Here is a 54,600-nt window from a genome sequence, read left to right as displayed (position 1 = left end):
TGGATAAGTCCCTTGACCGTCTACATTGTGTGCCGTGGGAACCCCACCAGAGCATGCCAGAACGGGTGGGGGATACCCACCTGTAACAGGCAGGTACAAGGGCACCACCACTGCGCTTGTTCTAGTAGAGCCCATCAGAGAGCTGGGTACTTGTGTACATTTTCTAGCCCCAAATTCACTTTTACCTCAAGCATCCCACTCATTCTTATTAATTTCTTAGTTTTCCTAATGGAGACCTAGTGCAATAGGCCTTACCTCTCCCATCACTCTCCATTTCTGTTTTAAAACCAATCAGCTTCCTCGCTACGTCTGATGTCCATTCTTATTATCAAGTTCAGAAGCCAGACACCACCCTGCATCTCTCCTGAATTTTGACAAGTGTGGAAAACATACCCCAATATGTCCAGGGATGTCACTTTATTGGCGTAGCAGCAGCCGTGCGGATTCGAGAGGTCGCCTGTGCTGTGTTTCATTTATGAGCCCGATACTGCAACTTGGCAAAAGAAGAGAGGCGGCGTTCTGCGTTTGCTAGCAGCTTTATGTAAAGGTGGGATGTTGCTTGCAAAAGTAGGCCATTTGGAGAGGTGTAGGGAACACATCACTAATCATCTGCCAGTACGCTGCCTGCTTATACCGAATCTGGTAGCAAAAAGGAGAAATTTGGGCATTTCCTTACCCTAGGCTTTCTACAATTAATTCTCAGTGACAGCACAGATGTCTCCTGCTTGCGAGAAGCCATCAAAAGGTTCTTTTTGATGTGCTATGCTCTCCCAAAGTGGGGAAGCAGAAGTGTTGCTTAGACGAACAGATCTGCGTGCTCAGCAAACACTGCCGGTAACGGGAAGGTGTTAGGCTGTGTGCAATGAGTCTTTCTGCCAAACACTCCTGTGGTCCAGGGCGGCCTCATGCCCCGTGATTCCTCACTTGGCCGACACTTTTTCCCAGATAACTACGGTTTGCCTTTTTGAGAGCTCTGGCAGTTTTTTCCTGTGTGTCATTCTGCTGACATATACGGAGGGCCCACTGTGTGCCAGGCACTGTGCTAGGAGCTGGGATATAATGAGTAAGATACCATCCCCTCCCTCAAGAAGCTGACAAAACAGTGGGGGAAACAGAGACATCAACAGATGATTATAACTTGTCGAGAGTGTTTGGGTGGATGCTGTCTTGGTGGTCTGCCCAGAGACCCCTCCCTGGGCCAGTGCGCCCACCCCTGCTGTGTGAACTGGCTGCTAAAGGCTCATGGGTGCCTCCCTCCTCCACCACCAGCCTGGCGGACCGGCTGCATTGGCATCACCTGGAACTAGTTAGAAACGCCATGTAAGCTGGACCCACCCCTAGATCCGGGAGACAGATTTGAGAGTTGCCTCCTGTCTCTCTGCCAGTCGACTCGCGATAAAGCTGTTTCTTTTCTCAAAAGCCAGTGCCATGGTGTTGGCTTCTACGCAGGTGTTAAAGGCAGCGCATTGCAGCAAATCACAAGCCTGAATCCCTGTCTGAGGCTCTGCTTCTAGGAAGACCCGATCTATGACAGTGTTAAGCGGAAATATTTGGTAGAAATCTTCCTGCAATGTTATACTCTTCTTTGCCTTTTAAAGCAAAAGATCTCAAATCTAATTTTGCATATTTTTGAATGACTTCCCCTGTAGTTTCCTCCTTGGTTAAATGAGGACATGGAATTAGATGATCTCCCTGCCAACTCTTGCATGTCTTTGCCTTTATAACCGTGAGCATCATTTGGGGGAGGGAGTGGAAAGTGAGACAGACCTGGATTCAAATTCTGTCCCCACATCTAACAGCTGAGGGTCCTTGCACACTGCTTGGCCTTGCTAAGCTGTGGTTTCATCATCTGCTGAGTGAGAAAGCAGCGTCTGTCTCATGGGGTTGTTGTGAGGACTAAATGGAACAGTCTATACTGAAGCACAGTATAGCATCAGGTGATCAATCATGCTGTTATTACAAATGTCATTTTTATTAAAATAAGGATGTCTTCAGGGGCTATAGAGCCCTGTTAAACACTCGCCCCTGTGCTAAATGGTCCCACACTGCTGTGCTTTCTGAGCTGTCGGTTTTGTCTGTTTCTCCTCCTGCTTCCAGGCTGTCAGCTGTCTCAAACGGTTTTTCCCTGCATGTGAATTTTCCAACCCTAAGCTGCTATAGGCTGGGGAAATCCTCTAACCAGACTTATTAGAATCGATTGAGTTTTTTATTGTTATTAAGTCTCTCGATCTGACTTGTCACGTGGTAAGTTGTCAATGTATAGCTTTCAGTTAGATGGTGAACTCTGAGAGCTTGAGGATGATGTATTAATCATCGATGAATTTTTAACGCCCAGCCCAGCACCACCAGATAACAGGGATCCAATAGGTGCTATTTGGGATACATTTTTCTGAATACAATTTTAATAAGGATTGCAAACGAAATGTATGTAAAGAGGCTCCAAATGAGGGCCTGACTGCTGCATTAGTCAAAGGCCCTAAGTTTTAGTTCTGGATGGTTGAAGCTTCTGGGTAAGTAATTTTGAGATAAAAATAGGTACTAATACATACGTGAATACTGAAAGGGGAAAGGGGAGGACGGATTTTACCTTTTGATTCGTGTTAATATGAGGACTAAAGCTCAGAATATTAAAATCCTGCTTTTCTTTTCCATTATCCCCGAGACAGGCAAAGTGTCTTAATATTATGGTTTTTGCAAACAATAGAGAACCTCAAAGGAAAAGCCATGTGGGTGTTTGTCTCCTGTAGCTCCTAATCACACTCCTGTCATTCTCCTTTGATGTCTTTCTTGTCTATTTCCTGCAATGACACAGACTCTCCCGGCCTGTTTTGGCGTTTGCACTAGGATGCTTAGTCAGCTATCTTTACTGTCCAGGCCACCAGGCAGGGGTGAGAGGAGACTGGGTCCCTCTGAGATCAAATTCCAGAAACTGCCGCAGTGGTACATTTGGCTCACACAACAGTTAAACTGGTTAAACAACTGCCTGACCTGGAATTGCTGGCTTGGAGCCTGGGTTTGGGCTTCTTATCTGTCTACCAGGAGCCTACAACGCGAGAATTGGCGAGGCTGCCTTAGGCCCCACTTCACGTGGGCAGATCTGATCTGCCCAGAGCTAAGTGGCTACATCAGGGCATCTCCTCTGGGCCCTTCATGATGCAGGTTTGGACTAAAGGCTCAGAATCGTTGGCACACAGATTCCCCTAATCTTGCGGTTCTCAGCCCTGCTGCCATTACGACCACCTGGGGAACCTCCCACGTGCTCTTCAATGCCCACCCTGCACCCTTTAGAGAAGGTTAAACATTTTTGAATGATTAAGGTCAGACACTAGGAGACAGTGTGGCTTCACAATTCTTCTTCATTGGTGAATCAGGCCAAGAATTACTGGGGCCTGGTAGCGTAGTATAGTAAAAGGAGGATCTTCTGTGTGGGGTTCGGGGGCTCAGGCTCTGGTGCTGTCACTTACTATGCCCTGGATTTTGGAAAACTAACTCTGGGCTTCCCTTTTCTCATCTATAAAATGGGGATTAAAATATCTCCCTTGCATAAGTTGTATGCAGTAGATAATATGTGGAAAACACCTTGTTTGTATTAATGGTAGATATTCAAATAATAATATGCAGTTATCATTAACACAGTTATTATTAATGCAAGTGGTGCTTCCTTACCCAGATTTAGACCTTTTTGGTTGGTTTTCTTCCCTATTCTTTTTTTTTTCCTGAGACAACATCTTATTCTGTTGCCTGGGCTAGAGTGCAGTGGCGTCATCATAGCTCACAGCAACCTCAAACTCCTGGGCTCAAATGATTCTTCTGCCTCAGCCTCCCAATTAGCTGGGACTACAGGTGCATGCCACCACCACACCTGATAATTTTTCTATTTTTTGTAGAGATGGGGTCTTGCTCTTGCTCAGGCTGGTCTCAAACGACTGGCTTCACCTCGGCCTCCCAGCCTCACCTTGGCCTCCCAAAAATGCTACAATTACAGGCCCAGCCTCTTCTCTATTCTTGTAAGCCATTCCCCATTTAAGTGGGACAAGAGGATTAATAAAAGAAATCTAAACTGTGAAAGTTGCTACTTTCACAGTTTAGAGAGAAGCTTTTTCTCTCTTTGCTATATATTTTTTTACATTATTATCCAATCAAATCAGTTAACAAGTCTTTCCATATGTTCACAGACAACTGTGCTTTCACAGTATAACTTGTATGTGTAAATACAAGTATTTAATTTTCACAATTCACATTTAAGTGATGGAAAAATAAACATATGTGAAAACTATGGAAATTGTGGCAGAACTTTGACTTGCTGCCCTGGTCCTAGTTATACTATCTGTTAGTCAATCACATATCTACCTAAGACATTTTCACGGAAGTCTACTCAAAGGATATGAAGTTACTATAAATACCCCCTACTAAGTTTAGCCATGAAAACTTTAACTAAAATTGGTTTAACTCTGGAGTCTTCTAGTTTGGGTTTCTAATTCTGAGGATTGTGTTTCCACACTTGAGAGGTATATTTCCTGATTTTGAAATGCTATGTATGATTGCACAGTTGTAACTTTCCTAAATGAATACACCGTCCCGTGAAGTTTCCAGAGAATACCCTCCTATAACTCAATGTGTTAGAATTAAGGATGGTCTGTGATCACACCCAAAAGTTGCTACTCATCCAACCTTAGTAGTATAAGTAACATTAATTAAAAGCTTATTATATACCTGGAGTTGTGCTAAGTATTTTACATGCACTTTTTTTCATTTAATCCTCTCAGCAACCATGTGAACTAGGTACTATAGTAATCCTGACTTTACAGGTGAAGTAACTAAAACCCAGAAAGTTGATTTATTCAAGATCAAGTGGGGAACTAGGATATGAACCCATATCTACCTAATGCTAAAGCTTTTGCTCTTTTTTAAAAGAACGGCTTTATTGAAATACAATTCACATATCCTAAAATTCAACCATTTAAAGAGTACAATTCAATGGCTTTTGCCAAAGAGATTTGTGCAATCCTCACCACAAGTTTAGAACATTTTCATCACTCCAAAAAGTAACTCTATCAACTGATGAATGGATAAGTAAATATGGCATAGGCATACAATAAAATATTATTAGGCAATAAAAAGAAATGAGGTACCGATACCTACTACAACATATCTATTTTTTCTTTTGTTGCTTGTGCTTTTGGAGTCATATCTAAGAAACTATTGCTTAATCCAAAGTCACAAAGATTTATGTCTAGTTTTCTTCTAAGCGTTTTATGGTTTTAGCTGTTACATTTAGGTCTTGAAGCTTTTTCTCTTAACCACTATGCTTTACTGTTTTGTGTGTGAATAAAGACACAAAGACCTCCTCAACCCGTGGATGAGGGAGGAGCTTAAAATACCTACTTGGAATTTATCTTTGGATTTCAGTGATCCGTGTTCCTCCTGCTCCAACTGTTCTTGTAATTAAGAATCAAATCACTTGGTCAGGTCCTGCATATATTTAAAAGTCTTGCTTTGCGAAGGCATCGTACATTCCCATTTCCATTACCCTAATTTAGGTCCTCGTCTCCGCATCAGTTACGATTATTTCAATAATCTGCTAAATAGGCCAAGTTCCTCACTCATAAAACTCAATACCCTGTATTGAAATCAGTTGCTTGTTAATATATCCAGCCACAAGCTTCACTAAGGTCAGGGACTATGTTTTGCTTTTGCACCATCATCATGCCTTGGTGCTTAGCGTTGTGCCCAGCACATGGTAGGTGCCCCACAAAAAAACTGAGGAAGAACTTGCATGATTTCCCTCTCTCCAAACTCCTTACCCGAACCAAACCCAATTTATCTGTGGCCAGACTGATGCTCCAAACACTGCTCTGATCGTGTGACTCCCTTACTCAAGAACCTTCAAGGACTCTCTATTGCCTCTGAGAAGCCCCACTCCCTATTGTGGCATTCAAGCAAGGGCCGTCCCTAGTTGTCCCAGTCTTCCCCTCGCCTGACCTTTCAGAACGCACAAGGCACCTTTGGAGTTGGTCAGGCTAAGGGTGAAATCCTGTCACTGACACTTATTAACCGTTTGACTCAGAGTCACAAGTTGCTTTTAAACCAGGCTGGGCTCAGTGGCTCACGCCTGTAATCCTAACATTCTGGAAGGCCGAGTTGGGAAGATTGCTTGAGGTCAGGAGTTCGAGACCAGCCTGAGCAAGAACGAGACCCCGTCTCTACTAAAAATAGAAAAATTAGCTGGGAGTGGTGGCACACACACCTGTAGTCCCAGCTACTCGGGAGGCTGAGGCAGGAGGATTGCTTGAGCCCAGGAGTTTGAGGTTGCTGTGAGCTATGATGATGCCAGTGCCTTCTAGCCAAGGTGACAGAGTGAGACTCTGTCCCCCCCCAAAAAAAGAACCTATAAGCCTTAGTTTCTTCAGCTGTAAAATGGGCGTGCTGATACTCACTTTGCAGAGAGAGTTGTGGAGGTTACCAATAACACAGGTAAGCACCTGGAATAACGCAGGGACTCCATGCATGAGAGTAGTCATTTGCTCTTGTCATAGGGTTTATTTATTTAGTAAATAAAAATACAAGATGCCCACTTAAATCTGAATTTCAAACAAGAAATAACTTTTTAGTGTATCCTAAATATTCAAATTTAACTGGGCGTCCTGTATTTCATCTGGCAGCCCTGCAGTCAGTCTCAACCACAGCCTCGTCTGCAGACACGGGCCTGCTGTGTCTGCTTGGAACGCCTGCCACCCTCCCGTCCCCAGATCTGACACGGCTTCGAAGGCTTGGCTCAGAGTTCACCTCTCGCACAAGATAGTCGCGATTGCTTCTTCCTCGCCACCCCTACCATGTGTCACTTAGCACATGCCTCCTTCCGCTCTGAAGATGTGTTCCCTGTGCCTTCTCCCTGCCTGAGCCTGGAAGCTTCCTGAGCACCAGACCAACCTGCTCTGCTACCTCATCCTTTGCACTCAGGAGGTGCCTCTTGGCTATGTGTTAAATTAATAAAAAACACTCGATTGTCCCAAATCAGAGCTGCTTTCCACTTCCATTTTCAGAGTGGATTTTCCCTGCTAGAATCAGGGGCACATGGCATCGCAGGCAAATTATGTGGCTTTTAAGAGATTTAATCTGAAATCTTCCAATCTGAAGAACAGGGGGAAATGTTAATCTTTTCCTTCTCTGGACAAGGAAATGAGAATTTATTAAAAAGAATAAAAAGAGATTCAGCATTGACAACCATTGGTTACAAAATCATTATTATGTCTTTAAATAAAAATGTCTGCATGTGAAGCAACTCCGCTCTTCTTGCGCGCACAGGCAGACGGATGTATTTCTCTCAGCATCTGTTTGAGCAGGTTTGTACTGAGAAGCAGAAAAATGAAATCTCCCAGGCACTATTTGCCGAGGGATTTGCTCCCCTTCTTTGTCTGTTTCCATTAATCCTGGAGGGGCTGTGAGCTGCCCATTTTGTCTCTGGGTTGAGGCAAAAAGGAGAAATCTTTTCCAAAATAGCCCGTGGGATGGCTGGTCGCCCTGAGACGGGATTTGGGGGAGGCCAAAGGGACCATGTGGGCATTTTATGAAGGGTGTCTGGACCGGGTGCCCTGTCGTTTAGAAGGCATCTGGCCCTGCCATTTGCACATCTTACAGCAATCCGCCATTGATGGCGTCTGCTCCTTCCTGCCCACGTGTGCTGGCCCTCCCCGCAGCACCCTCTGAAGTTAGGCCCCTCTTTCGCTGCTCGGATTCAATGCCTTCTAATTGGATGCTCTGCCTGGCTAGTGCCTTCTGCCCAACCGCAGGGCTGACATTTACTTACTGGATTTCCACCCCTCCCTCTGCTCTCTGGCCTCCTTTGTGAGCAGAGCTTAAATTAGGCAGGATTTCAGATCCAGCACCTTTTTATATTTCAGCGTGGGCCTCTTGTTTTTGGAGTGGGGAGGGGGTGGCAAAGTAGAGAAGAGCCTTGGAAATATACGCTGAGCTGATCAATCCTGACCCCTGCAGATCAACCCAGCTTTGTGACTTATCTGTGTCCCAGAATCCCAGCGGACTCTGGGCTGCCTTTCTCTGTTTGCTTTCAACCTGGACTTCAGCCTGCTAATCTCAGCTGGAACAAACTTTATTTTGAATATCAGACCAATGCCAAAAGAGCTGTTGCTTGTTTTCATCGCCGGAGAGATTCTGGGCTGAACACGAGATCTCCTCACCTCCAGGATTTCATGTTCAGAATTGTCATTTAGGGCGACAGTTGTCTTAGTGGCCATCTTAGTTGTCTCAGTCTGAACTCATCCCCTTCTCCTCCCTGGCCCTAGATAGGAGCGTCGTTGGAGAGACGAGGGACGTGACCCTGAAAGGATTTCATGTTTGAAACATCTTCATCATCACCTTTGCATTTGCCTCTTACTCCATCTTGTAGCCCCAAATAAAACAAAGAAGAAGAGCCAGCACCCATCAATATTCGCTTAGAGTGGATATTCACAAATTGACTCTAAAATTATTCTTGAGATATGGTTTATCAAATTCATTTATTTATTAATAAGCATCACCCCGTAGAACAGAGATCAACAGCAAGCTCTCCTTTGGCTTGAGGCCACGTGGCAGTGGGCCCCCCCCATCCAGCGTCACCCAGGCAGCCATGGTTCAGACACGCTGCTGTCAGCTTGTGGTCTAGAATCCATCTCCAGGGATCACTTTTACTTAATTCTTAATTATATCCTACTCTCCATCTCCTTCCATCCCTTTACACACACACACACACACACACACACACACACACAATTCCTCTTTAGTTGGGCTGTAGCAGTCTCTTCCAGACATTTCTAATGTGGCACTCAGTTCATCCTTGGGCTGTTCTGAGGAACAGCTGTCTCCCAAGAACCAAAGTGCAGCTCAGCCAGGCGTCAAAGGGATAGCTGTGCTGGAGAGGTGAGAGTGATGAACAGACGTAGGGAGCACACCGGCGTGCAGTTCACTTTCTTATACCAGGTTATAAAATTAGGAGCTGGGTTAACACAGGCCACTCAGTTACCCAGGTGCTGCCTCTGCAGCTGAGAGACTGATTTTCAAGCCTCAGGAAACATCCAGAATATCTCTGTCTCGATAGGTGGCCCATTACCTGCGAAATCCATACTGCCTGCATACAAACACCTTTTCCCTGTGCAACCCTCCTCTCTACCTCCAGCACTCGCTTTCTCTTCCTTCTCTTCCAGGGGACGGGGCCAGGGAACAAGCAATGGATGGATATTTCCTATGTTGTAGACATTCATGGCTGGTTTACCTAGTAAGCAAATATGCTAAACTCATCTTTTTAAAAATTGGAGTGTAACTTATACACAACGAAATACACAATTTGATGGTTTTTAATAAATGTATACACGCTTATCACTACCATGCCATCGTTATAATAGCATAATTAATACTCACATTGAATCCCCGTGAGAAATCGGCATCACTGAGGAGACGGAAGGTCAGAAAGTGAGCACAAACAGCAGTAATACTGGCAAAGACTCTGAGCTGGGCACGGTTCTAAGTACTTAGCACACAGCACCTCGTTTCATCCTCTCTACAACCCCACTGGTCCCATTTTACAGATGAAGAAACTTGCCCGAGGTCACACGGCTAGATAGCTGAAGTGGCATTTCTGGTGCTCAGTTTACAATCTTTCCCCAACAGTACCTTCTTCTCAGAGAATAAAAAAAGTTTCCCAATTAGATTTTATTTTATTCCAGGGAGAAAATACCCTCCCCACAAACAGAACTAAAAGCCGTCGGAAGGAGAAGCCACATGTCCCACATCTGTTAGCCAAACCCCCACCCCGGCGCTTTCTTTAAACCGTGGGCAGCCTGCTCTACATCGTTAACAGAAAAGATTGCGCTTGAAGAGCCGCTTTGTTTTGTTATCCCTTGAAGTACTGGCCTTTTCATCTCAGAAACTTTTTCCAGCCATCTCCCCAAGCAAAGTGATCAAATTGCCCTGCAAGGTTCAGCTTGGCCTAGTAAAACACGTGGCTTTGTCATCTAGCTTTGCCAGCCGCGCTGAGCACTGCCTCGGGAATTGAGCACCCTCTCTGAGCCGCCCGTGCATGGAAAGGCAAAGATACGGGGTGGCTATTTGGGACCTTAATACAAAAAGGTCAACCCACCTCTCTGCCTTTTACTCACAGCCCCGCCTCAAAGGGGAGAAAATCTGCAGTTGTTGGATCAGGGCTAAGGTGGATGTTTGCCCTCTGCATAACTGGCGGCCTTGCAAGGGACGGCCCCTTTCTCTCTTCCCTCCATTCTCCCATCTGGCAGAGCAGTCCGGCTCCCTAAATCTTCTTTTTGTTGGTTAGTTTCCATGGCAGTTATTGTCTGTGTGTGAGCATGTCCGCCCCCTCACCCTCTCTCCTCACAGAGCGGGCCCTTGCAGCTGAGATTCAGTGGAGGGAGAGGCGCTCGCAGACGCCGGGCTCTGGCTGGCGGGCGGAGGCCCTCTTGGTGGGGGGGTCTTGCCTCCTGGAGCTCAGGGACCCCCAGGCTTCTGCGCATTCGGGCGGGGCTGGCCTCTTGCCCTCTGCATGGAGCCTGGCTGCATCCCAGCTCATCAGCCGGAGGCAGCAGCAGTGGACTTGTCAGTCGTGGAGGAAGCCCTTGGGACCCAGGGGACCCTGCCAACTCTGCCCCCAGCCTGCTCCTAGGACAGCCTCAGAGCCAACACTCGCCTGACCCTCTTCAGCCCCTCCCCTTTTTGTCTTTTGCAGATGATCACCGGATGCCCTCCTTTCCCCCCTGGTCAGGTAAGCTGTATTTCAATGCATCTATGCAGGGTGACATCTCAGCATTTCAAGGGCCTGCTGGTGGGAATCAGGCAGTGATGTTAGTGACAGGCTGGCACGGGGGTCAGGGAGGGGCAAGGGTCTCTAAGGGCTTTTCCTCCTCAGCTGGGCCTCTCTAGCTTTGACGTTAAAGGTTCTTTCCCATCTGGTTTTAACCCAGCTAATTAACTTCAGAGATCACTGTCCAGGGCACAGACTGGCCAACATACAGCCGACATCCAGGACTTGTGGTGTGTGGTCCAAATTCAGCTCAACTGATGCAATATGTATCACGTACAAGTTGTTGTGCTTGGCACTAAAGGGGTTGTGCTTTGACAAGAATGACATACAACATGGTTCTTGCCTTCAAAATGCTTACTATCCCGTGAGAAAGAGAGAATATTTATTAATACATAGATGGGTATGTGGACTCTGGGGCCAGGCAAGCTGAATTTCACATCCCATTCTGGCTGTTTGACCTTGGTCAAGTCACTTAACTTCTCTAAGTCTCAGTTTCTTCATCTGTAGAATGCCAATAATAATAGTGCCTACCTTATAGGCTAAATTATACACACACAAAACTTAGATCAGTTCATAACACACAATAAGCACGTATACTTGTTAACTATTATTGTGGTTGTTAAGTTCTTATGAGGTTCAAATTACACGAAAAATGTAAAGAATTTGGCCTGGCATTGATAATATTGGTGGTGGTCATTGCCAGGCAAGGCAGTGTAAGTGCTGACAGGTCCAGACGAAGTTCTGTGGAAACATGGGGACAATGACTCTTGCCTGCAGGGCTCATGCGAGGCCTGCAGGAGGTGGCATTCAGATCGAGCGCTGAAGGATGACTTGGATTGCAGCAAGCAGGGGTGAGCATATGAAGCACAAAGCACAAAGCCACGGGTAGAGGCAGGAAGTGAAAGGGCCGCTGGGCACCAACTAGCAGAGTGGTTTGGCTGGAGCCCAGGCACTAAGCCTGGCTGAGAGGCTGGGCTGGACTTTGGGCTCCCAACATCTTGGGGGCAAGGGCCAAGTCTGGGGTGTGACACTGTGAAGACTGGAAGAACCAGCACTAGGACAATGGGGAGTGTGAACTCGACAGAGAGCAGGGCTAGGAGCCTGAGACCAGGGTTCGAGTCCTGGCTGAGCTTCAGATGGAAGCGGGTGCTCTGAGGCTAATGTCTTTGCCTCTCTGGGTTTGTTTTCCCACCAATGAAGCAGGAATAATAAAACTTGACTTACCTCGCAATTTTACTATAATTATTAAATATCGCATAGGAATGTGAAATTATAAATTAGTATGTAAAATGCAAAGTACTGTTCTTCAAGACAGAGGAGCATTCACGTGCCATCTGCACGGCCCAGGGGGAGATGCAAGGAGGCCTATGTACGTCATCCAGTGCAATGCCTGACTCATCACGGTAGTGGAATGAATGATCTTCCCCACAATGATTAAATGACTCGCTCATTCATTCATTCACCAGATATTCCTGAGTCCCCGCTGAATGCCAGGCATTGGACGTGGTGATGGGAAGAGTGGTGGATAGCCAGGCACACCCCCTGCCTTGAGACTCTTACAAGCAGCTCAGGAAACTGCCAACAAGAGCACTTCCGGGTGCACCCCACCCCTCACCCCCAGAAGCTGCCCTCTCACTGGCTGTCTTCCAGCTGCTGTCAAGGGTTATTGCTGCTGGACGTTTAATTTTAGTTGATTTTAGGCTCCCAAGACATTGCCCTGATAGGTCTTAAGAACATCTCCTCTCCGCCCTCTGCTGGTGAGGGGTTGTAAGCGCTTTGCTGTAAACAGTTCGATATTCATCACACATCAACACCAAGCTTTCCTCACCCCTGAGCGGAACCGAAGTGCCTTAATATTTCAAGAGGAATGAATTTGTAATTAGCACCTTAACGTTATATCAGAGTCGTTCCGGAGATTTTCTATTTAAATGCAAATTGAATCTTCCAGAAAGAAAGCTAATAAGTGATGAAAATAGATAGCAAAGAATGAGGAAGCAGGCAGGAGGAGAAAGGTGGCACGGATGTGGCGTTGTCACCTTTGTCACTGTTGTTGATTTGCTGCCTGCGGCCCAGACTACCCTCACCTGAGGACCTGGCTCTGAGGCTGAGGGAGCCGGAGGTGGGACCTGGGTCCCCTTAGCCCAAGTCCCGATTGCCCTGTCTGTTCACGGGGGTGCCCGAGCCAGCAGCCATTGGGGCGGGTCCTCAGCGGGGCTGCTGGATGTCGTCTCAGAATCATGGTGGCCTGGAGAGGGTACGGGCTCTGGAGTCAGGCGGATCCGAGTTTTACTCTGGGATCCTCTTCCAACTAGATGTAAGAGCTTAGGCTGGTTTCCTAATCTCCCCTGTGCCTTTATCATAAATGGGGCTATTAGTGCTTGTTTCTCTCAATATTGTTACAAAGAGTATGTAATAAACAGAGAAAATGTGTCCGGTATACATACAGTAAGTGTCCAAAAATATTCATTTCTCCCCATTGCCACTAGATATTGCTGTGCCAACTTAACGTGTCAAGGTAAGTGTGGAGTGAGTTGTCAAGAATGAGGTGGCGTTCCTCTTGTTCCCCTAAAATAGCCTCAGGTGGGGGGAGGGGACCAACTTTTCTGCAAAGAGCCAGATAGTAAATATTTTCCGCGCTGCGGGCCGGGCTCTCCCTGCAGCGACTACGCACTCCGCCGTCGCCGGGCGGGAAGGCTGCCACAGACAACACGTAAACCAATGTGCGTGGCTGCGTTCCAATATAACTTTATTTATAGACGCTGAGATGTGGATTTCCTATCATTTCCACGTATCCCGAAATATTTTGCTTTTGATTTTTTCCCCCAATCATTTAAAAATGCAAAAACTGTTCTTAGATCGCAGGCCAGACAAAAACAGGCAGCGGGCCAGACGTGGCCTCAGTCACAGTTTGCCGACTCCTGAGGTCTTACCTGTGATTCGGGGAACTTGCATCGAGAACTGTCTCAGAACAGAACTGGGGCAGGGATGGCGGGGGACGGGAGGGCGGGGGTGGCATCCAAGGAGGGAAATGGCCTTCTATGGGCCAGGACTGCGAGGAACAAAGGATACACAGGCTCCCTGGTGGTGGCTGTCAGGTCAGTCTATGACTAAAGTGTCACTCGCTTCTTGCCTAGTGATGTCCAGGGAAGGACTGGCGGCTCCTGGGCGCCAAGCAGGCAGCCACATTATCCTGGTGACAGGCTACAGGAGGGGGCTCAAAGGCTCAGGCCCTGCCCCTCTCTCCTCAACTAGGAAAGCAGGGCAGGCTCCCTGGGGCTCCTCAGACCTCCTCAGGTGCACACCTGCCCGCGCTGGGGGTGCCTGCTGGCAGAGGACACAGACCCTCTGAGTCACCCCAAGCTCCGCCTGGTTCTCACCTTTCTGGACTCTCAACTATCCTTAGACACACATACACGACCCACTGGCCAGCCCATCATGTGTCCCCTCCTTCTCTCTGTCTCTAGCACAGAGGGACACAGGTCAGCACACCAGATGGCAACCTTGCTATGCGGCAGATTGCCCGTCTCCCTCGGGAGCAGGGGTGAAAGCAGGGCACGGATGACGCCTGCTCCCAGGCCCCGCCCCTCCTCTTCAATGCGCCTCTCTGCCTGGTCCTTGCTCTGGAGCCTCTGGGGAGGAGGGTGCATGTGTGTGTGTGTGTGTGTGTGTGTGTGTGTGTGTGTGTGTGTGTGTGTGTGTGTGAGAGAGAGATGGGAAGTGCCAGAGGAGAAGGGGAGAGGTGAGAGAGGGCAAAAGCCACTACCCACCTCTGTACAGGTCCTGCCCCCAGTGAACAGGCCCCTCTTTCCCACTGGAGGGCGAGCTGGGCCTGCCTCGTGGGCACCCACGGAGGCTGGTGGACTCTCAGAGATGCGCAGGGGCGTGCGGTGGACAAGGAGGCTGCCCCAAGCCCTGGCAGGGAGAGGCAGAGGCCTGGGACCTCTGAGGGTGGCTGCTCTCACTTGCCAGCTCCCTACGGGCCCAAGCTGAGTGTCACTTCACACCAGTCCAACTTGTGGCCTCGCCATTCCCTTCCCAACCCTGTAAAGGACCCAGAGCCTTAGATGGCCCTGGACGTCAGGGTCAGACAAAATTTAGTGCTAGAAGGGAGGCAGGGAAAGAGAGCTGGGCCATGAGAAATCCACTTTTCAATGCAAGCAGTAACGATCAAACAGACGCCAGTACATGTTATGTACCAGCGGAGGAACATCCGCCTGGAAATAAGAGGCATCTCCCGGGAGCGGCCCCTTTCTCTCCTGGGTAGAGATCAGACAATAGATGAACTTTCGTCACCCAGATAGGGTAGTTTAGCTAGGAAGAGGGACCTGGTGGCAGGGGTGAGCCGGCCAGCCTTTCCTTTAGCCTTTTGTTCCTAGCAGGCCCTAGCTGTGTGCCTGCAGAGCCGGTGGCCCTGCTCACTCAGAGCCTGCCGGCAGGAGAGCCAGCCCCCCGGCACAGCAGCGGGGCACACGCATGCACACGGGCACAGGCACGTACACCACCCGCGACAGGCAGGCTGGCCCATCTGCCAATCAATCTTCCTTGCCGATTTCCCCGCTGGAAGCATCAGGGCTGGTGTGTAAATCATTCAGGGCCCTCTCTCAGCTCTGCCAGGACGCAGAGCTGTTTTTAATTAAGAAGAATGGAGGATGCTGCTGACTCTGGAAATGGCGATATTAACTTACTAATGGGCATTTAAAGAGCCGTGTCTGAGTGGTCTGCTGCTTCCTCCCCCAGCCTGCAGCCTGCTCTGCAGAGCTGCCCCCACGCAGGCTCTGCTGTCCTCTGCATCAGAAGGCTGAGGATAAGGCCCCCTAATAGCCCCAGCGCCCAGCCAGGCCCCAGCCTAGTGACCTGGGACAAATGGGCACATTTTCACTTTTAGAGAAAGAGCCAGATTGGGATGAGTTGAGCCCTTGTCTACTGTCCTGGCAACGTGGGAAGACAACGGGTACCCAGAAAGGTCAGAAGGCAACAGAAAACGGGATCAGGCTTCCAGGTGGGTGCCCAGGGGCTACAAGGAGCCAGCCCATTAGCCACAGCTGCAGCTGTCACAAGCACCGCCCGGCCCACCCGTCCTGGGCTGGTTGGAGGGAAATAAGGATGATGGCAACAGTGGGGCCAGGGGCAGCCCCTAATAAAGTCCTGACTGGTGACTGGACCTTGCGTAGCTCGCAGTGCCTACAAGAGCCAGTAGGGCCAGACCTCTGTGATCATATCGCCTGGAAGAATGTGAGGGTGTCCGTTCTAGAATGTGCTGCTTTGTCACTATGGCTAAACGCGTCTTTCTTCATGGCGTCCCTCCCTGTATGATACCCCTGGGAGGAAAGGACACTCCAGCAGGGAGGGACCCCCGGCTGCACTTCTTCACCTTCCTTCCTTCTAACTTCTAAGACAGCAGAATGGCTATGACTCGCCCAGAATTGCACAGAGCAGTTATGAGGAAATGCGGGCAGAGCGGAGGTCGCCTGACTCCCAGTCCTGTGTCTCTCCTGTTAAATACGTCCAGTTCGTCCCAGAGGTGGCAGCAGAGCAGCTGGCTCCAAGGCCTCTCACCTCCCCTCGTACGGCTGTTTCTAGTTTCCAATGCTGCTGCTCAGGAAATCCTTCCTTCTTCATAACCCAGACCCTCAGGCTTTATAGCAACCCCGAGTCCTCTGACACTTTCCTCAATGCACACAGGAAGTAGCCAAGGTCTTTCAGAGGTTTCCCTTCCCGAATCATTGTCACCCTGCACACTAAACAGCAGAGGAGTGTGAGGCTCCACAGCCCTTTGTTTCCTAAATTGTGCAGCTCCTGAGTCTGGAAACCACGATGGCCCCATATCCCCCCACCATCGTCCATACCGGGGATCCACCTTCCAGTGTCCCAGTTGTGCCTGGCTAGGCAGGGAGGTGCTCCCAGGTGGGCAGATGCATTCGTTGACTGAGACCCATGGAGTCCCTCCATGTTCCAGGCCACTGGCTCTATGCGCTGCTGGGAGGGAGCAGGGCAGGTTGTTGAGGGAATGTGGCTAACTCAACTATCAGGGCCTTGCTGTCAGGGTGGGAGCCTGAATAGCTAAGGCCGTTCTGTGGGACCCCAGACTTCGACCCCTAGGACGGCACTGCAGCGTGAACAGATGCAGGTCGTGGCTCTGACCGCTGGCAACTGCGTCATGCCATCTCCCATCAAGCCCATGTGAGTCCTAAATCCTTCCTCTGGGCTGATGCTGGGACTGGGTGGGGGGAGGCTCTAATGAGGCTTGTCCATGCTGGGGGAGGAACCTACCCTTCCCTTGGTCTGCTGGCAGCCTCAGTCCTCATTGGATGAGTCATCCTCGCTCCCCACCCCCCAAACGGGGACCAAGCTTCTGGTTAGGAATGAGGAGGTGATTATCTAAAGGACGGGCACCAGCTGTTCTCCAGCTTAGAATGCAGTTTAGGCTGCAGCAGAAGAAATTACAGTTAGCTGGGAGGAAAGATATCCTGTGGAAGAATTGGCTCAGAAATGATCAGCTAAAGGAGGGCGTGGGCCCTGGTAAGAGATTGGCACCTGCTACTGGGGGTGCACTAGCCTGAACTCATAGACAGTTAGAGAAACCGAAACTTGCCACCACAAAGGGGAGAACTAGCCTTTATGGGGCACTTAGTACATGCCCAGGAACTGTGTCTGGCATCTCCTTCCTCCCACAATTCTAGAAAGCAGGTTTTCTTGGTCCGGTGCGGTGCCTCACGCCTGTAATCCTAGCACACTGGGGAGGCGGGAGGATCACTTGAGGCCAGGTGTTGGAGACCAGCCTGAGTAACAGTGAGACCCCGTCTCCACAAAAAATAGAAAACTTAGCCGGGCATGGTGGTGCACACCTATACCCAGCTACTTGGGAGACTGAGGCAGGAAGATTGGAGCAGGTTTTCTTACCCTCTTTCACAAATGAGGAAACTGAGATTCAGGGACATAAGTGACTTGTTCATAATCACATAGCCAGGAGGTAGCTGAGCCAGGATTCAGACCCAGTCTGTTTGATTCCAGAGTCCACACACTCACCCACTACCCTGTGATCTGTGGAGCACTGCAGAAAGAGAATTACATGGAGAAGGGAACTCCTGTGTGTCCCTCCAGCCAGCATGGTACACCAAAGAGGGCACTCTGGTGGTGCCCCCAACAGGAGGGTAAAGTGTATTTCTGAGATGGGAGAAGGAGCTGCTGCAGCAACTAATCATTAAACAAGTCCTCTTTCCCCCACCCCCCAAAATGTCCCCCACACTTGGAATTCTGCTAGGCCCTTGGAACCACACCCACAGTTATTCCATCCTTGGCCTGCTACACTAAGAAGCTGCCTGGTTTCCCGGGGGAGAACTGTCCTCCCCACCACACCCCCAGCTTCCCCCTAACCTACCACAAAGTTTGGCGAAGGCAGGACAGCGCCGAATACCTAACAGACACTCCATAGAAAATGAGTAAAACTTCATTTTATTGTATGTAAATTAGACCTCAACAAATCCAAGATGTGACTTTCCAAAAAAAAAAAAAAAATGTACTGAGCTGGGTGTGGTGGTGACCCCTATAGACCCAGATACATGGGAGGCTGAGGCAGGAGGATTGCTGGAGCCCAAGAGTGCAAGTCCTGCCTGGGCAACATGGCGAGACCTATCTCTAAAGAAAGGACTGAATGACATTTTCTGGGGCTGAGCATCCCCAAGTCTGATTGATGCATCAATATCACAATAACAAAGACTCCACAGTACCAAAGGCCTAACCTTTAGAGGTTTTGTGACCTTTCCCTCCCCTGCTTCCCCACCCACCCACTCCTACCTTTAACCAAGGCAAAAAGTCATACACTTTTTAAGAAAGAAGAGAAACCCAGATCCAATTCTATGCAAGATCTTAGAGCAAGGAGGATGTGGGTTTGACATGAGGAAGAACTTCCTGACCAGGAAAATAATTACACCCTAGAATAGGGTGGTGAGAGATCAAAGGAGTCATTGGACTGTCCCCCTCTGCTTAGCACTCCTTAAGGCCCCAGCGTGGTACACTCAGCCCAGACATGGAAACCGTAGGTGACTCAGGGAATCTTAAGTGGCGGTTGCTAGGTTACAAGCTTCCTCAATGTGCACTCAATATAAGGACTAAAGGATGTCACCTGGCTGGAAGAGCCATGGGGGAAGGAGTGGGGGAGATGGAGAGGAGCCAGGACTTCCAGAACAAGCAATTAGGCCACAGCCTGGAAGACATCCTGTTCTTAGTACTTTTCCAAGGGTCCGAGTCCCTAGATCCCATGGTCTGCACAGAGGGTGGTGCTTGGTGGACGTGAGTGGCCGGGGAGAACAGGACCCATTCGGGAGCTGTATTCCGGTGCTTCCCCAGCCATGCTGCCAGGCACAGACAGTCTGGGCAGTGGCTGGAATCCCCTTGGACGGGCTCAGCTTCTTTCTTCACTGCAGTTGGACAAAAAGCCAGAAGCCAGTTGCGAGTGGAACAGCTTGGTTTCCTAAATAACGCACAACTCTTTCATTTGTGATTTAGCTGTGATAAAGTGAAAGAGCACTGCATTTAGAATTCATAACCTAGACCCACCCGGAACGGCTTGCATGGTCATAAGTCAGTCACTTCATTTCACTAAGTCTCAGATTCCTCATCCGTAAAGAGTGGACACGGACCCCTGCCCTGGCCACCTCTCCAGGGTTGTTTTGAGATTATGAGAAAATGGATACGCAAGGGCTTCGCTTGTCTCAATCAGTAACACAAACATAAAGTTGGTCGTGTGGTACTCTGTATGGCTGCTTGTTAAGAGGCCCCAGCTGGGGCACGTGGAGGCACAAGAAGTCTTGCCTCACTGCCTTGGCTCACAGCTCGGGGGGCTGAAGACAGACTCCAGCAAGCTGCTTTGAGGAAGGTCTATGGCTTCAATCTTCCTGATCACCCCATTCTGATTCCGTGACAATTCAAGTTGAGGTAAAGGTGTGCTCCCTATTCCTCTGGGCAGATAGAGACCCCTAGGAAGGGAGGGAAATGTTTGCTATTTCCTGTGAAATTTCATTAATTCAGACCACGTTCTTTTGGAACTGATGAGTTCCTATTGAATAGAGAAAACAGAACACACTCTCCCTCTGTGACGGTTCTAGAGGTACTTACTTTCTAAGTACAGAGAATTCAAACTAAAAACAGTGGAATTTTTAAGCCAAGAACTCAAGATACTAATTGTGGCTTCTGTTTCTCACAGGAAGTCATTTCTAAGTAAGGGACAAAATGTTTGTGTTTGTTCCCAGTTTTCCTTTCCTTGTTTTTTTTGATGGTAGTCATGGCATTAATAGAAATTTATTAGGCCCTTGTTATGTGTCAGAAGGTATGCTGAACACTTTACAAATATTATCTCATTTAATCTTCACAAAAACTGACAAGGATACATCCATACCATGGAATTCTACTCAGAAATAAAAGGCATGAACTATTGATACATGCAATAAATTGGATGAATCTCCAGGGAATTATGCTGGGGGCGGGGGGAAAGCCAATGCCAAAAGGTTACATACTGTATGATTCTATTTCTATAACATTCTTGATATGACAGTATTATGGAAATGGATAGCAAATTAGTAGTTTCCAGGGACTGGGAGGGAAGGGGCAGGAGGGGAATAGGTGTGGGTATAAAAGGGCATGACAGCTATGTTCTGTATTTGACTGATGAATTTCAATACCCTGGTTGTCATATATGTTGTCCTATAGTTTTGTAAGATGTTACCATTGGGGAGAATGGGGGTAAGGGGTATTTTTTCTTACAACTGCATATGAATTTACAATTTTTCTCGAAATAAAAAGTTGAGTTAAAATATATATAAGAAACTGAGTTTCGGAGTAGCTAAATAATTTTCAGAGCCAGGATTCAAACCGAGGTCTGTCAGCCTCCCAAGCTTGGGTGTTTCAAGACTTGGCTATATTGGAGGGAACCAAGTAGGAGAATCTCCTTCCTGAAGTGTGTGAAGATGGGTGTGTGTGTGTGTGTGTGTGTGTGTGTGTGAGACAGGGCGAGAAAGACCACCTATGTGTTCGCCTATCCGTGTTGATGTCTCTGGTTGTGTGTCCACTTCTCCAACAGTGCATCCGTCAGTTTCGCTGTGGATGTGTCTATTCAGTCGGGGGGAGGGAAAGGGAAGGTGACGTGTGAGTTATGCATACGTGTAGGTCGGTGTATACGTTATATTTGGAGGTACCTGTGTCAGGTCTGCGTGTGTCACACCCACGTAACTTGTTTCCATGAGGTTAAACCATATGATAACACCTCCCCCAAAGCGAAGCTATTGAGCCCGCCTGTCACGAACTGGGTCTGTGTACTGTAGATAAACTGGGTAATTGGTCTCTCCGCCTCCTCCTCCAAAACAAACACAAAAGCCCGCCCCCACACTGGAGGGAGTCTGGTGCTGTCATCTGGGTACTCTCCTGTAGTGACCCGCTTTCCTTGACCCCGTAGACAAGGTGAGCTGCTCCCTCCGCCGCGGGGCGGGCGCCGCCCGGCTTATGTAAAGAGGTCACGGTCGGCTCTGCCGCGGGGCGCACGCGGGATCCCGCACAGGTGCGGGGGGTGTGGGGCAGGCTCGCCGGCCTCGTCCCCGGCGCGCGGCTCCGCTCCCCCTCCTGCTGCTCACTTATTCTGCTCATCTGCGTGTGTGACAGCGGCGCGCGGACTGGGGAAGGACAGAGCGGCCTCTGCCCTGCTCCCCGCGCCGCCGGGCGGGGGCTCGGGGCTCCCCGGTAATGCGTCGCCTGCGCCTCGCCGCCGCGCGCCTCCGGCCTCGCAGTGTAAGTGGCGCGGGGGCGGGGGCGCCCAGATTGCGGGGAGGGGGCGTGGGGGGAAGGGAGGCGTCGACGCCGAAGGATGTTAACTCCTTCCTTCCCCCGAGAGGCAGCCTGGAGCCCCGAACCCCGAAAGCCCCCGCCTCCTGGCGCTCGGGCGGTTTCCGAGCGGCGGGCGGGGCGGGGGCTGGGGACAAAGCGGTGCTGGGCGTGGTGCCGCCGCAGGGTGGCGCCCTCCGCCTCCCGGTCTTCCCTTTAAAGTTGGCGAGGGGCTGCGGAGCCCGCCCGTGCGCCCGCCGGCGGCTCTGGGCGCGTGGCCCCCGCTGCCCTTGACTCGCCCGGTTCCCCCTGCAGGGCCAGGCGCGGACGCCACCGGACCGCGGGGACTGGAGGGACGCTGAGGCGCCGGCTGGCGTCGGGCGGGAGCCTGCGCTCGGGAACGAGATGGAGGCGGCGAGAGGGGACGCGGGAGCCGGCACCGAGTAGCCGGCGGAACCCCCGGCTCACACCTGCCCCGGCGCCCGGGCGCGCGGCGGGCGGGGTCCCCGGGGCTGCCATGGAGGTGCCTAACGTCAAGGACTTCCAGTGGAAGCGCCTGGCACCACTGCCCAGCCGCCGGGTCTACTGCTCCCTGCTGGAGACCGGGGGACAGGTCTATGCCATCGGGGGATGTGACGACAACGGCATCCCCATGGACTGCTTTGAGGTCTACTCCCCCGAGGCTGACCAATGGACGGCCCTGCCTCCCCTGCCCACAGCCCGGGCCGGGGTGGCCGTCACTGCCCTGGGGAAGCGGATCATGGTGGTCGGGGGTGTGGGCACCAATCAATTGCCCCTGAAGGTCGTGGAGATGTACAACATCGATGAGGGCAAGTGGAAGAAGAGGAGCGTGCTACGAGAGGCCGCCATGGGCATTTCGGTCACGGCCAAAGGCAAGTGGGGCCAGGGCTGAGGGTGGGCAGAGAGGCCAGAAGTGTGGGCAGTATCTCTGCAGACCCCTGCGTTCAGCAGTGCGACTGCACCTCCCAACGCCACACCCCAGCCCCTGAAAGCTGCTTTGCAGATGCCACCAACTCGACACCTACTTGGGGTCCTGCGGATGTTCACTTTATCCTCGTACCATCATCAGGCACCACTGGGAGGGCTTTGGGACCTGATTCCAGGACCCTCTTCCCACCTTCAACCTCCTCTGCCTCCCCATCTGGGAGATGCCAAGGGAGACCAGAATGTTCCCGAGGGTTGTGTTGCTGCAGCATCTTGCCCAGGTCCGCTAAGTTGTCAGGGCATACGTGTGCTGACTACATGGTTTCACAGTTGTTCATTTTGCTTTCTCAAAGCCCCTGATTTCATTCTTTTCGGGCCTAGTACAGCGCAGAGGGGGCTCCAAAAGCTCTTTTGCTAAAACACAAAGGGCTAATGGGAAATGCTTCAATGGGAGTCAGGAGAGCCCAAGTTCAGACACACTTGACTGGGCAGCACAGGCTTGCAGTGGGGTGTGACCTTCCCTCTATCTCCTGTCTTTCCCTCTCTCTTCTGCTAAACCATCCTAGCTGCCTGTCGGGTCTACTACAGATCAGGAACCAGTATTTCTTGAGCACCTGCTCTGTCTCTGGCACAGTGCCAGGCCCCAGGGAGACTGGAAGGAGCTCGAGTCTGACCAATGAAGGTGACCAGAGAGAAACTCTAGTGCAGGGTGCCCCCTGGGCAGGGTGGCCAGTGGGGCTTCCCTGACCTCCCAGTTAGAAGGATGGAGGGCCTGGAGGGCCATGAAAAGAGTACCTCTTCCTCCTCAAGTCTCACCTAATGGTGCTGAAAGATTAAGAGCTAACATTTATTGAGTCCTTACCATTGGTGCTTTGTATCTATTAATCCCTTTGATCCTCACAACCTGGCCAATGAGGTAAGCGCTGTTATTGTTCTCATTTTAGAGAAAAGCAGGGTGAGGCCCAGAGAGGTTGAATCACTGGCCCAAGGTTATAAAGCTAGTAAGTGATGATCAGGCCTGTGCTCTTAACTATGGCATTGAATGGATTTCACGTTAGTTTAAGAAGCATTTACATGCCTATGTGCCAGCTTCTGGGGCTACAGATTAACAAACTCTCAAGAGCCTACAATCTGTTGGAAGAAACAGACAAAGACTACTCAGTAACATGTGGCAAGTAGGGTGACGGAGCTGCCATCACTCAGGAGGCATGGAGCAGGTACTCTTGGCCCAGTCTTGCGGTTCAGGGACACTTCGATGAATCTGAAAGAATGAATAAGAATTGGGCACAGAGTAGTAGTGTGGCGTAGGTAGGAGGACTGATTCCCAGGAGGAGGTGTTTCAGGTAACACAGGGATGGGAGGTGTAGAGTGAGTTCCTTGTGAGTTCGTTAGTGTTTCAGACCTAGCTGAGGGCTGGGCACCAGGAAGGCTAAGGCGTGCAGTCCTGCCGTGGCTTCATGAAGACCCAGGCTCAGCCATGGCAGGGACTTTGAACAGTGCCGTCAACCACAATGACATAGATATGGCTCGCTCAGGCAGAGCAGCAGTTGGGAACTTGGCATGGCCATGGCAGGGGAGGGGTGTTGTGGGCTGTCTCATGGTGCCTGTGAGCTAAGCCAGGGGTGTGTGTGTGTGTGTGTGTGTGTGTGTCGTCTTTCTTTTTAGATTACCGAGTATACGCAGCAGGTGGGATGGGCCTGGACCTCCGTCCACATAACCACCTCCAACACTATGATATGCTCAAGGACATGTGGGTGTCACTGGCACCCATGCCCACCCCGAGATATGCTGCCACCTCCTTCCTCCGAGGCTCCAAGATCTATGTGCTGGGTAAGGATGGGTTACCTGTTCCACATCTATCCTCCTTCCCTCCCTTGGGCCGGTTCCCGTGGGAAGCAGTGCCTGTGTGCTGAGCATCTCCCTGGCACTGGGGGATAATCACACTGCCCCACCCACGGGAGCTTCCTGTATGATTGGGTAACAGTCAGAAGGGGAAACCCAGTCCCTATCCTCAGGGACTCCCCTTCTGCCCAACCTCCACCCTGCTTCGGCCCCCAGGGGGACGACAGTCCAAGTACGCGGTCAATGCTTTCGAGGTCTTTGACATCGAGACTCGCTCCTGGACCAAGTTCCCCAACATTCCCTGTAAGCGGGCCTTCTCCAGCTTCGTGACCCTGGACAACCGCCTGTACAGCCTGGGAGGCCTGCGGCAGGGTCGGCTCTACCGGCAGCCCAAGTTCCTGCGGACGATGGACGTGTTTGACATGGAACAGGGTGAGCTGGTCACTAGCCCCTAGGCCCTGCTCTCTCAGGGGTCCCCCATGGAAGTGCTGGCTACCTGTCTTCCTTCTGGCTGGCTCCCCTCACCTTACCCACATGCCAACCCTCTTTCCAGGGCTGCTCGCCCAGCTGGGCAAGCTTCTCAGAAGTCTGAACATGCCTTTCCACTCAGGAATACTCTTGGGATCAAATTCTGTCATCTGTACAGGGCTCCCTTTTGCTTGGCTGGTTGTTTTTAGCAAAGCCTTTTCTACCAATCATGCAGGACCAGGTCAGGGAGGGATTTTTCCTACTTTCTACTGATGGACAGACAGAACGATCCCAACTCCTACCCTCACTGTCCCTATCAGCCTCCTCTCCGGCTTAGAGCCCGTGAGAACATAGGTATACCAAGGTGGTTCATTGTAGGGTATTATGGTTCCTTAGACTGCAGCAAGCATGGGAGAGGGTGGCGGCCGCAGAGAATTTCAACAGCAGGAGGAGCTGTTTGCTCCTGAGCACAAAGGGTAAATGGAGTGGAGACACGGCCCAGGGTGACAGCTATTTGGGACTCAGTCTGTATTTGGTGGGGGTGGCCAGCATCTAATTCTTTCTATACCCTACCATTTATTCGTGGCCCCTAGGGGGATGGCTGAAGATGGAACGTTCATTCTTCCTCAAGAAACGGCGGGCAGACTTTGTGGCCGGCTCTCTGGGTGGACGAGTGATAGTAGCCGGGGGACTTGGTAAGGTTGGAGCTTCCAGGCTGCAATGTATTGTAGTCCTGGCGCTTGGTGGTTCCTTGGCACTTTGCATGTGCAGGAGAGGGTACTGGCTCCTTTCACATCACTGGCCGACTGCTTTATTCCAAAGAATTCCAAATGCTCCCTACCAGCATGGACATTACCTATTCATATATGGGCCACAGACGTGGCCTCTCTGTCCTCCTACACAGGGAAACTGAGGCCCAGAGAGACTAAGGGGCATACCAATAACCACGTAGCACAGGCTTGCTGAGCATAGATCCCTGGGGCCCTATCTGGGAGGGACTTGAGACAAATTGTGGAGAGGATTAGCCTTGGAGCTCCTTCTCTGACCCATCTCTTCTCGGATGCCCAGCTCTATCATGGAATAGGAAAGCAATCTGATTAAATAAGGTCTAATGAATCTGGGATTTGATATATTACCCCTCCAGAGATTGTTGGTATCTTGCAGGAAGGACTCTAAGGGTGAAAAGTCCAACAGCATCATTGAAGACAGGTCCAGACAGCAGGGCTCCCAGGCACCCCACATTTACTTAGTGTAGGCAAACTCCCACTTTACTCGTGCATGAAAGGACTATGTGAGCTAGACCATGTGGGTAGCTTTTTCAGTAAAAGACAGGAGAGGGGTGGTACTGCTCTAGAACTCCTGGTAAAAGCAAGGAGTGGGGAAAGAAAGCTTACTTCTAAGGAGTTGAAAAGACAGGAAGAAGGTAGAAAGGGCAAAGTGGCTAATTGACAAAAGCCTCTGGCCCAGCTCAGGGAAGAGGGAGTGATCCTGTAGCCAAGGAAGCTGCGGCTGCTTAGCTTCTGCCTGTGGGCTCCCAAGGGAGGGAGGGAGGGGTAACTGTGGAGCATGGATTGGTGGTTGGACTCGTTTGTAAGGTCCGATTCCTTTGGCGCTGTCAGGGAACCAACCCACTGTCCTGGAGACGGCAGAAGCATTCCACCCGGGGAAGAACAAATGGGAGACCCTCCCCGCCATGCTCACACCCCGCTGCGCCTGCTCCAGCATCATCATCAAGAACTGCCTCCTGGCCGTGGGGGGCGTCAACCAGGGTCTGAGCGACGCGGTGGAAGCCTTGTGTGTCTCGGACTCCTAGCTGTCCCTGGCCTAGCACCTTTGCCCTGGACCATATCACTCTACTTCTGACATGAGGAATGACATTGTCGAAACAGTCTGGGCTACTTCCCAGGGTGCCAGCTCCTGTTAGCAGCCAGTGGGGTCTGGCCCTGGGGCTCCAGGTCACCTCTCTCCATCTCCAAACCCTGTGCATCCCAGAAAACTGTAAGAAGTGCACATGGCTCCACCAGCCCCAGGTTGTGGCTGAGCTGACCCCTGGGGAGAGTCCCCACTTACTGCATAGGCACAGGAAGGCACAGGAATCTCTCCTGCCTCTCCCCTGTGAGTTCCACCCCACCCCACCCCCATCTCCAAGAGGCAGGTAGTGCAGTTCTGGCCCAGAGGGTAAGGTGTTTTGCTGTCCTTTCCCCAGCTCTGAACTTGTTTGAGGGTCTCTTTGGATGAAAAATGGGGAAGGATTGGTGGGGGATCCCACACCCCTTTCCTCTCCCTTGGTCTACATCCCTTCCCCATTTGGTAGTCAACTATGGGCCCACCCTGGACCTCATGTACTCAGCAAGAATTGGACTTGAAGCTAGAGGCAGCTGCGTTGGAAGGGAAGTTGGGCTCACGTGGGTAGACAGGACAGCAGCCTTGGCAGGAAGAAACCCCTTCCTCTTGGGGTCCTTGCTGGACGTGTGACAATGGGGAGCGAGCAGACTCCCAGCCCTGGGTCTTCTCCCCATATCTCTCTTCATTCCATTCCGCCTTCTGTCACGCCCTACCCACCAGAGCCCTGGCCCTTTTATCACGGAAGGTCCCCAGAGTGTTTCTGCGTGAAACCTTCTCATTTACACTGTGGCATCAAAATCCACAAAAGATGGATTCATTGCACTCTGGTCAATAGCAGCAGCACAATGATTAAAATCTATATTCCTATCTTCTCTGGCACCCTCGATGGGTAGAGGGGACAATGAAACGATCCCTCTGGCATTCTCAGGCTAAACAGGACCCCCAGCGGCCACCTATTGTCTGTTTCCTCTGAGGCGTTCCACCTTCCCACAACCACTGAGAGCTGCCCCACCCCCAGAAAAACAGCATATGTTCCTTCTCTTGCAGTGAGACTCCATGTATATGCTAGTCTTCATTCAGAATTCTCATATCCAGCCTCATTCAGCTAAAGCTCATTTTTGTCTTATCCAAAGTGGGAAGGGAATTGCTCACAGGTTTTAAAAAAAACCAGCTTAAAGAATGTGCCTCCTTTTAGCTCGTACAGCCCCTCTTGCTGATCCCCGGCTATTTTTAAAAGCTGTGCTAGCACCGGGGATGCGAAGGTGATTAAAACACCTGCCCCGAAAGGTTGTGGAGGAGTCAGGTAACACTCCTCATGTGACAGTATAATCATTTCTCATGGAGGCAGCAACAGAGCAGGGTCACCTGTCTGGATCTGAGGGGTCAAGGGAGCCTCCTGGCAGGTGGGAGGGGTGACACCTTCAGCTGGATCTTCAAGGACAAATGGAACCTGGGCCTTTAAGGGATTGGGATTTTTTTTTTTTCTCTCCCTTTCTCTGGGTACCTGGACTCTTTCCGGACTTGGGTCCCAGAAGGGCACTGCCACCTGCTGGCCTGGCATTTCCTTCCCACTCCGGCTGGGAGGCCGCTCGTGGCCGCTGGTGCCCCCTGGTGAGCAGACTGCGGAGCAGCCTTCCTATTGCGTCTGGATCCCGTTTCGGTTTTGCTCTTGCAGTAGCCATCAGAAAAGGGGCTGGAGGAGCTGCAGAGCCTGGGAAGGACATGGAACCGCACGTCAGGGGAAGCTGTTTCAAAGGTCAGCCATGGTACCACGTGCCCAATGCCCTACCCAAGAAAGGTGTTTACAAATTGGTAACTCCACCCCTTTGAAGAGGAAGCCAAGCCTTATGGGGCGGCGGAGGTTGGGGGTGTGTGTTTTCTAAGTGCAGAAAATGGCCCCACATGTATGGATGGGGCTGAGGCATTTTATTTTATTTTTTATTTTTTTGTAGAGACAGGGTCTTGCTATGTTGCCCACGCTGGTCTTGAACTTCTGGCCTAAAGCAATCCTCCTACTTCAGCCTCCCAAAGTGCTCTGATTACAGGCATGACTAGGACTGGGGCATTTTTAAATGGTTGGAACTTTATACCAAGTGTCGGCAGCAGGGGAGCCTTTGGGGAGTGGTGTGAAAAGGGGGTGAAGGCAAGTTGGAGTCTGTGCAAACCTTGAATGGGGGGCTGATGCCTCTAGAGGAGGGGCCTGGGCAGGTCTACAAAAGTGCGATGTGGTGGTTCTGGCTGTGCCTGTCAGACCTCGGCCCTGTGCACCCACAGTGCAGTTAGTAACAGAGGAGGGAGAGATGATCCCTGGGGGAAAGGGGAAGGCCAGCTGGCTGCACCAGCAAAATGACTTTAGAGTCCTGTGTTGACTTCACATAGAGTTTGCATTCTCCCCCATGGTACGATCCTCTTTATTTTAGTGGTTTAAAATACAGGCTGTTTCCCAAATATCCCGGTTCATTTGAACTCCCCAGGCAGGTGTAGACCTGGCTCAAAGAACCCCCAGAGGCCCTGTTTCTGACTCCATGAAGCAGAGCACCAAGAACCCACCACCCACAACCCCGTGACCCAGAGGGCAAAGCATCCCTCTTTCCAAGAGGAGCTCTTTGCAGACCCTGTGCAGCTGCTATTTCGTACCAGATGAGCTTCCTGCAACTCCTCCCAGCGCACCCTGGGCGCTGCCTGTCCCCAGCACCCTCATACCTCACACTCACACACCTTACCCTTTTGCACAATCATGTACACAGCCTCACACCATTCTACACACCTGTTCATGCACATATTTTTGGCCTTGTACTCACACACACACTCACATTCTCAGATGCACACACTCAGAGCAGGTGCCCAGACTTAGAATCCTTTTAAATTGGGCGGTGAGTTGCTGTAACATTACTCAGTCCTCGCCAGGGCAGGATCCTCTGTTGCTTTGGGCTGTTCGCACCGCAGCTCCCTCCCTCCAGAACCCCTTGCCCCCATTTGCCACGTGGCTAGAGGGATCTTTTTATCCGTCATAATGACTGAAATCCATCTGTTTTACAGGTGAGGAAGCTTAGACCCAAGGGAGTCCCATGACTTCCACAAGAGCTCCTGAGCTCTGTAAAGGGGGTCACCTGGTCTTCGTCACTTACCTTCACAAGCTCAGCACCTAGTGTGCCTGGCACAGCGCCAGCACTTGAGGACAACCTCAGTAGCCCCCTAACTCCGGTTCCCAGGCCCCAGGCTCTCCTGCAGCCCACGCTGCACTTGGCTGCTCAGTTCCCCGTGCCCTTCCAGAAATCCTTCTTGTCTACAGATTTGCCTACGTCCTCATGGAGCTTAAAAACACTCCCTCAAAGGCCCTTCACAAAGTCCCACCTTTCCAGCCTCCACTCTTACCTCTGCCCAGTGCTCCCTGAGTTGCATAAAAGTCAGAAATCAAAGAGCCCAAAGACAGCACCAATCTTGAGAGGAATCTTTATAATGTCCCTTTCCCTCCAGGCTCCTCTGTGGCTGCAGCTGACACAAGGAGTCAGACCCAGGAAATAAGCAGTATCCCAAATCCCCTGCTTAGGAACCGGGCTCCCTCTCCCCTTTGCTGGGGGCTCTACCAGGAGTGATAGGTCAGAATTAGGCTTTTTATGAGCTGTGGGTGACAGCCAGCTGGATAATCCAGGCTCGTAATAACAGTCTCCTGGCACCAGATTGTGCTCGTGTCATTCAGGGCCAAGAGAAATGCTGGCTCTGTCTTCCTTTACCAAGGGCCAGGAGCTGGTGACCCAGTGAAAGAATGTGCTTTGCTTGGGGTTTACATTCCAGGATCAGCCTGGGAGGCCAAGGGCTCAGGTTGCCAGCAGGAGCCAGGCACGGGGCAGGGAGGTGGCGCTGGACAGACCTTCCTCCCACCTCCCTTCTGGGCGCAGACTCCCATACCCTGTCTGATCATTCCTGTCTGGTCATTCCTGGGCCTGCCTGAGTACAGGCAGGCCCAGGAGGGAGAAGACACTCACCCCTTCCATGGAGCAGCATTTAAATGGCGTGAAGTGACCTTGAAGGGCCCTGAGCCATATTACCCACTGCCGGTAACCCCAACCTGCTGGGGAGTCTTTGACAGTCTACAAAGCACCTCCAAGTTCAGGGTCTCCTTTGACCAATTAGGAACTGAGTCCTAGGAGAACTGATTCACCTGCCCAGGGCATGTGGCCAGCACACTACAGAGCTGGGCGTAGCACCCCATCCTCTGACTTCCGTTCTGAAGATCATTGTACCTCCTGCCTCATCCATACTGAAGTCTCTGTACCCCGAGATCTAACCCAAGGCCCCAACTTCACAGGGTCAGTGAAGAATCAATAAAAGGATGGATGTGAAAATGTTCACACCTGTAAAGGTGGGAGGTTTTTTACTCAAACTCATCTCAGTCTATCAAGGATCTTAGGGGACCAAGACAATGACACAACAGGGTCAGTTAGAGGGAAGTACTTTGAGACTCTGGGGGCCCTGGGGAGGAATCCCCTAAAAACTTTTACCCCAGTTGTAAGCATAGCTTCCCCCTTCTCACACCCCAACACATTTCCCAACCCCACAGCTATGGTAGTTACACAACCTCAGAGATCCGGAAAAGGACATGGCAGTGAGGGACAGAAAAAGAGGAAGATCTCTCTGTCTTGCCATTGACAATGAGGTAGGGAGACCCTTTCCAAAACACGGACTAGAAGCTCTAGATTTTCAGTCTACACAAATATCCACCCAGTCCACCACCCAACTCACAGAACAGCATTTTTCTGGTGTTAAAATCCAGTGGGGAGAGTAGTTAGGAGGTCCTTCCTCCTCTCCCCCAGGCCAGCCCTCCCTCCCTCCCCCAAAACAGAGCTCTAGCCTTGGGCAGTGGCAATGACCACTTCCTCACTCTAAGCTTATCTTTACTGGCCTCTGTCCCAAATCAGATCAGCTGGAGCTCAGGGCGTCTGATAAGTCCCTTGCAGGTGCACTTGGTTTCTGCCTAAATTGGGGGAGGGCCCAGCAAAACCTCAAGCAGACTAACAAGAAACCATCAGTCTGACGACTTCACATCTCATTTTGTCCCACAGCGAGCCCAGGAGGTCGTCATGAGGTACATTTCAGATGAACAAACTATGACGTAGAGTCCCTCAGTTCACTTGAGGCTCTGGGCAAATCAGGAATCCTCTCTAAGCCAAAGCATGATGACTAAGAGTGCTGCTTCTGCAGCCAGATCACCTGGGATCCAGTCTGGCTCCACCACTTGCCAGCTTTGTGACCCTGTGTAGGTTACTTAATCTCTCTGTGTCTCAGTTCCCTCATCTGTGCAATGGGGACAATCATATGCTAGTACCTGTTTCATAGAGCTGTAGGGAGGATTGAATTTATTAATACAGATAATCTAAGGAATAGTGGCTGGTGCAAAGTGTGTTAGCTGCATAAAAGAATAATTCTTGTACATAGAGTGGCAGAGAGATGAGATATAATCACAGTGGCAGAGCAGAGCCCAGAACCCAGGTTGCCAGACTCCTCAGCCCTAATCATCGTGCCAGCCTGGGAGTGAGAGAGGGAATCAGTTACCAGGTGGGCAAAAGAAGGTGAATGACTGAGATTTCTATCAATAATTTGTCCCTGCTTAGCTATTGCAGAGAAGTTACAGCAGATGTAAAACGAAATTCAGAGTTGGTTTATCCAAATCCCTTTTTTATAGATAAGGAACCACCCCCAAAAGAGAAAGCCCACAGCCATAGCCACAGTGTGGGTTGGTGGTACAAGTGGAGCTGGAACCCAGGACTCCTGACTCCTGTCTCTCCATGTGTCCTCTCCCTACCACTCCGGCAGGAGACAGGGCAAGCAAGCTCTCTGGCCTGGGGATGAGAGCTAGCTCCTCCTTCAGCCACATCCCCTCCCAGGCCTAGCCTGTGAATAGCACTAAATTTCCCATTGTAATTGAGAGCTGGAGGACTATTTTCAGTATTTGCAGCACAAAACTACGATCACACCTGTAATCCTAGATCTTCGGGAGGCCGAGGCAGGAGGATTGCTTGAGGCCAGGAGTTAGAGACCAGCCTGAGCAAGAGCAAGACCCTGTCTCTACCAAAAATAGAAAAAATTAGCCGGGCATGGTGATGTGCACCTGTAGTCCCAGCTACTCGGGAGGCTGAGGCCAGGGCATTGCTTAAGCCCAGGAGTTTTAGGTTGCAGTGAGCTATGAGGATGCCACTGCACTCTAGCCCCGCGACAGAGCAAGACCCTGTCTCAAAAAAAGAAAAAAAATTAGATTGTTAGAAGATCACTAGTTTCATTTTGTATTTCCGGCACCCATTCAGGCACCACAAGGCAACGCAATAGTCAGGGGAAGAAGGCGTGATGTTGCACTGACAGGTTTGCCTCTCAGCTCTGCTGCTTCCCAGGTGGGTGGTCTTGGATGTGACACTATATCTAAGAAGCTTAGAACCAGGGCTGGCTCAATAAATGTTAGATATTATTATACCTATTGTAATAGCTCAGTCCGTATTTGTTGAATTAATGGGTGAATGAACAAATGAACGGCTCACTGGAGGACACATCGCCTGCCTTGTGGTCACAGCTTTGGGCATCCATAAAACTTGCTAAGCTTAGTTTGGTCAGAAGAGGGCAGCTTTGAGCCAGGCATCCCAATTTACCAAAGACTAACAGGATTTACATCCCTGTCTTTGGATTTACACCTCCCAGGCTTGGAGGGCCAGTTCTAACACGCGGGTTCCTATCCAGGTAGTTCCACTAGCCCCTGAGAGGGGAAAGTTAATACCCTCAAGGCCATATTGTCCTCCATGCGGGCAGGGGCAGGGGCAGTAACTGTGGACTGTAACTCATCCTCAGAGCCCTGGGGACAGAGAATATGATGGCTGAGGTCTCAGGCTGGGAGGGAATAGTGAGTTAAGCCCCTTTCCCAGAGAAAAGAAGAGGTGCTCAGGTATCTGTACTAAGAGGATTCCAGAAAGATGCTCGAGGGCCTCTGGAGAAGATGCTCGAGGGCCCGGGAGGCCCCTGTAGCTCATGAGTTACAGAGCATGCTGGCTCCCCTCCCCTCTCCCCAGCCCTGCCACACATGCAGTACCTCCTTCCCTCACCCCTGCCCCCACCCCATCCCCAAGGCCTTTCCTCACAGCTTATCCAAATCCCACCCATCCTTCAAGGCTCAACTATGAGGGCCCCCTCAAGCCCCTGGGCCAGAATAAAACTCATCCTTTCAGCCCCCACAGGCATTTTATAACTCTCTGGGGGTCTTACCACTTTTCAACTTGGGTTATGTGGTAGTCACATATTTATTTCCCTCGCTAAACTGTAAACTCCCCGAGAGTAGAGCGGTAATTCTCAGTCACTCCCCAAGACTCATCTTAGATGCATCTGCAATCTGTCTTACCCGCTCCCACCCCACCCCACCCCACCCCCAAAGCACCCAAAGCACAGCCCTGGTGCCCCGCGCCTGTGCTTCTGCCTGCACGCAGCAGGACACAACACAACAGCTCCCACTCTGAGCTGCTTTCGCATCCCCTTCGCTAGTCTGGACCCACCCAACCCCCCACAGATACACACACAGAGGTTGTGAGGCACGTAAGGACAGGAACTGACGTTTTTCCTGATTGTTTTCGCAGTACAGCATATAGTAGACCCAACGAATGGTTTCTCCCAAGAGCCCTTCAGACATGGATCAGCCAAGGGACATGGGGCTAGGGGAGAAGGGGTAGACTTCCCCCACCTGGGACTGGATAGTGGGGCAGGCAGGATAGAAAATGGCTTAGCTCAGCCCAGACATCCAAGCACATCCACACTTCCAAGCACGTGACCCAGGAATTCCCTGGGACCCGCAGGCAGCAGAGTCTCTGACCTACACAGATTCCCCGTGAGGCTCTCTTGCTCTCCCACCAACCAGGTCTCTCGTCAAGGAATTTGAGAGTTGAGTTTCAGCAGGTCAGACCATTTGTGAGTCACATGCTGTTGTGGCTCTGTGCTTGTTTGTCTCTCTCCCTTGCCTGCCTGCTGTTGACACCTAAATGGGGATTGAGATTACAGTCAAAGCAAGCTGAGGTGGGAGTGAGAAAGGTCCAAGAGATTGCAGGTGATGTCACCTACTGCCATGACCAGTTAGCTGGTAATGGGAGGAGATCTGTCACACGTAGTGCTTTCACTTTAGCCTTTGGATTCCATTCCTTTCATCCATAGGTATCTGCTGACCACCTTCTATGTGCTAGCAGCACACTGGATGTTGGGGATACCTGGAAAAAATCATGGGAGTCTAGATTAGGCCTGAAAGGGAATCTTAGGCTTATCTGTATAATTCTTTCATCTCATGAAGAAATGTTGATTTGGCTGGCTAATTGCCACTTGTCCTTCAGGTCTCCACTTGAAAAGCCCTGTCTTCAGGAAGCTGACCCTGACCGGCCTCCTCCCATCTGGGCTAGGGGCTCTCTCCTGTTATACATCCCAAGGGCATTCTGTTCTTCCTCCATCATGGACCCTTCTCCCTCTGTACAGGATTTGCTTGTTTCTCACTAGACTGAGAATATTCCAAATGCAGAGATCTTGTCACCATTATGTCCCCTGGCCCAGCACCTAGTGGACACCAGTATTTGTAGAATGAATTAAGTAATCAACAGAAGGCCACAGAACTGGTTAGTGTCAGAGTCAGGACTAGAACTCAGGTCTCCAGACACTCAGCACTGTGCTTGCCCTGTGTTACCCAGGCTTCCTTTTGAGAATCCTCATCCATCTGGATGGGCCCCCGGCAACGGGTGCAGATCTCTGAAGGGAAAGGAAATGGCAGGTCAGGGGAACTGTCTCCTGGGCCTCATCATATTTTCACAGATAACCCAGAGCAAAAGCAGAGGCTGGTAGAGGAAAAAATGCCAAACCAGCTTCTCTCTCCTGTGGCCCCCCAGATGTGGGGGGGGGGAGTTGGTTTCCTGTCTAAGGTGGATTTTCTCTAGCCACAAAAGAGGTGAAGGGCTCCATGGAGGGATGGAGACATCCACAACTCACTCTAGAAAAGATCAAAGGGTCCGTGGAAGTGGAAGTAGGAAAGGAGGTAGACACTAAATACAAAATCTCCCTAGGGATCTAGTCGTTTTTGATCCTCAGCCTGCCCTGAATACACAGCTGGAGGTACCATCCTCCTGGGGGCCTGAAGGGAAGGCTGTCTGCCCAGCACAGCTGGAATCCAGTCAGGGCCATAAGTCTGCTTGCAGGAGGGCTGCCCTCAGGCAAGGGGATCAAGGTCTGATGTCCTCTATTCTCCTCCCCACAGATCAGGATCTGAATCACAGTTCTGCCACTTTCTCACCAATTGTGTGGCCTTGGGCAGAATAATACTCATTTCACGGGATTAGGTTATCAAGACAGCTGAAAGAGGAAATGTCCCTTTCTTCCCGTTTAGAGCGAGGAAGAAAACCTATGGACATTCTCATTTCACTCCAAATGGACGCTCAGAACAGAGATTCTGGACCCAGGGCTCCAGGCCTCAAAAACCAAGCCACACATCATGACCTACCACCAGTCCTTCTGGCTCCAAAATCAGGGACAAGAACACTTTGGGTGGGGCATCTATTTACAGATTTAGGGATACAAGTTAAATAGTAGGATTGTAATATATTTTTTAATGAATACATATTTCCCTTTTGGCTCTCTCCAGCTCCTGCCAACACTCTATAAATTCCACCGCATCTGAGGGATCCACTCAACCCCAGACGCCCTCTTTGATGAAGAGGGGAGACCTTTCCAGGACTAATAAATTCCAGAATCCAATTAAGGCTGATATAACTGAAAACGATCGAACTCAGACCCCTAGAACAGTTCTCCACCAGCGCTCTCGTTTGGCTGGATTCTACCCCTGTCCTATCCTATCCCTTTTTCTCTTTTATGAACTTAAAGAAGTGGCCAAGCAACTTTATAGATCTGGGCTTGGGAGAAGCAAATTACTGAGGATGGAGAAATACTTCGGTGACCTCTAGCGCCCTCAGATTGCCCCTTGGCAACTGAGAACACAGCACAACAGAAAAACAGGGGCTCTAACCAGGACCAAGCGCCACTCAGAGGCAAGAACGGTTTCAAGGGCCCTAAAAGTAAGATTCCGGACTTCAAGCGGCCTCCGCCGCCGGAATCCCCTATTCCCCAGTGCTGGCCTCGGGGGTCCAGGTAGGCGGGCTCCATTGACACCTTTCCCAGCCACGCCCAGGGGAGGAGGCGGGGCCGGGAGCCAGGCGAGCCAATGCGGGAGGCCGTGGTCACGCGCCGCCGGCGAGCCGGCCAATGGGCGCTGGCAGGGGCGTGGCCAGGGCCTCCGGCCCGGAGCGCTTATAACAACTTGGAATGCTGCGCTTTCCGAGTGCTGCGTGCGGCCGTGGGGTCCCGGGCCGACGGTGGACGAGCGCCGCCGGCTCTAACTCTCCCCGCGCGGCCGCTTGACCCCGCAGTCGCCTTCGTTCCCATCCTGATCGCCATGGAGTCATTGGCTTTTCCTCCGCGCCCCGGCCCCGCCGCCTCGGCCGCCGCCGCCCTGGCCGCTGAGCTCGCCCGGCCCCTGGCCGACGGGCTCATCAAGTCCCCCAAGCCCGTGATGAAGAAGCAGGCGGTGAAGCGGCACCACCACAAGCACAACCTGCGGCACCGCTACGAGTTCCTGGAGACCCTGGGCAAAGGCACCTACGGGAAGGTGAAGAAGGCACGGGAGGGCTCCGGGCGCCTGGTGAGTGCGGCTCTGTCCGGCCGGCCCGGCGGGGCGCGGAGCGAAGGAGGGTGGGCCGGGGGCGCGTGCGTTGCTCGGGGCAGTTGCCAGCATGCAGTCTTACCACGCTGAGGGTGCCTGCGTGTGTGGAAGGGTGTCCTTTGCAGGTGTGTCTGTCCATGACTGGAGGGACAGTGGTCGTAGACCTGAGGACCCCAGCGGCACCAGACTGCATGCGATGGATTGCCGAATAAGGGAGGTGGATAGCTGGCACGGGGCGCACAGAAGACAGTATTGTCCTGTCTGGGATGGGAAAGCTTCCTAGAGAAGATGGGACTTAAGCTGAATTTTGCTGGGAACGGACTGTTCGATAGAGTGGACACAGAAGGCACCTGACCTTAGTAGGAATTTGATAAGTATGTGTGTGGTTGAATGAATGGATGCGGTGTGGAGTTCCCTAGTTCTAAGAGTCCGGCATCCCAGCGTGCTGTGGAGATCTGCACAGGGGTGGGCTTAGCATTTAGGTCCTTTACGGCTCTAAGATTTAGTTGAAGTTTCATTATGATGAGGTTTTGATTCTCGAAAATATGAAACCAGGCACTGATACCAAGTCTACTGTGCCCCAAGATACCTTTGAGGCCTTTTCAGGAACTTGCCCTTTTAATTTGGTGTGTGTGTAATAGTCGTAGTAATCTGTGGGAACTTGGGCAATTTCTTCATCTGTGTACTCTGTTTCCCTTTCTGCAAAAATGGAGAAAACACAGCCTGCCTCACAAGCTGCTGTGAGGACCGAATAAGATACAAATATGAACTTAAATTGTTCCTGACACATAGAACTTGTGATGAGAACTACTACTTATATCTAGAAAGGCCAGCCCAGAAAGGATGGCAAATTTGCCAAAAGTTAATTAACACTGGTTAACTGTGGTTCTCCAACTTGAGTTCAGTGTACCCAGGAATCACCTGGGGTGTTTGTTTAGAGTACTTCTTCTCTGGTTCCACACTCAGTGGAATTTATTCTGAAGGTATAGGATAGGGCCATATAATCTATATTTTAACAAATCTTTTAGAGCAGGTGGTTTAGGGGTTATGTTTTTGCTGAATCCATTGGGTGCTGGTTGTAAGGTGTGTGAGTGTGTGTGTGTGTGTGTGCGCGTATGTGGCTATGGTTTGCCCTATTGGCCATGGCAGTGGTTGCCTCCCCAGGTTGTGTTTGCTTTTGCAGCCAGTAGCTGGTTTGAAATACAGGAAGTCATTTCATTGGTGAAGGAGAGTGGATGTTGGAGAGTGGATTATGGCCCCATCAATAGGACCGAGTATGTTTTTCCTGCTCACGCCTGGCACAGTCCCCAGTTGCCCGCTGCCAGGTTACAGCTATTGGGCAATCATGTACTTCCTGGCTTTCCTTTTCTTTCTCTTTTTATGAAGTGTGAGGACCCAGTGAGGCCCCAGGCTTGAGACTGCTGGGCCCAGGCTTTGTCAATGGCTTAGCTGGAAAATAGCTGCTCGTGGCTTGTGCCTTGTGCCTCCTGGCGGGGAAAGACTGGGTCTCGAGGACTGGGGTGGCCCAGAGACCGAGAAACTGAGATTGAAGTTCAGAGATCCCATCAGGTTCTTGACCTGGGTCACTGCGTGTGTGTGTGTGTGTGTGTGTGTGTGTGTGTGTGTGTGTGTGACAGAGAGAGAGTGTGTGTGTGAGAGAGAGAGAGAGAGAGAGAGAGAGTGGGTGTGAGTGTGAGAGAGAGAGAGAGAGAAAGAGAAAGAGAGGATCTCATTTGATTCCAGAGTGAGATAAACCAGCTTTCAGTTTTCAAGCCTCAGCGGCTCTAGGCAGGAATTCCAGCTCTTATTACATCAGAACAGAGAGAATTCTGAAGATACTCCCTGGCCACATGCCTCTTGCTATAAGTAGGGAGCCAAGATCAGGAGCCATGGGCCTGCTCTGAGCCTCCCTGATCTAGACCACCCAGTACTGCTGCTGAGAACTTGCTAGAGGTCTCCCTTCCTCTTGGAGAGCAGTTGCCTGCCGTGCTAATGGTTTCTCAATGCTGGAGCCTTGCCCTCCTCTGCACACTGCCCCCAACCCTGCCCCTCGACCATCCTCCCTGCACCAAGAGAGACCTAGTGCCACGTGGGGGCTGCCCAAGACCTCCCCTCACATAAATTGAGGTTGTTGGTGGGGGCTAGATTGAGAGGAAAGCCTGCTGGGTGACTTCCATCCCAATTTTCCCTCCACCCCGCTAGCATACTTCCTCCTCCTAACCTGCTAGGTGGGATTGTCAGGGGATGGGCAGAGGGAAGGGCAGGTGGGCGGGGCTAACGGCTGCTCCAGGAGGGCATCAAAGGAAAAACAAATATTTGCTCTGGATCTTAGTATCCAAATGACATTTCCTCCTGTGATTCTCCCAGCTCCTCTGACCACCCCTCCCCCCTGAAGAGAAAAACACATGCTGAGTGAGGTCCCTGGAATGGTGGAGTCCACCAGAGCCTTTGGGATGATCTTCGTGGAGGTCTTACTTCCAAGGGAAATGAGGGGAGTCCGAGAGGGTAGTGCTCTGCGGCAGGGGTGCTCTGTCTCTTTTACATATCGGATTGCCCTGTGGGATTTCCAAAGGTTTGAAAATGACTGACACGGCCCGATTCCTTCACTGATAGATGGGGAAACTGAGGCCCTGAGAGGGGACGTGCTTTATCCTGTGGCTGGCTAGTGGCATGCCTGTACCCTGCCTGCAACATAGGCTCCTGACTTGACCACCCAGGCTCTGAGTGACCAAGTACTGAGTCTAGGCCCGGGAGTCGGCCTTGCAATGAGCCCCGGCTCACCCCCGTGTGCTGTGTCAGCCCCACAGCTAGGGCTCGCTGGCTGCCGTTTCCAGTGCTCCGGGCAGTGCTGAGGGTGGAAGAGTCACCAGGAATCAACCTGTGCCCTCACATACGCTGATTATGTTAAGGAATCCTGGGTGGGTGTCTACATTATATTCCCAGTTTTTAAACCTTACTGGGGAGACTGCCTAGCTCCAAGTCAAGACTGCAAGGGTTCAAATCATGCTGTTGTTGCTTGCCAGCTGTGCAACCTCTTTGTTCCTCAGTTTCCTTATCTGTAAAGTGGGGATTATAATCATTCCTACCTTGAGGGGTTCTCCTAGGATCAATAAGATAGTCTATGTACAGTGCTTGTTACAGTATCTGACATACAGTTATTATTCCTGCAAGGCTGGCTTTGACCAAGCCCTACCTTCCCTCTCCTGGGGACCCCCCACCCCCATCCTGGGTCTGCCCTGGATTGTGGATTGTGTGTGTGGATTGTGCCCAGCTTCCCTAAGCCAAACCACTTTGATCTCTGCTCTGTTCAAAGGCCCAGCCTCTCCTCCAGCCCCAGTTCCGGAGGACTCCCGCCTGGCCAGCTGCCCAAGGCTTGCTCGGCGGGACACTGCCCTGCTAGCTCCTTCTGCACCTGCCTGTACGGCAACAAGGAGGGAGGCTGCAGGCGACTCTTGTCCTTGGGCTCTGGCCAAACCACACAAGAGGGCTGGGCAGGGAAGCTCCTTGCCCAGCAACCTGGCAGAGGGGGCTGGAGGGTGGCAGGGAGGGGGCAGTACAGCATGGGGCTTAGGGGAGGTGGCTTAGGCTCTGCTCAGAGCCCAATCCTAATCTGGCAGGTTGGTGGGATGGTGAACCACCCCCAGGCCCATCCTCACTCTGCCCAGCCTGGGCCAGCCCAGCCTCTCCTCCGTTATCTAAATGGGTCATCCTCCAGCTCCTTGCCCTGCCTCTCAGACAGCAGCTGCTCCATCAAAGGCCAGAGGAGTCAAGGAGCTTGGCTCCAGCTCCAGGTGACAGCTATGGCCAGAGATGCCCAGCTTGCACCCCCTCTCCCTGCACCCGGAACCAGCATCTCTGGGCCTTCTTTTTCTAAGACCTTTCTACCATTCTTAGTTCCTGGGAGGGAGGCAGGGTTCACCCATCAAGCCCCAGGACCTACCTCTCCAGGGTGTAGGCAAAGGAGTAGGGGCATGTTTATATGTTCACAAGTAGGATGGGGGTGGCTGGTGGTACTGCACAGCCTGGCCCGGGGCAAGGTGTGAGGCGTGCTCTTTGTCTTCTGAGACAGAAGCTTCTCCAGGCAGCACCCCTCCATCTTAGATCCTCATTCTCTCTTGATGTGTTGGGGAACCTTGGGAAAGTCAGTTCGCCTTTCTGGACTCCAGTGTTTCCCATTTGCAAAACAGGATGTGGAATTAGCCCCGCCTTCTTTCCAGTGTTCACTGCTGCAGGGGCAAGAAAAGCACTGGAATGGTACCAGTAAGAATTATGCTCAGGCAGGTGAACATGGTCCTAGTAAGGGGCCTCTGAACAAGCCCCATGTAACAATCCTTGGCAGGCAGCTTCCTGGCAGAGTAGCAGGTGACCCATTTCTGCAGAAGTTCAGCACAGAATAGAGTTTGGAAGGGAGGTTAGAGATCCTGATGCTCAAGTTCGTGAGTGGCTCCTTCCTTGCTGGCCTTTGCTCCAACCTTTCCTTCTGCCTGGAATGCCCATTGCCCCCAGCCCACCTCCCTTGGCCTCGCAAACCTTACTCACCCTTCAAGGTATGAACCAGTTCTCTCCCAGGGGTGGTTTTCCCTGCGTCTGCAGGCAAAGAAAGCCCCCTCCAGTGTTCCTGGAGCCCCTCTGCAGGCAGGGGCCTCAGCTGCCACATTTATTGCACCAGACTGGAGTTCCTCCCACTAGACTGAGGAGGGCCTTGGTACAGGGACTGTCTAATTTTTGTTTGAATCCCTAACATATAGCGTAGGACGTATAGGCATTTAGCAGATGTTTAAAGAATAAATGTCCTTTGGTTTTTCAGATGAGAACATTAGAACTAGCCAGACCAATTAACCAGATCATTTAAGTGACTTGTCTTGAGTTGTGTAGCTCGATAGGGGCAATAAGGATTAGATACCTGGGCTTTCAGTGCCCACTCCACTAATCAGGTGTTCACATTTACCTTGTCATCACTGGGCCTGGTTTTCCTTCCCCCTCCGCGTAGGGTGGCCATATAATGTATTGTCTACGCTTGGATAGTTTGGACAATAAAGGCGGCAATATTAATAATTATACTAGGACTCTCTCTGGGCATGTGGCCGTTCTTCCCCTGGGTGGTCCATTCACCAATTGTTACACTCTTCCTTGGCTTTAGTCAGGTTATTTTTATTCTAGAAAATAGTTGCCCAGCTATCTTGCAGATGAGAACAAAGGTCCTTAAAAATTAGTCCTCATGACTGAGATTGTCTCTACCCGTGCCTAGGAGGACGGGGAGAAAATCATATCTGGGCACCGTCCCATCAGTCAGAGATCAGCTGGATGACTTAACCAATAATTTTATTGTGATCTGTGTTCCCCAGTAAACAACTGTTGAGTGCTTCCCGTAGCTAGGCTCTGTCTAGGCCTGAGCTGTTGCTAGATCTAATTTACTTTGACAAGCTATCCAGGCGATAGCTAGAGGCCTCTCCCCTGGGGCTGGGGTAGGTTGGGGAGGAGGGCCCAGCCCCCCTGGGGGACGGATGGAGGCCTGATGAATAACTTGTTTCTCTCCTGGGAAGTGCCAGCCAAGCTGTGATGTGCTTAGCACCTAACATAGATAACTGGAGGGTCCTTGATAAACCCGGTGAGGCCAGAGCGTGAGTTTGCAGGAGGCTGGAGCTGTTCACTGAGAATTAGCAATTCTGATTTAGAATCTTGGGCTTCCAGCGTTGAAAGAGATGGATCTCAGGGTTGGACTTGTGTACCCTCTGTCCATGCAGAGACTCCTTCTAGCACCTCAAAGACCCCCTTTTTTTGGAACCTCATTTCTTTTAGGCCTTGTCATCTGTAGAGTTCTGCCCCCTAAGCCCATGATGATTTATTTCACTATTGTATACGTTCGTGAGTACACAACCGTTTATCTAAGATGTGCCTAGGTTTTGTATACCTGTACATCTTAAGCTCTCAAATGTTTTGATCGTCTAGATATGTGACTTGTGTTTATATGATTGTTTTTACTATTAATACATTTTAATGGACCTTTGTCTCTAAAGAGCTCATAGAACTATATCCGTTGTTTGATTGTGGAAACAAAGAATTTTAGAAAGAAAAGAACTAGTCCATAAAATCTCCCCTCAGGGGGAGAAAAGGGGTATGGAGAAAGAGGGGTATGGGAATGACACCCCAGGTTGAATCCAGGAGAGAGAGGGGCCTCTTAGTTAGAGGAGGATTCAAGCCCTCTACACCCTACTCCCCACCCCTGCCCAATTCCAAGCTCAGGGATTTTTTTTTTTTGCTTAGCTCACTGGGGAGACATGGATGGTTTGGAGCAGGAGGCGGGCAGCCCTGGCCCCTGCAGCTGCAGCGTGGGCCTCTCCAGCATCTTGGGGAGGAGGCTCCATGGTGACCATCCCTCCCTCCTGCCATTGTCCTCTGTGCCCTGCTTAGGGAGGGCGCGAGCAAGCACTGGGCCTCCCCTCTTTCAGCAGCACAGCTCTGGGGGAGGGGCAGGGCGGAGGGCACGCCATCCCTGGCCGGTTGCCGGGGTGACCGGGCTGGCGGGCATTGTGAGCAGCTCCTCTGACGGGATTAGGGCTGTTCCGCATTCTTGTCCGATGGGGAGCACAGGCCGGCAGGGCCGCTGTCCCCGGGAGCCCTGCGAGCCGGAAGCCATTGTCTGCCTCCAGAGCCCTTTGAAAGGGTGGATTAGAGGCCCCTCCCCTCAAGCGGGGCTTTCCTTTTCTCTGTCTGCCTCCGAGTCCCGAGGGGAGGCAGACCCTCCTGGGAAATGGCATGGGGAGCTGTGTACCTCGCTCTGCGTCTTCAGATTTCTCATAACTCGCCTATCTCCCGTGAAGAGGAAGTCTTGTATTTACCATCCGTGTCCTAGGACGGGACTTGCCAGGAACCGGCTGGCCCTGGGACACCCCACCCTCACCCCACGCCCGCCCCTGATGCCAGCCGTGCAGCCTGCGAGGGCCGTGGCATTTGCACAGCTCCTCGCAGGGAATCAGAGCAGGGAAGCCCCCGGACGTCTTAGCTCAACCTGTTTATTTCACAGAAACGGCGACTCTGGGAAGGGGTGGGATTCACCCACAGGGACAGTGACAGAATAGGGACCCAGAATGGGGGCTGGTCCCTTGGCTCCCCGGCATGTGTGTGACACAGCAGGCCCTGCTACCAGTGCTGCTGGGCCATTGTCCGGCAGCTGCTGCGGAGTGGGGTGGAGCTGAGAGAGACCGGCAGTCTCAGTCCCTAAGAGGTGGCTTCAATGGCATCTCGGCAGCTCCTCTGTGTCCTCCTGCCTCACCCCACCCTGCCCCAGCTCACCCCACGCCCCAGCCGCGGGGATTAAACCTTATATGGCGTTTTTCACCTGTCGAGAGGAAGATGGCAGGGCTGGGGACTCTAACTGTCGAGTTGTTGGTCGCGGGGGGAGGAGCATTTCCTGACCTGGACAGAAGAGATTGGTGTTTTGAGTTTTTTCTCCCCTGTAATTTTGGGGGCAATATTTTTAAACATTGTAATAAAATATATAAAAATATAAAACTTACCGTTTTAAGTGTACAATAGTGTTAAGCATGTTCACATTGCTGTACACCAGTCTGCGAATTCTTTTCGTTTTGTAAAACTGAAACTATAGGCATTAAGCCACAACTCCCATTTTCCCCTCCCCCAGCCCCCAGAAACCACCATTCTACTTTCTGTCTCTACAAATCCACCTATTCTAGGTGCCTCGCACAGGTGGGATCATACAATATTTGTCCGTGTGTGATTGGCTTATTTCACTGGGCACAACGTTTTCAAGGTTCATGCATGTTCTACCATGTGTCAGAATTGCTTTCCTTTTTATGGCTGAATAATGTTCCATTGTGCGGATAGACCGTGTTTTGTTTATCCTTTCATCTGCTGAGGAACATTTGGGTTGTTTCCACTTTTCGGCTAGATATTAGTTGTTTAAGGCAAGTTAGCGTCTGGGACAGATAAAGTACCAAACGTGGAGTCAGAGGCCCGGTGGTCTCACCCCAGTTTGTGCCGGTTAGTGACTGTCTGCCTGAGCAGGTCCTTTAACCTCTCGGGGTCCTGGGTTCCTCACCGGTAAACGGGGATGATGACGCTTTCTGTGCCTACCCCAGGGCTGTTGTGAGGGCCAGTTCCTTTACCAATGCCACAAACAGTTATCCAGTGCCAAGCACGGGCCAGACTCTGTGCTCAGCATCAGGGATCCAGTGCTGAGCAAAACAGGCCCATCCTCGTCCTCGTGGTGTGGTCTGGCACACTGGCTTTATAAATCATAAAGCATCTGCCTTTCGGATGCCGGTGGCCACCTTCCTTGTTCAGCTACACTCTGAATAAGGAGGCCATTGGTCCGTACTCCTGCCTGCTGCATGGACTGTACCCAACCCAGGCCTGCCACCTACCCTGGGGAAGGATGGAGTGGCTTCTCTGGGTGCACGCTGTGGCCTTTGTGGCAGGTGCAGGCAGGCCAGCAGGGCCAGGGCCCCCAGAACGTCCTCAGGGATGCCTTTACCTGTCAGACCTTTCTCCTCACTCTCCCGCATTCTCTGTTCCCAGGTGGCCATCAAGTCAATCCGGAAAGACAAAATCAAAGATGAGCAAGATCTGATGCACATACGACGGGAGATCGAGATCATGTCGTCACTCAACCACCCTCACATCATCGCCATCCACGAAGGTACGCGGGGGAGGCTGAGTGTGTGTGCACGTGTGTGTGTGTGTGTGTGTGTGTGTGTGTGTGTGTGTAGAAGGAGTCAGAACAGACAACACAAAGAAGTGAAAAAGCCACACACAGGGTTTAGAGTTGGGCAAAAGCTGGATTTGAAACCCAGCCGTGTGACATTAGGCAACATTGAACTTAGACTCTGGGCCTCAGTTCCTCGTTTATAAAGTGGGACACTCCCACTTGCATCACAAGGTGGTTGCAGAGATCAAACTGGATAATGTCACGGAGCGCTCTGCTCACGGGAGGCACTGAAGGGATCGCAGGCTTTTTTGTTATCATTGCGTTTTCCCTCCCTGCACACTACCTTCCCAACCCAGCTGGGTCCTGAGCAGTCCTAGGGAGGCCGAGGCACACGTGCATGGGTGCTGTTCCTCATATGTCCCAAGAGCCAGACCTGCTAGAGTCTGTCCTGTGCTCTGAATCACTCCCGCCACGGGGCTACCTCTCCTCTTCTCTGACATCAGTGCTGACTTCGCCACCCCAGCTGCCCCCTCCCCCGTGACCCAGACAACAGAGTGAGCAAGAGAGGGTGACGAGGGAAAGAAGGGGAGCACCCTCTCCCACACACCTGTCTGCTTCAAGCCTTTACAGGATGTCAGTGGGACGGGGAGCAGGGAGAGCAGTAGCAGCAGGAGGGCGGGAAGGAGCCTCTGTCTGAATTTTCCAGGTGGGGAAAGAAATGGGGCAGTCTCTGCTCTCGGGTCCTGTTCATAGGAAGATGAAGGGCAGAGCCACTGACACGGCCCTGTGGCCTGAGCCTGGCCCACGGGGAGCCCAGGCAAGGGGCTGAGACGACTAATTGTATCTCTGTGTACTTCCCTCAGGGGAGAGTGGGCCGATGACAAAGCATTGGTTAAGCCGGGCTGAGCTTGGTGACTGGCAGAGTGTGTGTGTGTGTGTGTGTGTGTGTGTGTGTGTGTGTGTGAGATTCTCCCACACACCCGTATCCCCAGCTGGGTTGGGAACCGAGCCCCAGCTCAGGATGTGGCTTCTCGTGCACCTTCAATGTACATAGAGCATCACAGGGTGTCTGAGAGGGCTCCCCCAGATTCACCCCCATCCTGCTCCAGGCTTCAGAGGGGGTGGGCTGGGGGAGGCTCCAGTCCTGGGAACTGACCTCTGACCTAGCTCCTCTCCAGAATGTGCCCTGGCTGGCTCTTGACCCCCCATTTCATGGCACAAAGGTTACACGAACCCCTGCAGAGATGTCGAGAACCCCAGGGGTGCTGGAGTCTCAGCCAGGCACCCTTAGGAGGCTGAGCCACCATGGGTCAGGGCCGTTTACTCATGTTCCCCTGGAAGAAGGCACAGTCCTCCTGGCCCTGAATCCAGGAGTGCCTGGAAGCTGGGACCCCTCTAGGGAGAAGCCTCCTCCCTCTGCTCCTTCCCAGAGGCTAGACAGCAACAGCTCTGGGGCTGGCCAAGCAAGTCACAGGACCCGTCTGACACAAAGATGCAACGTCACGGACGTGCATGTGCTGACACACACCCAGCTGAAGGGCCAGTTTGGTGAACCAGCCACTCCTAGTGAACAGACAAGGCCTGAGGTGGGAAGAAGGCCCCTCCTACAGGTGGAGCTGAGCCAGCTGGGATGGGCTGATGGCCAGGAACCCAGCCAGTCAGTTCATTACCAAATCGTATTGATTGCTTCTGTGTACGAGCCGTATGCAGGAGGCCCTGGCCCACACACCCTGGATGGAAGTCAGAGATGGTGGGGTGATGAATGGCCCTGCTCTCCACAGTACTTTACAGCTCACGATCCACTTTCACATACTTTTATCCGTCTCTGCTCTTCCAGGCAGGCGTTATTATTGGCAATATTTTTCAGATTTATTAATGAGGGCACTGATTATAAACATAACAGTAGGTACCATTTATCGAGAGCTTGCTTATGTGCCAGACCCTATGCCAGCTTGCTCAGCCAGCCCCAAAGCTATTGCTGACTTTTTATCTGTTTCGTACCCAAGCCCTGTGAGGCTGCCATTATTATCCTGCCTTTCAAATGAGGAAACTGAGGCACGGTGGTAAAATAACTTGTCCAAGACCACTCAGCAAACTTGCATTCTTACTGATATATCTAGAAGAGATTTGCCCAAGGTCACAAGGTGAAAAAGAGCTGGGTTCTAAACCAAAGAGCCTGGCCTTTCAGGCTCAGCTAGTGATGGGTCTGCCTTCCTGGGAATTTGCAGGTAGTTTTCAGAATCCTCAAAAGCCTGAACTTCCAAGGAGGGGGAGGGCAAGGCAGTGTCCTTGGCCTTAAGTCATCGCTCCCTGAAGGTGCTGGGAGCTTCAGAGGCCCTTCTGCAGCCTGATTAGCAGACATCTCTAGAGGGAGGTCCTGTCTGGTGTGGGGCCAGGGTGGAGTGAGTGAGCCCCAGTGGAGAGCAGACTTCGGGGGGCCTGACGTTCCCCACCTCGCTCTGCCCAGTGTTCGAGAACAGCAGCAAGATCGTGATCGTCATGGAGTACGCCAGCCGGGGAGACCTGTACGACCACATCAGCGAGCGGCAGCGGCTCAGTGAGCGTGAGGCCCGGCATTTCTTCCGGCAGATCGTCTCTGCTGTATATTACTGCCACCAGGTGAGCGCCCACCTGGCCCAGCCGTGTTCCCAGGGGTGGTCCCTGGGACTCTGGGGCTGGTTTGGACTGGAGAGATTCCACACCTTGTCCCAGATCACACAGGGAGACAGAAGCAGAGGCAAGACTGGATTCTGGACTCTCATGCAAGGAAACATTGGTGTCTCTGACTTTGTCTCTTGGACGGGGATGGAAGGGCCTGTCATTTCTTGCATCACATGCCAGTGAAGACGGGCATTCCCAGCCTGCCTGTGTGCAGCCCCACCTGGCTCCCTTTGTGTTTGCCTCACTTTCCAGACTCGGCCCCTCATCCCCTTCCCTTCCCTGGTGACCTTCCCCTGACTCTACTCCCTCCTCCTTTCAGAATGGAGTTGTCCACCGGGATCTCAAGCTGGAGAACATCCTCCTAGATGCCAATGGAAATATCAAGGTGAGCCCCACTGCTTGTTTCCAGAAACTTCCCTGCCCTACCTTAGCTTTTCTGCACCATCCCCAGCCAGGTAGCTGTAAGCTCTTAGTGGGTCCCTGAAGGAGTTGACCAAAGATCAGACTTACTATGTTAGTGCTGGCAGGGACCTCATCCACTCCAGCACCTGCTGGCTGGAGAGCTGAGGCCTCAGGATGAAGGGTGACTTGCACAAGGTCACACAGCTAGTGAGTGGCTGCGCCTGGGCTGGAACCAAGGTCTTCTGACTCCAAGACCAGTGTTCTTCTGACATCACGAGGCTGACAGGAGTTTAGATCTAGGGTCAGCTTTTGCTCACAACCTTGGGATGGGCCGGGAGTTGTTCTCCCCACCTGCATGTGTGCACACCTGCATGCACACACGTGCACACTTCAATCTGCTACAGTTAGGTAGCCGTGTGGCACCTGTCCCCACAGACCAAGCACTTCAGCACCAGCTTCCTGCTTCCTGCTGCCAGATTTCCCCTCCCAGGGAGTTAAATTTAGGTCAGGCAGGAGAAGCTCACGTTGGTGGAATAAACTCAGATCTCGGGAAGGAGGGTGTGGCAAGGACTGGCTCGGGCAGGGAGGCTGGCCCCTAGCAGGCACCTGGGAGGGTGACTCTGCCCTCTGACCCTCCTCAGAATCTTCCTGAACCCAGGCCATAGTCCCATCCAGTGTCTCCTGACCTGTGCCCTGAGATGGCCTGGTACTAAGTTCATTCCCCTTCCCAGCCAATTCCCGGAGCAGGTGGGGATCCCTTTGATGCTGACCAGGGGGAGGGAAGCCAGAGCCAATAAACCTACATAACCAGGACAGCCACCAACCTTCCCGTCTGTGCCAGTCACAGGCCTCGCTATGGGCTTCAACTGGTATCTCTGCTTGATAAGAGGCCAATAAAGCCATAAAGGAAGGAGCCCGAGTTTCATACACAGCCCCTCCCCAGCCCGGGCACGCATGATCCTCTGACAGGGTGGGGAGCAGCAGGCCATCGGCCTCGGCCTCTAACTGTGGATAGCTGGGCTGTGCGTTGGCGTGAGGAGCTGGCTCTCCCGCTCCATCTGGCTCCTGTCAGCCGATAAGTGCCTACTGAGCCTCATCCGGGGTCTCAACTGGGCTAGCAGCTGCAGGCAAGGTGGGCAAGGAGGGCAGCGTGGGAGGACGGAGCCTGGCCGGCGGGAGGCAGCACTGATGAGCTGGGAGTCTGGGAGCCTTGGGGCACTGTAGGGCTTCGTAGGAGGAGGCGATCTCAGGGCAGTGGGAGGCCTCCCCAGGGGAGGTGGGCTTGCTGGATGCAGGCGGGAGAGAGAATCTCTGGGGTGGGATGCAGCGTGAGCAAAAGGGCCTGGGGAACTGTGAGGATCCTGGAGCCCCCCAACACGCCTCTGACCGGGTGCTCCCGACTGGCACACCTGCTCAGGGCTCTCCCTTCCGGGCCTGAGCTATGTAGACAGTGCCCGGTGCGGGGTAGGGGTCATGGGGACCCTTTCCTTCTGTTGGGGCCTGGTGTTCCCCAGGGTCTGGAGAGGGCCGTGCTAGGAGCTACGGAACAACCTGGCCTTGGCCTGAGCCATGTCTGCGTTTGCCCCAATCCTGCAGATTGCTGACTTTGGCCTCTCCAACCTGTACCACCAAGGCAAATTCCTGCAGACGTTCTGTGGGAGCCCCCTCTATGCCTCGCCAGAGATCGTCAACGGAAAGCCCTACACGGGCCCAGAGGTGAGTGGTCGCCCTCTGCCACCAGCCTGCCTCAGTCACTTCCCAGGACTTAAGATCCCGTGAGCTAGGCGGGCTGGTTTTCTAGTTACTCCCTCTTTCAGAGCACAAAACTCAGCTCCCCCAAAAGTAGTGACTTGCCAGGTCTCTAGCCAGGAGTAGCAGAACTGGAACTAGAACCCAGGGCTCCTGACTCCCAGCCTCGCTCTTCTCACCCTCACCTTTCCTGTTCCCATTGCCTTTCCTGGGCCCAGTCCAGCCTCGATGTAGAGGTGGTATCCCCACAACCCCGGCCCCTGCCCTGTGCTGTGGCCGTCCCTTCTGGGGAGGCGATTGACATCTGTCCCTAAGAGCCTCAGCCCCTGTGCAGCATCCCCCTCATTGCCCCTGGGTACCAGAGGGGGTGGTCCTCAGATGTGTGGCCTCTGAGTTGTCCAGCAGGGACCTTTCCTTCCCCGGTGCTGAAGCTGGGGTGGCAGCCCCGCTGTGCACACGGCAGCCTTGCTGACCTCCCCTCTCTCTCAGGTGGACAGCTGGTCCCTGGGTGTCCTCCTGTACATCCTGGTGCATGGCACCATGCCCTTTGACGGGCAGGACCACAAGACTCTGGTGAAACAGATCAGCCATGGGGCCTACCGGGAGCCCCCCAAACCCTCTGGTGAGTGCAAGGTGGGGGGGTTCTCATCCAGGGCAGGAAGTAAACGGTGGCACTAGAGTGAAGAGGGCAACAGTCCATTGTGACCTGCAGAAAATTAAGGAACCCTCCATGGCCATCTCTCCAATGTCTGAGCCCTCTGAGGAAGGAGGGGACATCTCTTCCTTCCCTCATGGGCACGCTGGGTTGTATTGGGGAAGTGCTTCCTGAGGTCTGACTTAGATCTTTGCTGCAGTCATCTCATTTCCTGTTGTTTTTGTTCTCACCCTCAGAAACCTTTTTGTTCTTCTAGTGTGATGTAGAAGGCAGGAAAAAGGGTGTGAGAGCCTTAGTTTACCCTTGAGCACAGTCTCTGCCCTCAGAGAGTTGGGTTCAGTGGAGGGAGAGAATTACACGCTGACATACCAGTGCGGGCTCGTGACGGGGTCTCAGTCTCAAGGGGATGTGGGACAGAGAGGCAGCTGGGGGAGTCAATCCAGGAAAGCTGCATGGGGGAGGTGGCTGGGCTGGGGCTTGTAGAGCCCTAGTTAGGAATGGACGTATCTAACCCAGGGGTGAGCAGAGTCTTAGCTCAAATCGGGGGCAAGCCAGTGAGGAGGCCCATGGAGGGCCCGTTCTCGGAGCTGCCAGACTGAAGCCTCTGCCTTCTATCTTCCAGACGCCTGTGGCCTGATCCGGTGGCTGTTAATGGTGAACCCCACCCGCCGGGCCACCCTGGAGGATGTGGCCAGTCACTGGTGGGTCAACTGGGGCTATGCCACCCGCGTGGGGGAGCAGGAGGCTCTGCGCGAGGGCGGGCACCCTGGCAGCGACTCTGCCCGGGGCTCCATGGCAGACTGGCTCCGGCGCTCCTCCCGGCCCCTCCTGGAGAACGGGGCCAAGGTGTGCAGCTTCTTCAAGCAGCACGCTGCTGGCGGTGGGAGCGGCGGCCCCGGCCTGGAGCGCCAGCATTCGCTCAAGAAGTCCCGCAAGGAGAATGCCATGGCCCAGTCTCTCCAGGGCAACCCAGCCGAAGACACTTCCCCTCGCCCTGGCAAGAGCAACCTCAAGCTGCCCAAGGGCATTCTCAAGAAGGCAGCATTGACCTCGTCAGAGGGGGCAAAGGAGGACCCCCTGGAGCCCAGCCCGGTCCCTACCAGCGCAGGGCAGGCTGCTCCCCTGTTCCCCAAGAAGGGCATCCTCAAGAAGGCCCGGCAGCGCGAGTCTGGCTACTACTCCTCTCCTGAGCCCAGTGAGTCTGGGGAGCTCTTGGATGCAGGTGACGTGTTTGTGAGTGGGGACCCCGTGGAGCAGAAGCCCCCCCAGGCCCCGGGGCTGCTCCTCCATCGCAAGGGCATTCTCAAACTCAATGGCAAGTTCTCCCGCACAGCCTTGGAGCTCACGGCCCCCACCACCTTCGGCTCCTTGGATGAACTGGCCTCGCCTCGCCCCCCGGCCCGGACCAGCCGTCCCTCGGGGGCTGTGAGTGAGGACAGCATCCTGTCCTCTGAGTCCTTTGACCAGCTGGACTTGCCCGAACGGCTCCCCGAGCCCCCGCTGCGGGGCTGTGTGTCTGTGGACGACCTCATGGGCCTCGAGGAGCCCCCCTCAGAGGGCCCTGGGAGTTGCCTGAGGCGCTGGCGGCAGGACCCCCTGGGGGACAGCTGCTTTTCCCTGACAGACTGCCAGGAGGTGACAGAGGCCTACCGGCAGGCACTGGGGGTCTGCTCAAAGCTCGGCTGAGTGGTGGGGGGGATTGCCCGAGCCCGGGCCGGCCCTAAGACGCAGCTGGCTGCCCCCCGACGGGAGCTGCCTTCTCCCTGCCTCCCGGGCCCAGCATCCCAGCGCGGAAGGCTGCGGTGGCTCGCGGGGAGCCCTGGCGGGGCTGGATGTGGGAAGCAGGTACACAAAGTACCTCATGGGTTCGGTGTCTTCAGCCCTGTTGAACCAAGAAGATAAAGAGAGGGGAAAAGAGTAGAGAAGCAGAGCGGAATGGGCAGGCCCGCGGGGGAGCCGGGGTTGCCTGTTTCTTGTACACATGGCGGGGCTGCGGAGCCTGGGCAGGGTGCCCCATCGGTGCCTACGCCCTTATCACCGTGGATAAGTTGCACACAGCGTGCCTTCCGGAGCAGCCCCTGCCCGACCCAGTCCCTGCCGGGGTGGGCTGGACTGTCTTCACACACACACTCCCACCCCCACCGCCGATGCAACTGGACTGTGCCCCCCTAATGTGTCTGGGGGGTCCTGGGAATGGCCTGGAGTGACCCTCCCTTATTTATCCTAGGTGTAAGAGAACACAACTCCTGTTTCCTCAAAGGTTCTCTCCGCTTTCCCCTTTCCCGTCTCCCCTTTCCCTTCCTCCCAGCCTGGCCCAAGCCTCCTGGAGTCGCTGCTATGAACCTAAAAGACTTGAAAAGGCTCAGGCTGCTGTGTGAACTGCATCTCAAGGGGCCCAGACTCCTCTGGACCCCACTTTTGACCTCAAAGACTGGGAACTTCTGCCTCTAAGCTGCTCCTGAAGTCAGACTGGATGTGTCTATTTCTCTGGGCATTTAGGACCCTGGAATGTCCATATTTATTTTTAATGTTCTCAACACTGTTTCATAAAAAGTGAATCTTGCTGTTTTCAATAATGTGAATGCCTTGTTCTGCAAAAATCCACTATGACATCTAAGTTTTGTGGACGGAGAGGTATCTTTGCAACGGTTCCCACTGGTCACGGAGAAGGGGCTCTTTTCCAAACCCACATGTCCTACTGCACTGTCTGGAGATGGGCCTCTGGCTCCCCTCGCCCCACCCCTGTCTACCCAGTGGTCCCTCTTCCCCTCCTTGGTGGCCAGGAGGAACCTTCCATTAAAACCAGAATGGTGACCGGAAAACAGCCTCTGTTGTTCTCTCTGGGGAAGGGGCGGGCGCAGGTCTTTGCACCTTCTCCGAATCCACATTCCCCGGGCAGCCTGAGGGTGGGAAATCGAGAAACTACCTAATCCAAACCAAACCAAACCAACCCGCACTCCTCGCTTCCCAGGGCTTCTTGCTACACCTGACCCTACTACGCACACAGGTGGGAAAGCCCTGGGCTCAAGGTCCCT

General features: G+C 52.4%; 2 protein-coding genes and 1 long non-coding RNA gene across 5 annotated transcripts; 2 read left to right on the top strand and 1 right to left on the bottom strand.

The window, feature by feature from the left end:
* The first annotated feature begins 19,664 nt into the window (after window positions 1–19,664).
* On the top strand, window positions 19,665–27,580 carry KLHDC8A (kelch domain containing 8A). 3 transcript variants are annotated; one of them, XM_045536079.1, is made up of 6 exons: window positions 19,665–19,738; window positions 21,929–22,506; window positions 24,224–24,388; window positions 24,617–24,832; window positions 25,462–25,563; window positions 26,488–27,580. In XM_045536079.1, the coding sequence occupies exons 2-6, from the start codon at window positions 22,131–22,133 to the stop codon at window positions 26,679–26,681; spliced, it is 1,053 nt and encodes a 350-aa protein (XP_045392035.1). In that variant the 5' UTR covers window positions 19,665–19,738; window positions 21,929–22,130; the 3' UTR covers window positions 26,682–27,580. The 3 variants fall into 3 exon arrangements, with proteins under 3 accessions (XP_045392035.1, XP_045392036.1, XP_045392037.1); XM_045536080.1 differs by lacking the exon at window positions 19,665–19,738 and adding an exon at window positions 21,194–21,256; XM_045536081.1 differs by lacking the exons at window positions 19,665–19,738; window positions 21,929–22,506 and adding an exon at window positions 22,514–22,839.
* Window positions 23,723–30,367, bottom strand: LOC123626850. Its single transcript, XR_006731045.1, has 3 exons — window positions 30,089–30,367; window positions 28,218–28,424; window positions 23,723–23,819 (listed from the first exon to the last, which is right to left on the bottom strand). It is a non-coding gene; the product is annotated as an uncharacterized LOC123626850 (long non-coding RNA).
* A 6,641-nt stretch (window positions 30,368–37,008) lies between these two features.
* On the top strand, window positions 37,009–54,387 carry NUAK2 (NUAK family kinase 2). Its single transcript, XM_045536071.1, has 7 exons — window positions 37,009–37,409; window positions 45,969–46,089; window positions 48,566–48,717; window positions 49,079–49,144; window positions 50,758–50,877; window positions 51,400–51,532; window positions 52,188–54,387. Exons 1-7 carry the CDS (start codon window positions 37,164–37,166, stop codon window positions 53,249–53,251), a joined length of 1,902 nt encoding a protein of 633 aa, XP_045392027.1. The 5' UTR covers window positions 37,009–37,163; the 3' UTR covers window positions 53,252–54,387.
* The last annotated feature ends 213 nt before the right edge of the window (window positions 54,388–54,600 follow it).

Source organism: Lemur catta, chromosome 23 (assembly GCF_020740605.2).
Source record: "Lemur catta isolate mLemCat1 chromosome 23, mLemCat1.pri, whole genome shotgun sequence".
In the NCBI taxonomy this organism is placed as follows: domain Eukaryota; kingdom Metazoa; phylum Chordata; class Mammalia; order Primates; family Lemuridae; genus Lemur; species Lemur catta.
This window is presented reverse-complemented; position numbering and strand designations above follow the sequence as displayed.

What these genes read in the sequence shown, in the direction of transcription:
- NUAK2 (XM_045536071.1), top strand. Translation starts at nt 37,164, where the DNA reads ATGGAGTCATTGGCTTTTCCTCCGCGCCCCGGCCCCGCCGCCTCGGCC. An exon ending in GGGAGGGCTCCGGGCGCCTG is followed by an intron (nt 37,410 to 45,968) that starts GTGAGTGCGGCT and finishes CTCTGTTCCCAG; the next exon opens with GTGGCCATCAAGTCAATCCG. An exon ending in AGCCCTACACGGGCCCAGAG is followed by an intron (nt 50,878 to 51,399) that starts GTGAGTGGTCGC and finishes CCTCTCTCTCAG; the next exon opens with GTGGACAGCTGGTCCCTGGG.
- KLHDC8A (XM_045536079.1), top strand. Translation starts at nt 22,131, where the DNA reads ATGGAGGTGCCTAACGTCAAGGACTTCCAGTGGAAGCGCCTGGCACCA. An exon ending in CGTGTTTGACATGGAACAGG is followed by an intron (nt 24,833 to 25,461) that starts GTGAGCTGGTCA and finishes CGTGGCCCCTAG; the next exon opens with GGGGATGGCTGAAGATGGAA. An exon ending in GATAGTAGCCGGGGGACTTG is followed by an intron (nt 25,564 to 26,487) that starts GTAAGGTTGGAG and finishes TGGCGCTGTCAG; the next exon opens with GGAACCAACCCACTGTCCTG.